Source organism: Littorina saxatilis, linkage group LG17, assembly GCF_037325665.1.
Source record: "Littorina saxatilis isolate snail1 linkage group LG17, US_GU_Lsax_2.0, whole genome shotgun sequence".
NCBI classification, from domain to species: domain Eukaryota; kingdom Metazoa; phylum Mollusca; class Gastropoda; order Littorinimorpha; family Littorinidae; genus Littorina; species Littorina saxatilis.
In genome coordinates this window covers 41,567,199-41,639,287 of record NC_090261.1, presented here as the reverse complement: position 1 = coordinate 41,639,287, position 72,089 = coordinate 41,567,199, and the positions used below count along the sequence as shown (strand labels likewise).

Genomic DNA, 72,089 nt, shown 5'->3' with positions numbered 1-72,089 from the left:
TTTATAGGGTCGCGCACAAACAAGATCGCTCGCGTACACACACGCGCTCGCTCGCTTGCGCAAACGCACGCACAAACGGCAACGCACACACACACACACACACGCGCACCGGTGCAAACGCAGAAACACACACAGACGAACGTGTGAATGTAGATGTTTATGTACGTGTGAATGTAGGTGCGTGTTTAAGGGTCGGATGTTGACAGGATGGGGGGGGGGGGGGTGTACGCACGAGTGTGCAAGCGTGTGTGTGTGTGTGTTTGACACTGCGTCATAGTATACATGTTATTGTACATGTGGTATGCGTTCGTGCTTGCTGTAACTTTCGGAGTTTCTCTGTGTACTTCGTTATGTCTGCCGCTTCATCTGGATAGGTATCCCCGGTAACCAGTTGTTGAAGAAACTCAACTGAACAAAGCGCTTTGACTTTCTGTTTATCTAGTCTACCACAGCGTTGGAAACGTTAAGTGGCATCGGATGCGGCATCTCTATTTGTTGCCTCATCATCACTCTGATAGTCTACCGGGTCTGCTGGAGGTGAGAACTTTCTTTAAAAGAGTAATTTACTTAGGGCTAGGGGCATTAACAATTCAATGATAACTCATTTAAGAAATCAACTGCCTAACGACTTTTTCTGCAGAGTTGGAATTTTTGATGAACGGATTTCTTAAAAAGCCACTACGAACAACTTCCTGTGACAGAGTGGGAGAGTTTGCTGCAGTGATCTCCCTTCTTTTCCCAGTAACGCGACCATTGGCTCCTTATAAATGAGAAAAAGAGGTGTAAGGTTGCTATCGTACTCTTCCGCCTGGCTATTTGTCATTTTTCAATCTGATTATCTCGATCCCGCAATTTAACTGAATCATCCAAATTGTCTGCCCCATCATTTATGGGGCACAACTCTTCCATAGCGAATAAGTATAAAAAACATTGTCCATGAAGCAACAGTTGTTTCCCTTCATTTAAAAACTACTCTAATTCATAATCACAATAAAGAGATCACTCATCGCTCGCTGTGACAATGTTGTAGGTATCTTCGCTCGGACCGAAACGTCATTCTGGCCAACCTGTACGTCACTCTCGTCCTTGCCTACGTCACCCTCTTGGTGGGCACTGACCGTACGAGCCCCAGGGTTGGTATTATTATTATTAGAGTCTCAGAAAGTGCTTCAAACAGATCACAGACATGTAGAACACATGTAGTTTCTCGTTCAATTCAGATATCGACCTAACAACACAAATGAAATAAATAATGAGATCATGAAAAAGATAGAGAAACAAAGAAAGGAAGGTAGGAAGGAAAGAAGGGAATAGGTGGTTGGGGGAGGGAGGAAAGGAATCTTATTAATAAGGATTAATTTTCCCAAGTTGTTTCAGAGGGTGTTTTTGGGGGGTGATGTTGTTGTTGTGGGTGTGGTTGTTGTTGTTGTTGTTCTTGTTCTTGTTCTTGTTGTTGCTGTTCTTGTTCTTGTCTGGTTGTTGTTGTTGGTTTTATTTTGCTGTTTGCGTTGGTGTTAGTGTTCTTCTTCGTCTTGTTCTTTCTCTCTTTGAGCCTATGCTTGTAGTTGTATTCGACTTTAGCTTTACAAATTAATGAACATTCACCTCTCAGAAACAATATCAGTTATTCCGCTATTCATTTGTGATGATATTTATATATATATATATATATATATATATATATATATGCATATATTTTGGCAACTATTCATGCATTTATTTTTCTATTTCACTTTTTTTCTTAATTTATATATTTATTTCTTGGTCATGTTTCAGGCTGGCTGCACAGTGGTAGCAGTGTTGCTGCACTACCTGTGGCTGGCGGTGTTCTGTTTGATGCTGTGTGAAGGTCTCGACCTCTTCTTCTCCATCATCATCGTCTTCCCCAGAGCCAGGTCCATCCTGCCCTGGCTGCTGCTCATGGCATACGGTACGTAAAGCTTAATGCCTCACTCTAAGTCGGAGTGTTGTTAATGGTAAACGACGTCAACTGAACGAACCAACATTTGCATGTACAAGTTATGTGTGTCGAAGCCTTCTGTTTTCGAACTACATAACTTTGAATTGATATAGTTCCGTCATTTGTACATGCAGAGCCAGCAAACTCACAAGGTGCACTAAGCGTAAGCTATTCCACATCGATATTACACGAAGTTTGTGCTTGAGTAATATATATATGAAGTCTACACATCATATCAATAAAAACAGCTTTGAATGCAAGGTTTTGGTTTCTGGCAGCAGCATGTTTCAAGAAGTCTTAAAATGCGGGGAGCTATGAGCTATATTTTCAATGATCAATTTGATTAACCAAAAAACTTGACTAAATGTAAAAAAGAGGATAATATGAAGTACTTGTTAGACACCCACTTAAGTTACATAAGGCATTTTGGGAAGCTGTTTCAGTGGTACATATTTGTAGACCTAGTACCCTTCTTCTTGTTATGAGGACGGTAGCTTTTGTGCTATATATATATATGTATATGCTTGCAAAACACGCTGTAGTTATTTATCCGGTGTGTCACTCAGCATCTACGTATATATAGCTAGCGAGACCACTGCGTACAAATGCGTAATGACCAAGACCTTTAAGGATACTTACGTTGACGATGGAGACTTTGGGATCGTTGTAAATGGCGATTACAACAAATTTCGACATCACGATTACAATTGTTGTATGTGCAGATATGAACGTCTGTATAGGTCTTTGTGAAAAGTTAAAACTAATGAACAATAACGACTTTTGTGAAATACTTAAAAGGTGTTTTTTTCAAGATGATACAGATTTTTTGTAATACTGAACAGGTTTTGCAGATGAAGATTTTGTGGATCTGTGCAAATTCTGACTTCTGGAGATTTTAAGGTTTGATTTCAAGTTTTGACATTTTTGAAAGACAGATAAAGACTTTGGGGAGTGGCTGATACAGATTTGTTGTTGTCAATAACATATTATGTTTTTAGGTGCCCCTGTGATCATCGTTGCTATTTCAATGGGGGCAACCCAACTGGAAGGCTACGGAGGCCAAACTAAGTAGGTTCTATTGTAAAAACATTTTATTTATTTTTGTGGACCTCATATGCATGCAGAATGCTTCAACCCTGAGTTGTTTTGCCTTTTTTTTTCTTTTTTTGTAAGGCGAGGGAGCATTCTTCTTCATTGGTCTTTTTTTCAATCACAAAATGTTTCTTAATTCGAAATCAAACATACAAATAATATCAATTGGCGCACCATACCAATATTTACCAATACACATTTCAGCGACAATTAACAAAAGATTTATATAACATACCATTTAAGAGGAAACATTTTCATCTGGTGGGAATCCTAGCAACACTATATTTGCTGTCAACCAAATACTACGAATCTTCTGGCAAAAAAAGAAGAAATGTTCTATATGTGACCCTCCACCACGAAATGAGTCGCATGTCACCTCGCGCGGTTCTGCGCTAGGCTTAATATAAGTCCGGGGAGTGTCAGGTAACAGTGTGAGGGTCACCTTAGTCACAGGCTTATAACTCAAACAGTTTTTGCTCTTTTCTAAAACGGTTTTCACCACTGGATAGAGCATAAAAAACTCTTTAGGAAAATGTAAAAATATGAAAATCATGCAAAGATGACATGCGACTCATTCTGTGGTGGAGGGTCACATATAATCTGTCTCATTATAAAAATATGTACAAAATCATTCCGTTTCAAACCAGTCTTTTGCTGATGATACCCAGTTGTATAAGCCTAGTTCCCCCGCTGAGACACATGCCGCCATCCAGACCATTCAGACCTGTATCTTAGATGTTAAGTCATGGATGGTAGAAAATAAGTTAAAACTAAATGATGATAAGACAGAGGCACTTCTGTGCATGAAAAAGTCCACTAAGTTCCCAAATTCTCAACCTTCGTCTGTCCAAGTAGGCAATACCGACATCTCTTTCTCTTCTTCAGCTAGAAACCTCGGCTTCACCATCTCCTCAGACATGACACTCAACAAGCACATCTCCAACATCTGTAGGTCCGCATACTTTGAACTCCGCAAGATCGCAACCATCCGCCATACTCTGTCCGTTCAAACTACAAACACTCTAGTCTGCTCTCTTGTTCTTTCTAAACTTGACTACTGTAACTCTCTTCTCTCTGGCTGTCCACTCTACCTCCTGCACAAACTACAGAAAGTTCAAAATTCTGCAGCACGACTGATCCTCAAAGCACGAAAAAAAGATCATGTCACACCACTTCGCCGCACACTCCACTGGTTACCCATCCAAGCCCGCATTGAATACAAACTGTCCACTCTCTGCTTTCACTTCTTCTCTGCCTCGTCTCCTGCTTATTTCTCTGAACTTCTCACTGTATACACTCCTGCTAGACAACTCCGCTCCTCTTCTGATAGCCGCACCCTAGTCATCCCACACACAAAATCAAAAGCATATGGACAACGCACTTTTGGATTTTGCGCATCTACTCAATGGAACTCTCTCCCCTCTCACATTCGCCACTCTCAGTCAGTACAGTCATTCAAGCGAGCACTCAAAACTCACCTCTTCCTGAAACACAACTCCTAAAGTCGCAACATTTTGCCATCCTGTTCTGTAACGGTTCCATCTCTATTCAGCTTGTTATTTTTGTCTTTTGTTTTAAATTATTATAAATATAATTTTTTTATTGCAGTAGTCCTTTAATTTTAACCCTTAGCTGTAGGCTAGATATGCACAAGTCATGTCGGTGCCACATAATGCTGACACACATGTTCCTGTGCATAGTTTATGGATAACGTGTAGTTGGGAAGTTAAGAGTAGAAATAATTAGTATTTAGTGTAGGAGGAGGGTTGGGGGTGGGTAGGGAGGGGGTGGGTATGGTTTACTTTGAGCAGGTCGGTTTCAGTTTTAATAAACAATTTTAGAGAATTGTGTATTTTATATTTGAGTCTTTCGTGTTTTAGACATTGATGCATTTAATAGTTTTAACGAGTTGCCTTTTGTTTTATCATTCTGGTGTTTATCTAGATGTGTTGTGTATTTTATACGAAGTTTTTAAAAGTTCGAAGTTATTTTAGCATATAGGTTTTTTTTATGGTCTTAATAGTTAAATATGTATTACGTTATTATTAAGATTCATGTTTTGTTAGCACTAAGCAGTTGTTTTAATCAGTCTGGTTTTCTCTTGTTTTCATTTTATGAACATTTTAAATGTTAGACTAACTTATTGTTTTGTACAGAATAATAACTGTGTGAATGGTGTTATACTGAATGAAAGAGTGTGACATGAAGTTCTTGTACATCATTGTAAAGAGTGTGAATGACGTTTTAGTTTAGATGTCAAGCGCTTAGAGCAAGCCTTTTTAACGAAAGTTTTTGATTTAGCGCTATATAAATGTTCTTATTATTATTATTATTATTATTAATAAACATTTTCAACAACTCCCATTTTAAACAAAATTATATTAGTGGGATAAATATTATGCAAAATGTTCCAATGTAATTCTCTCAATCTGGTCTCAGGGGAAACTTTCTGAACAATTAGCCAACACCAGGGCCCGTATGCATGAACTAGAAGTAAGAAACACATGAAGTAGAGGCCTCTTTTTGAAGTGGGAACTTCCGAAGTTAACTTCCTAACTGTTCACTATGCATGAACTGACTTCAACGCCGAAGTAGTGACATCGAGAGTATTAAGGTCAAGGTCGCAGAAATTGAGGGAATCCCTAGTAATACGCATGCGCACGTTTCAGTAAACATGGCAGTCAACAGAAAAGGCAAGGCACGTGTGCCCAAAATGAAAGTAGCTACGGATGGACGTTCTGCATCATTTACTGACAGTGAAATTGCTGTGCTGTTCACAAACATTTTTAACGAAAGAAATATTATTCTGAGCAAATGTCAGAGCAGCCTTACTATAAAACATAAAGACACTGTCTAGGCATATAATTATAGCAGACCAAGTGCGCGTGAAATGGCGCGACCTAAAAAAAAAACCTTCACGTGCAGGACTTATCGGCGACGGCGACGGCGACAGGGGGTGGGCCACCATCTCTCTCTCTCTCAGTTTCTCTCTCTCTCTTTCACCCTCTCTCTCTCTCTCTCTCTCTCAGTCTCTCTCTCTCTCTCTTTCAGTCTCTCTCTCCCTCTCTCTCTCTCTCTCTCTCTCTCTCTCTCTCTCTCTCTCTTACATACACCGTGGTACACACACCGTGCACACACACACACACACTGTGCACACACACACACACACACACACACACATACACACACACACACACAAACACACACACCGTGCACACACACACACACACACACACACACACACACTCACTCACCCACCCACCCACACACACACACACACACACACACACACACACACACACACCCAGTGACACACGCATACACAGGCGCGTACATTTGAAAGTCAAGACATGATTTGATTTTTTTTTTCAAAGCATAGGAAGGTTTCTTTGGCAAATAACAACAAGTCGCGTAAGGCGAAAATACAACATTTAGTCAAGCTGTCGAACTCACATAATGAAACTGAACGCACTGCAATTTTTCAGCAAGACCGTATACTCGTAGCATCGTCAGTCCACCGCTCGTGGCAAAGGCAGTGAAATTGACAAGAAGAGCGGGGTAGTAGTTGCGCTGAGAAGGATAGCACGCTTTTCTGTACCTATCTTCGTTTTAACTTTCTGAGCGTGTTTTTAATCCAAACATATCATATCTATATGTTTTTGGAATCAGGAACCGACAAGAAATAAGATGAAAGTGTTTTTAAATTGATTTTGACAATTTAATTTTGATCATAATTTTTATATTTTTAATTTTCAGAGCTTGTTTTTAATCCAAATATAACATATTTATATGTTTTTGGAATCAAAAAATGATGAAGAATAAGATGAACGTAAATTTGGATCGTTTTATAAAACAAATATTTTTTTTACAATTTTCAGATTTTTAATGACCAAAGTCATTAGTTAATTTTTAAGCCACCAAGCTGAAATGCAATACCGAAGTCCGGCCTTTGTCGAAAATTGCTTCAATTTGATTGAAAAATGAGGGTGTGACAGTGCCGCCTCAACTTTTACAAAAAGCCGGATATGACGTCATCAAAGACGTTTATCGAAAAAATGAAAAAAACGTTCGGGGATATCATTCCCATGAACTCTCATGTAAAATGTCATAAAGATCGGTCCAGTAGTTTAGTCTGAATCGCTCTGCACACACACACAGAGTCAGACAGACACACACACATACACCACGACCCTCGTCTCGATTCCCCCTCTATGTTAAAACATTTAGTCAAAACTTGACTAAATGTAAAAAATAACACACACCGGTCGTTGCAGCCTGAATGCAACTGCAGGGGCCTAAAAGGAAAAAGATTAATACAACAAGAAATTCCTCCGAGGTAGGAAAAACACCCCCGTCCTTACCATTCTCACTGCCACCAACTGAGAAGGTTATTTCCCTTTGACCATTAATATGTCACTCTATAAGTCCTTGTAGAATCTTAATCCACCAATCATTCCGCATCACATGACAAGTACCCAGATTTGGTTCTGTCGCTACAGGAGTGTGTGAGAGATGTCGGGGCATGGATGGAAGAGAACAAACTCAAACTAAATGACGACAAAACTGAAGCCAAGCGTTTTTCATACTCCATCCCTACCCATGCTAAGTCTATTTCAGAACTCCCACAGGCCATCTCTTTGAACAATATTGACATCAAGTTCTCGGATACATCCCGTGATCTCGGAGTCTTTTTTGACAAAGATCTTAGCATGAAACAGCATGTAGTCCAAACATGTAAAGCAGCGCGAATGGAGATCCGGCGTATAGGTTCCATTCGACAGTACCTTACCGAAGACGCAACCAAAAGACTAGTCTGTTCCGGCATACTCTCTAGATTAGACTACTGTAATTCACTGCTTGCTGAATGTCCCAAATCTGTCACCAAGCCCCTGCAACTAGTCCAGAACGCTGCCGCTAGACTCGTGTTTCGAACACCTATGAAACAAAGCGTCACGCCTCTACTCAAACAGCTACATTGGCTTCCAGTCGAACAAAGAATTAAATACAAGATCTGCTGCATATTCTATCAAATTGCCGCGGGCACGGCTCCACAGTACCTGTCCGATCTCGTGCAGAAAAACAATCCTGAAAGGGTTGTCCGCTCTGCCTCCCAAAATAAATTTGTCAAAGCTCCTAAGTATCAGAGGGACGATCATGGTGGCCGCTGTCTTTCAGTCGCAGCTGATCATTATCTGGAACAAACTCCCTTTGTCTCTACGTCTCAGTCCATCTCTGCCTTCTTTCAAAGCAAATCTCAAGACTCACCTCTTCAGAGAAGCATTCTATGATGATGTAGTTGTCGCGACCCTGTGAATGTGCACTTTCGGATGAACAATGTTTACTGTGTGTGTATGTGTGTGTGTGTGTGTGTGTGTGTGTGTGTGTGTGTGTGTGTGTGTGTGCGTATGTGTGGACATGTGTGTGTGTGTGTGCGTATGTGTGGACATGTGTGTGTGCATTATAATTGTTGTGTATACTGGGAGTTCGTTCCTGTAAGAGCCTCTGGATTTTTGTAACATTTATGTTTTGTTTTTGGTTTTTGTTGTAAAGTGTTTATGATTGTGTTCTATTCCGTCAATGGCGTCATTCTGGTAATGATGTTGTTATTGCTTTTGTAAAGCGCTTTGTGTGTTCGAAAGCGCTATAGAAATCACCATTATTATTTATTATTTTAATAACTCCCTAACCGTGTGTTTGACTGGTCCCAATTTTTGTAAGGACCGTCTCAGGAATGTATAGAACCTGTTCACCAAGTTTGGTGACGATCGGTCCGTTCATTCTTGAGATCTATATGCGAACACAAACACACAAACAAACAAACACATCGACCGAATCCTATACACACCCCTATACCGGGGGTGTAAAAAAATGTAATAGTAAAAAATGTTGTCCCAGGCGACATTTGAACCCAGAGCGTCAGGACGAAAGTCCAACACCCTAACCACAGCACTATGTTACCCGTGCGGCAAATGGTGTGATGAAAACATGTGTTATGAGTTATTCAGTCGTGATAGTTTCAAAGCTCGCCACCTTCGCTGCATGACTTGAGCACGTTTGTTTCGGTCAGTAGAGCATTTTCGTGGTTGCAAAAGACACTCGGCGGGGGAACACCATGTGTCGCTAGTGGTTCCATGTCACTTCAGCGCCAGCACTTCAGCACTAGAAATTCAGCGCCATACACTTCAGCGCGAGGATACTTCAGCGCCGTACACTTCAGCGTTGGGACTTTTCAGCACCGTACCTTTCAGCGTGGCGAAATTTTAGCGCCGTACATTGTAGCGCTGTACATTATGGCGCTAGAGGAAGACAGAGAGAGAGAGAGAGAGAGAGAGAGAGAGAGAGAGAGAGAAAGAGAAAGAGAGAGAGTGTGTGTGTGTGTGTGTGTATGTGTGTGTGTGTGTGTGTGTGTGTGTGTGTGTGTGTGCGAGGCTGACGCTAAGTACCGGCATGTCCGTATGAGAGGGCCTTAGGTACCGTGCATAGACCTTGGCTGCACTAGGTACCGCGCTAAGTACCTGCGATGTTAAAACCCATGTACATAATACTTTTGTGTGTTGTTTATGCTGTTTATATGTAGGCATGTTAGTTTGAACTACGATCCTTTATTTTCGTAAATAAGGCTCATCATTTTGTCAAGTAGTAGCGGTTTGAATTTCAAAGGTACTTAACGTATGAAATATACGTACAGAACCAACTTTTTACACACAACCTAAAAGTTCTCACTGCAGATTTAAAAATAACAGCAATCGTTCTCTTGTATTTCAAGCATCATTGACAGCAAATAACTGAGTAGAAACATAGCCCTAATTGGGAGTAGTCGGGTGTTTTGACCAAAGGTACTTAGTGCTTTCTGTACGGACATAGCGGTACTTAGTGCTTTCCGTACGGACATAGCGGTACTTAACGTCGCCTGCGGTTCCAAGGTTTTATTACACAGACATAGAGATGTTGGTGGCCATATTATTACCTGTATATATCGGGACAGCACATTCAATTCATAGACAGACAGTTTGAACTACTATCCTTTATTTTTGTAAATAAGGCTCATCATTTTGTCAAGTAGTAGCGGTTTGAGATTCAAAGGTACTTAACGTATGGAATATACGTACAGAACCAACTTTTTACACACAACCTAAAAGTTCTCACTGCAGATTTAAAAATAACAGCAATCGTTCTCTTGTGTCTCAAGCATCATTGACAGTAAATAACTGAGTAGAAACAATCTTTTACAAAGAATGACCAATAGTGAAATGAAAAGTAAACATTATACAGGCCTAAAAACAAACTTTATTAGACATCTCTCTCTCTCTCTCTCTCTCTCTCTCTCTCTCTCTCTCTCTCTCTCTCTCTCCTCTCTCTCTCTCTCTCTCTCTCTCTCTCTCTCTCTCTCTCTCTCTCTCTCTCTCTCTCTCTCTCTCTCTCTCTCTCGGTTGTATGTATATAATTATTAGGCAGCATTGATGTGCAAGATTATTGATAGAGGAAAGCTTGGAACAAACCACTGTGTGTTTTGCATACGTTTAAATAATATTATCATGTTTTCTATTTTTTTCCTTTGATTTATGTGTACCCCCCCATTGAAAGGGGCTGTAGGCCCATATTCAATTAAACTGTGTCAGTCTCTCTCTCTCTCTCTCTCTCTCTCTCTCTCTCTCTCTCTCTCTCTCTCTGTTTTCCATAATATATTTATAGTATTCTCTCACTCCTTTATTTATTTATATGGGAGATTTATATAGCGCTTGACGTTCTCTAAGCGCTTTACATATTCTCTCTTTCTCTCCCCCCCTCTCTCTCTCTCTCTCTCTCTCTCTCTCTCTCTCTCTCTCTCTCTCTCTCTCTCTCTCTCTCTCTCTCTCTCTCTTTCTCTCTCTCTCCAAGGACAGGTTGGAAGATTAGGCTAAGCCTAAAACCTTTATCCTTATGTAATAAAGTTCTGAGTTCTGAGTTCTGAGTTCTCTCTCTCTCTCTCTATCTCTCCCTCTCTCTCTTTATTTTATATCTCTCTCGCTCTCTCGCTCTCTCTCTCTCTCTCTCTCTCTCTCACTCTATTACATAATATATGTTTATAGTATTCTCTCCTCACTTTTTCCGTCTCTAGCTCACGTTCCCTCCCCCCCCCCCCCCTACTTCTACCTCCCTTACCTCATAATAAGCGTGCGCGCGCAACGACAGTAAGAGATAGAGGCACAGAGAGATAATATCGTATTCTAAATTTATTGATAGAGGAGAGAAATGTATTATACGATAAGAGAGAGAGAGGTAGGAGGGGGGGGGGGGGGAGAAAGAGGGACCGTGAGAGATACAGAGAGCGTGAGGGGATAAGGAATACTCTTAGTATCACTATCAATAAATTATGAGAGAGAGAGAGATAGAGAGAGAGAGAGAGAGAGAGAGAGAGAGAGAGAGAAAGAGAAAGAGAAAGAGAGAGAGAGAGAGAGAGAACAAGAACAAGAACAAGAACAAATCTTTAATTGTCTAAGGCCACAGCCCCTTACAATAGTGGTTAAAATAACAACAATAGTATCTGCACAGTTATAAATTATAGTCACGCATAAAATTCAACAAATACATTAAGACCCTGATGACATGTCACTGAACCTGATTTCTAAGGGTTCGTCTCTTCTGTAACATGAAGAACACAAATCTGCTGAAGCTGTTCATCAAATTATCCTCATTACTGCCACAGAAATACACAAGTTGTTGTTGCAGCGTCTTAGAGTTTGAGATTGTCAAATACTTTGCTCGAAGGTCTTGATAAAAGGGACATAAAAATACAACATGGTGTTCATCTTCTTTATCAGCTGTACAGAGAGGACCGTTTCTTGCAATTGTCGTTTGGTTTGGTGCGTACCGAAACTTGTGAGCGTTGATTTCGGATACTCCTGCGCGGAAACGAGTAAGAGCAACTCTGTACTTAATATCTTCGATTAATTCAATGTATTTCTCTTTTTCCAAACATGTTTTGTAACAATTATAATAGAAAGGGCAAGATGAAGAAACACAAAAGCACGAGGCTCAAATAAGTGCTACCAAAATTAAACAGAAACGTCTCTGGCGAACGTTTTAAACAGTATAAGACAGTATAAGCATAATAGTATGTTTACAGAATGCTATACAGTCACGCAGTCCTTCTGTTTTACTGTCCGTACTCAGATAACGGATGTTTTAGAGTCAAATGAGCTGAATCTGTGCGATTGTAACTAAAACTTATATTCGTAGTCCTACTATTATCCCGCCAGGCACTCCTTTCAATACTTTTCTTCATATACCACCAATAGTATTATGCTTTTAGATATCGTTGTTAAATGATGTATTTTGATGCTGTTACCGCTGTCTGTCTCTGTCTTTAGATCTCTCCCTCTCTCTCCCTCTCTTTCTCCTCCTGTCTGTCTTTATTTGTCTGTTTCCGCGTCGGTCTCTCCGTCTGTCCCTATCTCTGTCTGTCTATATTTGTCTGGTTTAATGCAAGCAATGATAAGTGTATAGCCTTATCTATACATATATAATTAATGTATATCATAGATTATATAATGGTATGATACATGAAGATTGTATAGGGACTTCTGCTACACTCATGGTGTAAAACACATGGGATGAATCATGCTGTGTTGCTTGAAAGTACAGACTCGAACATCAAAGCATTTGGTGTCACTCGGTTCAAAATATTAAAATGTATGGTTAGTGCACGTCCAATTTAATTGTGATTAGGCTACACAGCCATAGTATATAGGTTGTGTATATGTAACATGATGTAATCGGCGTACCGTTTCCGCACAGTCTTCGACTCGACGACTCCATAACCCCACATACACGTGAACATCAATAGATCTCCCAAACTTCCTTGAATATTTTAATCAAAGTGTTTGTAGTACATACTCAGAAGACGACCCTTCAACTCTGTTGAAACAATTCAGGGTGTTTCCGCTAAAAATGTGTCTGTAAATCAAGTTCTTAGTTGAAGTTAAACAAAATGATCCTTACATAGCCCGTAAAGCCCGCAAGGTAAAGGCAGACAAAAACAGTTGTGAGCGCAATCTATAATTGTAACCCGTTTTGGCGTAGTTGGTATGTCAATGTTCGCCTGTGGTCTCCAAGGTTGCCGTGGGTTAAATCTCATGTTATTTTTTGTGTGTGAAATGTGACGCAGGGATCCCTTTGAACCCATTCCTCTTGTTTTTTGATTAATCATCTGTTATAGTTCATGTTACAAACTTCTTTAATTTGGTAGGTGTTTTTATTTTTTAATTTTGTATTTATTTTTGGGGTCTTCTTTTACTTCATTCCAGGGGTGGGGTAATAAGCGGGCGGTTTAATGATCCTTATGGTCCCTTTGTTTATTTTCGGAGGAGTGGGGTGGGGGGTGGGGGGGCGCTGCAGGTTATCTAACTCACTAGGCATGACTGTTTCGCTAAATGGACCAGCAGCGTCAGTGGGGAACGGCACGAGACTGTAGAGTTATGGACCCTCGTGTACAATCAGTGAGAGCCATAGTGAAACACAATATTACACATTTATGAACAACACATATTAATTACTTCACGCCATTACCTCAGTTATTCTCATAGTAGCAGAAACATTTTTTGAACATTCAACATTGTCAAATATACGTCAGGGCTAATAGTCTCGGGTGCTGTTTTACTTCACAGTTATTTTTCAAGGTTGTCAGTAATATCAGAATAAATATCACACACTTGAATGTTGTCCAAGAGCTTCAAGGCATAGTCACTGATGTCATTACTTCAGTTATTGTCAAGATTGTGGGTCATGAGAACTTAATTATAATATTAATAGTTTTATGATAATAATAAAGTTAAACAGCAACAACAAAATACGAAAAAGGTTATAAGTGTATAGTACTTGTCTTACATTATGATAGTCCTGATTTTGTGATAAATCGCCAATTTGCAAGTGCTCTACACAAGGCTAGATGTTATCAGAGGTCAAGGAGGTCAAATATCACGAAAAGGCGAAGCAACCAGAGCATCGGTGGCTGGCAGAGGAACCTCCCTCCGATTGGGCCACCAGAAGTAGAGGTGAAAGGAGAGGCTGGTGCAGCGGGGTGCCCGAGCCTCAGAAGGATAATTGGCGATGCAGCAAGGCCATTGATATCAGCGTGAACTTGTTATCAGCCGATGCCGTTATCGGGTTACAGCCGTAGCCCTTTCGCCGTGGTTTCGCGAGCTAGCACTGTAGCAGATGCTGACCACCGGTTCGCGGCGCCACAGGACCATGTTTTCAGCGTTCCTTTTCGTGTTGGGATCAAGTTACCGTGCCCTGGCCAAGAACGCTAGCATTGAAGAAGGGAGAGAAAAGTTCTACCTCCCCATCTTCGGTTTATGTAAACGACTAGGGCTCCTTGCATTAGGAAGTATTCGGATTCTAAATGTTTATTATTATTATCACTAGCAATACTCGTGCTCCTCACGGGATGTAACAAATGTTTTATGATTTTCATTAATCACTGATGGTGTGGATATTAAAGTGTCTATGCGAATCCATCCCATGATCAATTGCTATTATTGTTGCAATGGTCGACTTATCTTGTCTGAATCATGACTGATTTATTATTGTATTCATAGCTTCAAAGCGATGGTGATTGGAGTAGATTAGCTCCCCTGATCAGCGAAGCCTTATTTAACTATCAGTCATATGATAACCACACATATGATGGTAAAAACCCTTATAACTTTGGAACCAGCCAACCATTTTTTTTTTAATGAAATTAAACATGAAGACGCAGGCCATTAGTCCCTTCATGAATTCAAAAGAGAAAAAAATCAACTCGATTTTCTGCGAAAAACATTTCGCTGTGATTTTGTAATTTGTAACTGCTATTTTGTAGACCCTTCCTCGGAGTATGTAATAAAAAAAGGTTTCATTGAAATATTCCCAGAACTTTGGGAGATATGGATGTTTATGCATTGGAGAATCAAACACTAACTTTGGAACCAGCCAACCATGTTTTATGAAATTGAACATGAAGACGCAGCACATTAGTCCCTTCAACTTAAAAAAAATTAACTCGAATTTGTGAAACATTTCTCGCTGTGACTTGGTATTTTGTACTACTATTTTGTAGACCCTTCCTCAGAGTATGTAATGAAAAAATTTTCATTGAAATATTCCCAGAACTTTGGGAGATATGGCTGATTATGTATTTTGACCATCGGGCCCCGTAATGACCTTGACCTTTGACATATCCAATATAAATGTTGCACACAATAGGCTATCGTGTGTCTACATCTACCTACACAGTTTGGTTGAAAAATACTTAGCGGTTCAGGATTTATCGCAGTTCCTATATTGTGACATACATACATGCATACTTACGGAATGGAACAATCGCAAACGTTCCCGCTGGATGACGAATTAAATTATAAAAAACGTATCAGTAAAATAAAATAACAATGAACAGCACACATTCCCTGAAAAGTAATGTAGCGTAGGGGAAAGGGAGAAAAAAAGTGACACCGCGTGGATTCGAACGTACGTGATTAGAACATGATGAAGCAAGTGTCCTAACCAACTGGCCTACAAATAATTTGCAAAAGTTTCAGGGAAAAATACAGCTATGACATTACAAAAACCATAGGCAATGGATGTTCCGTTTGCCATTCCAATAAGTAACAACGATAACAACTTGATAGGTTTGAGAGTAAACTTGATTTGACATGATACTGTGTTGTCTAAAGTGTTTATTGGATTCTCGGGCAGTTTTATCCCGGACGGCTGCATGTCGAGTTTCAGGGGTGCCTAAGGGCTTCCGGCGGTAGGTAAAAATATTTAATGTTCAAATAAACCCACTTAATTAAAAAATAAACACATTAGACCCAGCCAGTCCTGATCGAGGTGGCCTCCACTATGCCCATGCAAAAGGAATAACGTGAAAGTTGCCCAGTACCACAGAAATTAGCAATTTCGTGTGACTGAGGCTACCAGTACCTGTATTAATATATGAATTATAATTGGCAACGGTAAGCGATTTCACACAGATTAGCGCGGGACAAATATTGACAGAATTTTTTTTATCATAACTGTAATGTTCTTCCCCCCCCCCCCCCAAAAAAAAAAAAAAAAAAAAAACCAACGCAACACCTCCTCCCTCTCCAACCCCTAAGAAGAACAGGTCCGACAAACCCCTGCGTCACCCAGTAAGCTTTTTTTTAAATTAACGACGCCAATGGAATTCGATCTCCTGCCTCGGACACTTTCGTTTTGTCACGTTAGGAGAGCAATTTACCAACTTATCTATTTTGCGTCTTGACAGTTCGCGTGAGTGATATTTTAGTGACTTTTGTGACATATAGACTGACCGGAACAAACGCAAACGTCCACCCTCTGGGTGACGAACAACAACACATTTGCATTCAAACGAAGTAGTTTGTTGATCATAGTGCAATTATCCCGTTTGACTTGTGTCTGTTCTCAATATGACTAACATATATATGTACTCATTTCTCCCAAATGGGTAAAGCTATTGAAACTCACTTTGGCTATGAGCTCGAGGTCCATGGGAATAAACGCTCATAATTATGTCCTGCGGATTGATGACCCTGGTGTCACTCAAAATTATCCCGCCAGGAAATGCTATTTCGTATACATGTACTCAATTGTCTAACCGGCACGGTTGGTCTAGTGGTAAGGCGTCCGGTTGGCCTAGTGGTAAGGCGCCTAGTGGTGGGTTCGAACCCCGGCCGGGTCATACCTAAGACTTTAAAATTGGCCATAGATTCTAGTGGCTGCTCCGCCTGGCGTCTGGCATTATGGGGTTAGTGCTAGGACTGGTTGGTCCGGTGTCAGAATAATGTGACTGGGTGAGACATGAAGCCTGTGCTGCGACTTGTGTCTTGTGTGTGGCGCACGTTATATGTCAAAGCAGCACCGCCCTGATATGGCCCTTCGTGGTCGGCTGGGCGTTAAGCAAACAAACAAACAAACAAACTCAATTGTCTCCAGGGACACAGTTATTTTCTCCGAATTTAAGGCCCCAGTTTGTGGTGATTGATATTGATTTGCTCTGTAGTTTGATGATCCTAGTGCCAACATTATCCCGTCAGGCATTGTTTAAATGTTTTCGTTTGCACCCACTTTTCTCCAAAACTGATAAAACTGTTGACACCACTATTAGGAAGCATGCTCATCGGAGTCGATGCCGAGAAGCTCTGAACTTTGGTGACCCTAGGTACCATATTATCCGGCCAGGAAGGGTTTTAATATACTGCTGACCATACACCCGTTAGGGTCCATATGTTCTATCAGCCCCAGATACTTTACTTTATTTTTGCTTTCGGTCCAGCCGACTCTTTTGAGCCATATCAGGACCAATCAGCCCGAGACGAAGACTTTAAATAATAAAACAACAACCACAGCACGAGATGATAAACGGAAAGTATTAGGATCATTATGGTCACTTGTTAATTATTATTTTGTTACCCCTTTATCACATGCCGGCTATTGATACATGCCATATCATTATTTTTGTTATCAAAACGAATACGTTGTGTGTGTGTATTGTTAGGAAAACTCCAATCTTTTAGATTAGTTAACAATGTATCAAGAAAAATCACATATTTGAGCAAGTTTCTAGGTGACCCTCTTCGTGATTAGGGATTAGTACATCCTATTTGATCTTCCATGAATGGGTTCGGTTGATATTTGAATTTTCTGTAAAAGGGGTCGCTCAGATAATCGTCAAAATGTAACTGACAAGTCCAGTGGCTAACGAAGGAAAGCACCGATCACCATCAAGACTAAATCACTACTGGACTTGCTAATATAAGCAAGCGTTAGTTTGTAACACATTCCCTGGCCCGTCCCAAGAGAATATGAAAGATATATATGCTACACGGAAGCGTTGTATAGACCGAAACAGTTCAAAATAATGATACTGGATTCAGACTTCAAAATAATTGTTTTCATATTAGGCCTACGAACAATAACTTACATGTTAAGAGAAATAATACATGTATCGAGAGATATTGCTTTTATTCTAGGCTACATCTCTTATGGAGGCATCTTACACACTCTCTCTCTTTCTTCACCCTCCCATCTCTCTCTCTCCTCTTCCCCTCTATCTCTCTAATATTGACAACACCCCTCATATGATCACTCAACCTCTCCCCATCGCCCTCTGTCTCTCACCTTCTTACACACACTCTCTCTTTTCCCAACTCTCCTCTCTCTCCATCTCTCTCTCCATCTCTCTCTCTCTTCAATAATGACACCCCCCCCCCCCCCCCCCCCCCCATATATCACTCTACTTATCCTCCACTCTCGAATCTCCAAACATTCGGTTAAACGTGATTAACTGGTATCGTACGCCTATGACAGATAATATTCCCTATTCTCTGCATTCTCTGCTTGCTGCATTACGTTAAAGGTTGTAATGCTCTTTTTTTTTCAAGCCACATTTCACGTCAACCAACTTTCATCAAGACGTTATTTAAAGCGTCATTGTAGAAATGACATTCGGGAATATTAGGGGAATCCCTGTCATAACATTTTTTTCCATTTGTTTCCCATCAGGCATTTTTTGTTTTAATCACAAGTAATATAATACAGACACACAAAGAGAGACACCTATTGTGACAGCCGCTCTATCATGCTAGGACTGGTGTCAGTATACTGTGACTATACGAGGATGTCAATCAATCAATCAATATGAGGCTTATATCGCGCGTATTCCGTGGGTACAGCTCTAAGCGCAGGGATTTATTTATTTTATTTTTATTTTATGCAATTTATATCGCGCACATATTCAAGGCGCAGGGATTTATTTATGCCGTGTGAGATGGAATTTTTTTTACACAATACATCACGCATTCACATCGGCCAGCAGATCGCAGCCATTTCGGCGCATATCCTACTTTTCACGGCCTATTATTCCAAGTCACACGGGTATTTTGGTGGACATTTTTATCTATGCCTATTCAATTTTGCCAGGAAAGACCCTTTTGTCAATCGTGGGATCTTTAACGTGCACACCCCAGTGTAGTGTACACGAAGGGACCTCGGTTTTTCGTCTCATCCGAAAGACTAGCACTTGAACCCACCACCTAGGTTAGGAAAGGGGGGAGAAAATTGCTAACGCCCTGACCCAGGGTCGAACTCGCAACCTCTCGCTTCCGCAAGTGCGTTACCACTCGCCCACCCAGTCCGATGTAAGCCTCTGCGACTTCAATCTCAGTGTGTCAGTACATTAATCTGCTGACCATAAACAAGGAATGCGTCCAGCTGTCTCTCTAGCTCTCCAGTAGGTTTCTCAGCAGGCTACCTGCTTGACGACGTTCTAATTGATGGCACGCGAACCGTGTAATGTATAGCCACTGCGCGAGTCGAACCGCTCTACGACTGGCTGCTCCTTTCCACGGCCCCCCACCCCCACCGCCAGCCCCACGCATTCCTCTCTCTCGCCCTTCCTCTCTCCCCCTCCTCCCTCTCTCCCCCTCCCTCTCTCTCCCCCTCCTTCTTTCTCTCCCTTCCTCTCTCTTTAACCTTAATTGTCAATCCGTTTTTCATTGCTAAATTCATACGGATAAATAAAAGCTTGATGATAAGCAAGAATCATCACCTCTGATTTGTTATTTGCACTGTCACTGAAGACTAGACCGTCAGTGAAACTTAATACAGTTCGCCACCTGTTTACCTCTTTTTATATTTTAATCCAGACAGCATTATCCACCACCATCCATTATATAAACATTCTATTTTGTGTAGTCCCGATATCAATGTTGCAAACCTTTTGATGCAGCTTTTAATAATATAAGAGATTTGATTTATACGTATTCCCTGTTTCACTCAATGAATATATATATTCCCTAAAATATCCAGGTAATATACATATTTCCTGGAATTTGGATGCCATTTTTAGACGTATTCCCTGACTTATATTTAGCATTCAAAAGGAGACACTTTGATGGAGTGAAAAATCTCTCTCTCTCTCTTTCTCTCTCTCTCTCTCTCTCTCTCTCTCTCTCTCTCTCTCTCTCTCTCTCTCTCTCTCTCTCTCTTATGCTTACAAATATAACAACAATTGCATAACAATAACATTTACAACACAAAATTACAATGTTTGCACCAATGAAGTGAGAAAAAAATGACTTTTATATCAGCAAAATCAACAAGCCGTAATAACTCTAGTTGGCGGGATATATTTTGTTTGTTTGTTTGTTTGGTTGTTTGCTTAACGCCCAGCCGACCACGAAGGGCCATATCAGGGCGGTGCTGCTTTGACATTTAACGTGCGCCACACACAAGACAGAAGTCGCAGCACAGGCTTCATGTCTCACCCAGTCACATTATTCTGACACCGGACCAACCAGTCCTAGCACTAACCCCATAATGCCAGACACCAGGCGGAGCAGCCACTAGATTGCCAATTTTAAAGTCTAAGGTATCCCGGCCGGGGTTCGAACCCACGACCTCCCGATCACGGCGCGGACGCCTTACCACTAGGCCACCGTGTTGCGGTTTGGCGGGATATAGTGATCCTTACATCGTTCGAAAAAAAGACCAATAAAGCTACCCTTTCAAACCATGTTTGCTTGCTTATTTGCTATTGTATTTGGTTGTAATATGTTATATAGAATTGTGCATGTGAAGGGATATTATGTTTTTTAAATATGGAAAAAGTGAAAGCTAATTTAAAATGTATGGACAGATTTATTGATGAAAATGGCTCTCAATAACGACGCAAAAAGGAATTTTACAGGAGCAAGTGAGATTTTACAATAACGTGTTTGATAAAAATGGGAATTTTGTTGAGGAGGATGCTGAAAGTAAAGTTCTTAATTTAAATATTCCTCAGTTAAATGACGAACAAAAATATGGTTTGGAAACTGATTTTACTGTGTTAGAAATCGGCAGGGCGCTGTCTTTATTAAAAAAATGGTTCGTCACCAGGTTTAGACGGATTGACTACAAGTTTCATGAATTTTTTTTGGCCTAAAGTAAAAATGATGGTGTTTAATTCCCTTCAAAGTGCATTTAGAGTCGGTGAATTGTCAGATACTCAGAAAAGAGCAGTTATCACGTTGATCCATGAGGGTAAAGATTTGCCGAGAGATACCCTATACGTATCTGTAACCAATACAGATTATAAAAGGCTGGCAAAATGTTTATCGCAGTGCTTATCTGGTGTTATTTCTGACCTCGTGTCAGAAGATCAGACAGGATTTATTAAGGGAAGAAAGGCAAGTAACTTGATTAGATTAATTGATGATGTCATTAATTACGCTAATGAAAGAAATCAAGGAGGTAATTTATTACTTGCCCTTGACTACGCCCGAGCCTACGATTCCATCTCAAAAGACTATGTGGTCTGGTCCTTTAAAAAATTTGGTTTTGGCGAAAAATGTGTTAAATGGATTAAAGTTTTAATGACAAACACCACGAGCTGCATAAATTATATGGGTTGGATTTCGGAAGAAATAAGTGTGAATTCCGGAATCCGTCAGGGATGTCCCCTCTCACCTTTGGCCTTCGTGCTTGCTGTAGAATTATTAGCAATCAAAATCCGAAGTCACCCCAATATTAAAGGATTTGCCTTACCAGATGTAGGTTTTGCAGAACAAACATCGCGTATCTTGAAACTGGCTATGTACGCCGATGACATAACTGTTTTACTTTAGATAAAAACGAAATGGAAACGGTTTTGAAAATCATTGATGATTTCTCCAATATATCTCGCTTAAAATTAAATAAAAGTAAAACGGAAGCAATGTGGTTGGGATCGCGTAAAAACTGTCAAGAGAAATATTGCGATATTAAATGGAATACCCAGGTTAAAATCATGGGAATTAGTCAGTTTTAAAAATGACATCCCGGCCTCTGAAATTATGGAAAATTGGTCCAAAAGACTTGAAAAAGTTGAACAAATCATTTGCAGATAGTCAAGAAGAAATTTAAGTATAAGCGGCAAATTATGTATTATTAAGTCCTTCTTAGTTTTACAATTTATTTACGTTATGCAGGCGCTTCTTGCCCCTGTTAAAGTTCTCGATAAGTTGAATACTATTTTGTTCAGGTTTCTCTGGAAAAGGAAGTATTCAAATACAAAAGCCGAAATGTATTGTGTAATGTGGTGGAAGAAGGTGGTATTAACATGATAAACGTCCACGATATGCAGACTTCTTTATTACTCACATGGGCAGCGAAACTTCAACAACAAAAACATGAACAGTGAACAACGATTCCATTAAGTCTTTATCAGGTATTGGGAAGAAATTTACTTTGTTTTAAAGCCACAACACCACTAAAACTGATCCAAGGTATTGAATGCATTCGATCAAACTTTTGGAAATAAGTTCTCTTAAAATGGATCCATAATAAAGCATTGATTTATGAGAGAGAAGACCGCTTTGGCGATCAATGTTTGTGAAACAATATAAAAGTGGTTTATAAAAATAAAAGCTTATATTTAAAAAAAAAATGGATAGAAGCGCACTTAGATACGGTGAAAGATATTTGGGTTAACGGAGATATGATTCCTTTTAACCAGCTGTGCACAAAGATAAGATACAGTCCCTCTAGATTTTTTTAGTACGGCGCAGTGAAGACTGCTGTGCGAGCGCTTGCACTTCGCAAAAACACAGCCAGCCCGCGAGCAGACGAACACAATAATGACCTTGACACACGGAACCCGGTGATCATTAACCCCTCCGCGAGAAAGTTTCGCATGGATAGTCCAGTCTAAAGCGAGCGAGCCTTGCGCTGCTACATTTTGGTTACATAAATATCAGGTTAAACTAGATCACAGTTATTGGCTGTTAGCAAGCAAATGTACAAAAGAAGAAAGATTGCGATTGTTACAATGAAAAATATTACATAATATTTATCCCACGAATATATTATTAAATAAAATGAAAATTAGAGAAACAAAATTATGTACATTTTGTAAACACATTGATTATGTTGAACACTTTTGTGGGCAATGTGAGAAGTTGACGAGCTTTTGGGAAAATGTTGTCCATTATAATTTTAGAAATACAGGATCAAATGTGCACCTCTCAGAACACGATGTCTTGTTTGGTTATCAACCTAGTAATATATGCCAAAATAATAAGGTACTTAATCACATTATTTTGATTGCAAAAATGTGTATTCGTAAATATAAGTATGGTGATAGATGCGATTTGAATAGTATATTGGAAAATGAAATGTACATTGGAAGTATGTGAGTAATGTATAAGTCGAGATGAGGTGAAGTGATATATGACGTTTGTGAATATTATGAGGGGGTGGGAGGGAGCGGATGGACGAGAATAGGGGAAAAAAAAGGAGAAAAAAAAGTAACCATGTATGGCTCCTCAATTGCTTTTTGTATAAACAACCATGCAAACCACAAAAAAAGAGAAAAAAAAATAGAAACAGGTTTTCTCCAATTTAAATTAAAATTTTTTAAAAAAAAGTCGCTTAAGGCGAAATTACTACATTTAGTCAAGCTGTGGAACTCACAGAACGCACTGCATTTTTTTTTACAGTGACCGTAGTACTTGTCCGCCGCTCGCGCAAAACGCAGTGAAACTGACGAGACTGTTTAGCGCGGTGGTGGTTTCGCTGTGATGCATAGCACGCTTTTCTGTACCTCTCTTCGTTTTAACTTTCTGAGCGAGTTTTTTAATCCAAACATATCATATCTATATGTTTTTGGAATCAGGAACCGACAAGGAATAAGATGAAATTGCTTTTTAATCGATTTCGGAAATTTGATTTTGATCATAATTTTTATATTTTTAATTTTGAGAGCTTGTTTTTAATCCAAATATAACATATTTATATGTTTTTGGAATCAGAAAATAATAAAGATTAAGATGAATGTTTTTTTTTTTTTTTTTTTTTTTTTTTTTTTTTTTTTTTGACCTCAGTTGCATGCAGGATGCTTCAACCCATATTTTTTGCCCGATTTTTGTAATTTTTTTTTTTTTTTTTTTTTTTTTTTTTTTTCTTTCTTTAAGGCGGGGAGCATCCTTCTTCCTTGGTCTCTTTCTGTATAACATAATCAACTTTATATTATACAAAACATAAATTTCTGTCTAATGTTTAACTCTAATTCCAGTAAAATACGTAAGTCTAACTTCTTCCCATACTTAAATTTTCCTATGGTCATTTTTGTTATCAAAATACAATAATTTATAAAGTAAATTTGATCGTTTTTTAAATTTTCATTCCAAAAACCAAATAATATATCTGTTTCATTCAAAGTTATATTATAATAAATTTGCTTAAAAATAAAGTCTTTACATAGTTTCCAAACGTTCCTCACCTCTTGACAATGAAAAAAAAAGTGCTCAAGTGTATCCAGTTCATTACAAACTTCACAATTATTAGTTTGACATAAACCCATCTTGTTTAGTAAAATATTCGTTGGGTAAATTCTGTGTAAAATTTTCCAATGAAGCAGACGCAGTCGTTCTTCTTTTGTACAATTAACAGCTAACAGCCAGTGTCTTGATTCCAGAACAATATTATGCTTTCTTTGCCAAAAAGAACAGGCGCTCGGAGTTTGTACCTCGAAATTAACCAAAACAGTTCTTATTTCCCTTGGTGTAATATTACCAATACGAGTCAAACCCTGCAACAGAACATATCGGTATGGCAATGCGTTAATCAGTTTTGTTTTAAGTGCTGTACATAACGCATTATACTCAAATTGTCTGGCTGGTTTATAAGCAACCTTTTGACATAATTCTTCAAATGAAATCATGTCACCGATTTCATTCATGACATCCTTTACATGATAAATATGACATTTAATAAAATCTTTGAAAAAGAGGCATTTATGTTTATATTGTATATTCATGTTGTTCCATATACATTGATTCATCAATGGAACAGGTGTGGCATCATACTTTTCATACAAAATGTGTTTGTTGTCTAGCCAGGTTAACAATACTTGTCTCCAAAAGACCGATCTGCAGTTAACAACGCCAACCAGCTTCTTGGAGGATGCATTAGAGTCAAAACAGGACAAACCATTACCCAAACTTGAAAAAACATATCTAGGAGTGACAGACCAGTAATTGTCTGTAGAGTTCTGCAGACCAATAGCCCACGACATCATAAATGAGTTGTGCAAGAATAAGATGAATGTAAATTTTGATCGTTTTATAAAAAAAGAATTAATTACAATTTTCAGATTTTTAATCATCAAAGTCATCAATTAATTTTTAAGCCATCAAGCTGAAATACAATACTGAAGTCCGGCCTTTGTCGAAGATTGCTTGGCCAAAATTTCAATCAATTTGATTGAAAAATGAGGATGTGACAGTGCCGTCTCAACTTTTACAAAAAAGCCGGATATGACGTCATCAAAGACATTTATCGAAAAAAGAAAAAAACGTCCGGGGATATCATACCCAGGAACTCTCATGTAAAATGTCATAAAGATCGGTCCAGTAGTTTTTCAAGGATAGAGGTTTAAGGTGACGCCTTTTCTTACAACCGGTCCTTACTTCTAATACAAATGTCTAATAAATGATAAACAAGTAAAGCAACATGACAAATAAACAAAGTAAACGAACGAACCAGCAAACAATCGACAAGTAAGCAAACAAGCAAATGAACATAAACAACAAAATGGAGTAAGGAACATACAAATCAAAAGCAAAACATGCAACATATTAATTGAGGTTATACATGTAAAGTGATCGACGGTTAAAGTTCCATCCTCACCTATTCACACTTTACTGACACTATACAGAACCATCAGTGTGTATCGGAAACAGGTACTTAACGCCTTCGTCCGTACGGGTTACACACTGTGTATAGCCAAACGGTACCTAATGTGGATTTCGTACGTACAGAAGTCACACAGATCCGTCTGCGTATGACCGGTACCTAAGGTGCTCCTCGTCCGTATGTGTGTGTGTGTGTGTGTGTGTGTGTAAAAGTGTCTGCGAAACTGCAAAACTGAGTGACTAATAGGCTTGATTGAGTTTATCCCACAAAAATCTATTCTTTACCTTTATTTCTCAATAAAGCGTATGAGTTAAAATGTCCATTTAAATCACTAAAATCAGTAAAATGTCATTAAATGAATTCGATTGCAATGTGCCCATAATGAATAGCTGGAGGTGCCAGTTCAAGATCACACCGCGTCTCCTGACGTACTGAATAGCTTGTCTCTGAAGACGTCAACACTAGAACATGAAAGCAAAGGGGAGTCCTTCCATTGTTTCAAGCAGCCCCCGACCTCCGTCATTGAATTGTCTAACGATCATCTTTATCCGTTTCTGTAAGTCTTTGTACTTGCGCCTTTTGGGCGCTGGAGCCTGGCCTCCCAGTAGACGTGTGACGTCCGCCTAGACTAGTGCCTGTTCTTTCTTGAGGGCCTCTATCAGCCTCCAAAGATTGGGGTATCACGCCCCGACCACGTTCTGAAAGGCGTGATGCCACCCTTCACAGCTGTTGTTGGACTTGGCAGCATCAGTGAGGACGCGGTCGTGCACGTTCCACATGTCAATGGAGAACGTCGGCGGATGACGAGGACCACGACGGCGAGGTCTGCCAATATACGTGTCCTCAAAATAGTCGAAGATTGGTTGCCCACGTGCATCATACACCGGAGATGCAGGATCGAACACAGTTTCGAATGCCTGTTCAACGTGCAAGGGAGGAAGGTATGCCAAGCCTGGCAGCATGCGCATCAGTTTTGCGAAGTTTTCGTCGTGTATGTAGTCATGTGAGAGACCACTGCCCTGGATGTGGCGCCACACGTTTTGAGCCAAATGAAAATGACAGCCGGTGACTTCTAAACCCTGATAAGCTTCCCTGAATGCCGAGATGGCAGCACTTTCAAAATCTGTCATCAATGTTGTGGGTGCAAGTCCTGGTCGGAGTGTCTCCAAAGCTTGGAGAAGACGGTTGTACGTGGCACGTGACTTGTTTGGGAGCAGGGCAAAAGCTACAGGAATTGTCTGTTCCAAGTAAAGAACATGAATTGTGTAGATTTGGCTGAAGATCCCAGGGGCAGTCTTAAAGGTGCCATCAGCAAACCAGTCTCCTTGTTGACACAGCAGCTGCAGACCACCGGGTGTGGCAAAAAGGAGGATCCTGTGAGCCCCGGGGCCTGAGTCGTATGCCAAAAACGGCGTTCCATCAGATAGAACCTGTGACACACAAATAAAATGTTTTCATTCTCTGCCTTTCTTGCTCTTTTTACGCGTACGTGCGTGCGCAGACAGTCACCATCATCATCATCATCATCATCATCATCATCATCAGCAGCAGCAGCAGCAGCAGCAGCAGCAGCAGCAGCAGCAACAGCAACAGACAGACAGACAGACAGACTGAAACACACATCAAAGTTTCACCTTAAGATCATTTCATTCTCTGCCTTTCTTGCTCTTTTTACGCGTACGTCCGTGCGCAGACAGTCACCATCATCATCATCATCATCATCGTCATCGTCGTCGTCGTCGTCGTCGTCATCGTCGTCGTCGTCGTCGGCAACGACAACGACACAGACACAGACACACAGACAGACAGACAGACAGACAGACAGACAGACAGACACATCAAAGTTTCACCTTAAGATCTTGCAGGATGTCGCCAAGGTCTGCTAGGTTGGTTGGCAGTCGTGGGTGCTGTTGTTCTTTTTGCCGTTGCCGCTGGATGAACCAAACACATCTTGGAAGGGAGACTTATAATCGTTGTTTGTGAAAGGCCTTCCTGCGTGTCAGCCAGTACTTGCCTCGTACTGTCTCTTGTATTGCGGGCCTGGTCTTTCATGCCACTAACTGCAATTGCGGCCGCGATTTTTGGCTGGTTTGGGGCGTGGGACAGGTGCTCCCCCACCTCCTGCACCAGTGCCCGATCTCTCAGGTGCAGTCTGGCCTTATATGTACCATTGTCACATCGCCACAAAGACAATTCTGGATCTTTTGTACTGTTCTTATCGAAGCGGAAGGAGTAGCCATTGTAGCTAAACTTTTCTTTTCTCCGTATGCTTAGGTAGGACTCTGCAATCTCTGTCATGTTTCCAAGAGAAGAACGTCAGGGGTAATGAACAGAAAAATAACCCGATTTTGACTCATCTCCGTCTGAATATCAATCACACCACTCACAACACCTCTCTCTCTCTGTCTCTCTCTCTCTGAATATAACTCAAACCACTCATTCAGACCTGATCTGTAACTCACGAAGTGATCTCTCTCTCTCTCTCTCTCTCTCTCTCTCTCTCTCTCTCTCTCTCTCTCTCTCTCTCTCTCTCTCTCTCTCTCTCTCTCTCTCTCTCTCTCTCTCTCTCTCTCTCTCTCTCTCTCTCTGACGCTAATAGTTTTACCCCCTTCCCCGACATTCCCTCCTTTTCCCCCACCACGGCGCTGTTATGTACGGCGCTGAAGTCTCCCGGCGCTAAAGTGTACGGCGCTGACATCCCCCCGTGCTGAAATGAACGGCGCTAAAAAATACGGTGCTGAAAAGACGCCGCGCTGAAATGGTGGCGCTGAAAGGTATGGCGCTGTAGTGCTGGTGCTCAAGTGACGTGTTACCGTCGCGGACAGAAGAATTTCGTTTCGCTGGTCGCACCGGTTCAGAAGTGTCGATCAGATAATACCAGCTGCCTCACTTCTGCTGAAACGCATCAGATACTCAGGCCACAACTCAACACATCATAAACTTTAACTGCTTCATGCATTTTTCTCCTCTAGGCGGCTTGACCAGCCGACTGAAAAGTTGAGTCGGCCTGATGTTTGGGTCGCCATCTTGAAATTTCTTTCGTCTGCTCAGTCACTCACTTACCCAATTCAAGCCTGCTTAACGGCTTTTTAAACTTGATTTTTACAAACATTTCAATGATAAATCGCGCCTAAAGATGTCAGAGCATACATCGATTACACAAGGTAGGCATATTTTATGACTATTCGAATATAAAACGCGACCGAAGTCACTTTCGTCTTGGCGAAGCGAATTTCTGTTCGTAGAGATCGGAAGTCACGTGTACTCAAAAAGGTGTGACGTTGTACAACCGAAAATGCCAACGAAACGAATGTGGTAGTGCTTCTTAATCTCTCATTAACTGATGGAACTGTCGGTTTTGAGCCATTCTGTTTCAAGCATTAAAAGTTTCACCTAAATTAAACAAGAATGTCACAGTTCGTGTCTATGGTGCAAGGTAGGCGTCCGTCTCATTGTAGCCAAATTACGACAGTTGCCCGATTGACGCATTTCACGTCTTCGATATTCTGTCTGAGCTGAGTCATTTCCCAATGGTAAAGGTAAAGGTATTCCCATAACCATCTGGTCGTAGGGGAGAGAGATGTTAGAGATCTCCACTTTTCTGGGGGCCAGCTTTTTATGAGGGCGGTGCCCATCTCCTCTCCCTCGCTGCCTTTGCCTTCCCCGGCCCTGAATAGGGTCAGGTACCCATTTCCAGCTGGGTGGACTGGAGAGCGCTCGGAAAAATCGGGTACAGTGGTCGCCGCTTAATAAAACCGTGGTTAATAGAGCCAGCCGCTTATAAAAGCCGATTTCAGACAGTCCGGATTTATCACTATATCTTATGTATTAGAAAAAGCCTGTTAATAAACCCAACCCGCCGCTTATTAAAGCCAGTATTCTCAGAGAAATCACGTAGTTTGTGACTAAAACTCACATTATCTTGTTCTTGTAATCGCTCAAGTCATAGGCCTATTTATTTTCACACCATCGTCACTGATTTGCGTGAACGTGCGAATGTGGAAGCCGGGCAATCGGACTTGACAGGTGATGATGAAGATGACGAGGAGGATGAAGAGATGCCACCCCCACCGCCTTCAAACCCAGAGATGAGGCAAATAATGACCCGCCTTCGATCTGGTCTGGAAAGTCGTGGTTACCGCATGGAAGAATTTGAACCATTCGCAGTCTCAGTGAGAGAACTGATGTGGAAGACGACCAACAAACAAACACTCATAAAATCGTTCTTCTCTGCCGTGTAATGATTCGTGACGGTGACAGTGAAATTATTGATGTACCGAAGTGATCAAAGTAAACGTACATGTATGTACATAATTAATACAAAAGTTCAACATCCTTCGTGAAGTTTTGTTTAGATTCAAACAAGTGTAAATGACGAAAGAAAGTGACAAAAGAAAAGATTTTTTTTTTCTCGAAAATTACGTATTCCTGGACCGCCGGTTAATAAATCCGCCGCTTATTAAAGCCATTTTTCGTCGGTCCCGATGTGGCTTTATTAAGCGGCGACCACTGTATTTGTATTTGTCCCCGAGTGGGGGACGAACCACGACCTCCAGCGTGAGAGGCAAGCGCTCTAACCACTGCGCCACTCCGCTTTCCCAATGAGCTGCCTTAAAAACAGGAATGTCCTGCAATTGTAGTATGCGTTGGAGGTTTTTGTTAGATGGGTAAGGACCCTTAAGAAGCGATATCGTCGTATAAAGATGTCAAGTGAGAGACCCTGTAAATTAGCATTGAAAGTGGGAACGTCGGAAGCAAAGTTGCCAGCTACTCGGTATGCAAGAGCTAAATTGAAAGCCGAAGTAGTGGCTTCGAGAGTTCTGAGGTCAAGGTCGAGGAAATTGGGGGAATCCCAATTGGTGCGCATGCGTTTGTAAACGGTAGGCTTGGTGACCAGAGGAAACAAATCTCATCGCGAGTTCGTAAATGGACGAACGTTGATCGCGCTGTAGCTTTTACTATAGTTGTTGCTTCTGACTGGTTGAACGAAAGGGTCGGTTCAAAGCTGTGATGATTGTCTTGAAATTGAATTACTGTCTATAATAATGATTTTGTTGACCAGAATGTTGGGGAGAATAAAACATTTTTTGTTTATGTGGTAGCGAAGTCGGTTATGTTAAACCTCTTCTTTTTTTAATGATTGTGTATCGGTAAAACTGTTTTGGACAAAATAGGTTGGTTCGAGCGAACGTTTGGGTTACTGGTAAATTTGAAAAGGCAGAAATCAATCAGTGTTTGGGGAATCAAGATATAAGGTGCAGTAAAAAGAAGATAAGTTCAGTGACTTTCATATTAAGTGGGAAAATGTGTGTCCGAATTTTTACAAAAGATAAATTCTTGTACTTGGGTATTTGTAAATTATGTTTGTCCTCGTTAATTGTGAACAGGATGTATGTTTATATAAAGTTGAAAGTCAAGATTGGATTTGTTTAGCCCACGCGCGTGTGTGCATGTGTGTTAGACATAGACATAGACATAGAACACTGTATTATCTCAAATACGAGAAACTCGGGTGTGGTGAATCATAATAAACAACATAAAACGTAAGAACATAAATAAAATATCGCGGCACAAATACTCAGCTCATAATAGTGTGTGGTAGGGGGGATGGGGTGCATACACACACACACACACACCCCCCTCCCCCCACACATGTGCGTCCGTGCACGCAAACAAACGAATGAATAAACAGACGCACAACTACACACGCACGCACGCACACACTGTGACACACACATATATCTATATATACATATATACTTCTTCTTTACCAAGTCCTGTGTTGAACAGCAGTGAAAAGTTGACCGCTTTTCCTGTTTAACCTTTTCAAAATTAGATCTAACTTGTTCGCGTATCCATTTCTGGATCTGCAGGCTGGTACAGTTACCTCCCTTTAGGCTTTTTCAAATTTCCCTTGTTTTAACCTAATTTCTTGGTTAAAACTTGTCTAAATTTCTAAATTCTTTCTTAATAAATATCAATTCTACACTTTGGCCTTAAATCAAAGTGTTTCCCTTCACAGATATCCTCTTGGGGTTGTCAGATGAGGGTAGTCTCCCATGCCAACAGAAGCTACCATTCAGAGATATATAAAACATCAGAAATTGTGACAGAAACAATTGAAAGTCAGCAGAGACTTTCTTCCGAGATTTGTTAAAATCTCTTAGCAGAGATAGAGAGAGAATTAAGTATCCCTTCACAGACAGCCTATTGGGAGCATCAGACCCTCCTCAAGGGGGACCGAGATTTACAGAGCAAAGTCCCTTTGTGGGGGACGTATCGCAAGGTAATCTAGTCCTGAGAAGGACCATTGTATTTGTACCTAGACCAGACACGTGTTTCGACACTATTTTGTCTCATCAGTGGTCAGGTGGTACTGATGGCGAGAGCTGTCAACCCATGGTATCCAACTAAGAAGCAAACCATTCTCTGAATGGTAGCTTCTGTTGGCATGGGAGACTACTCTCATCTGACAACCCCAAGAGGATATCTGTGAAGGGAAACACTTTGATTTAAGGCCAAAGTGTAGAATTGATATTTATTAAGAAAGAATTTAGAAATTTAGACAAGTTTTAACCAAGAAATTAGGTTAAAACAAGGGAAATTTGAAAAAGCCTAAAGGGAGGTAACTCTGTACCAGCCTGCAGATCCAGAAATGGATACGCATATATATATATATATATATATATATATATATATATATATATATATATAACACTTAATGGCACCTTTGGGAGACACCGCCACAATAGGTACATCTGGGAGACATTTCACATAAATGTGCCTATGGCCGAAAGTAATAATCAAAATTCTAATTACAGTATTGACAAATGCTTCTTAATAGATCTTCAGCTAATATAAATCCCAACATATGAATTTAGGAATGGTGTTTCAGATATAGCCAAAATGCATTCATATTCGTGTCTCCTCAACGTTTTTTTTTCCCTAAATAGCACCTTAAGAAGACACTATAATTTTACCGATACCTTTTGGAGACGTGTCTCCATTATACAGGTTTATAAGCATTTCAGCATATATTCCTTTAATGCATGAAAAATAATGCTAAATGACTACACCTGTATAAAACTGTTCATTGTTAATTCATTTTAAATCTTACTGGACTCTATTGGCCTTGGCGTAGTCTGTGCACTTTTATTTCTTGGTGGTTGTGCATTATTGAATGCGATGTCTGTGCACTTTTATTTCTTGGTGGTTGTGCATTATTGAATGCGATAAGATATGTTTTGTGACAGTGCATGTTTGATGTGGCATTATATATATATGATAATTACCTAATGTGTTTCCAGGAGCTGAATATTGGTAGGCTATAGATTATATTTTTTAGGGGGGGGGGGGGGGGGAGGGGGAGCGAGTGTGTACAAATATAGTGCATTGGTGGGTTGTGTGTTCGCTAGTGTTCTGATGGTTTTTTTTTATTATTAATTTGTTTTTAATGGATTGTTCTGATATATATGTATGCTACAGATGTGAGAAGTTATATTTATGGGTAAACCTAGTAAGGTTGTTTGGATAATACTTATTTAGCGTCATGCTTTTTATGCATGTTTACAGGGACACCACATTATAATCTTCTGTGAGAGATTAAACAAGTATTCTTAGTCTGATGATAAATACCACATGAATTTTTCCTTTTTGATTGTTTCACCTTTAACATATTTTATTTTGGATTCAAAGTGGAATGATACAATGATACCTGTCCTGCCCAATGCCTTTTTTCTCTCATTTTTGATTTGCTCAGGTACTAAATACAACCCAGCAGAAAGAAAAAGATGCATCTTCAATGTTTTCAGTTCTAATGTGTATGGAAGAGCAATCTGTGTATACTAAGCAATCCTCTCTCTCTCTCTCTCTCTCTCTCTCTCTCTCTCTCTCTCTCTCTCTCTCTCTCTCTCTCTCTCTCTCTCTCTCTCTCTCTCTCTCTCTCTCTCAAACCCTTCTGTATTAATTTAAAACAAACTTTATTGTCATTTTAAAAAGGATTCCAATCATGACTAAATATTCAATATAATTATAAAGAGCGAGTTACAGAAACATGCACACAATCATGAAAATGCATTGCACTCTGTCAGATTAATCCCACTCTCTTATACATACCCTCAATGCCTATTTTTTCCCAGACAATAAGTATTGAATTTCCAGCTGTCAGTAACCACCAAAGTTCAGTAAATGCTTGAAATGGCGAGCGTGGGACAAGAACAGGCGTGTACAACACAAAATTGAATGTAACTCTAAAACGCTTTGAACAATTTTGCTGAAATTTGGACACATACAAGAATTAACAATAAGCAACTCTAAAACGCTTTGAACAATTTTGCTGATATTTGAACACATACAAGAATTAACAATAAGCAACTTTAAAACGCTTTGAACAATTTTGCTGATATTTGGACACATACAAGAATTAACAATAAACAATGTTTAAAAGGCTGTTTCACCTATAAGGTTCAAAGCTCAAGCACATTGTGAATTAAAAAGTTTTGGGTTTTTTACACAAAATCACTTAACGATTCCAACAAGTACTGAAAATAAAATAATATAACTGGGAAACTATTTGGTCAGATGTGCTTAAATTTGGACACAAATATGGAAAACATAAGTCAATCATTAACCAATATTTACTTTGAATGCAGTGTTTTATTTTCCATTTAACTCTTATAGTAGTGCTCTCTGTTGATCATGTACTGTGAGGTTGAAAAAAAATCCCAATCGGGCCAATGTTATTGTTAAACTACCCTGTCTGAGTTTCTCCCACCATCTACTTGCTTATTCTTTTTTTGAGCATTCTCATCCTCCCAATATTGTACCATTTTATTTTGATTTAATATAATGTAAATACCTAAAATGTAATATGAAACTACAACAGTTCGACACAGACTACTTTCACTTTCTCGAATCAAACGAAAGTAAACAAGATCGCCGCCGCATCATCATTTTTAAAATCCATATCTTACTATGATTATGGCATTTCCACAGTTAGAATTAAATAGGTGTAAGCCTAAAGTAATCAAGCATCATCCCAACATTGCACAAATTGAGGAATAATGACATTAGGCCACCCTATCTCTCATTGTTCTGAGGCCGATCGTTTCGTCTGCTACCAATCAACAAAGACCTCGACTAGCCGTTAATCGAACATTCAAATGTCATCGGTTTACAAAAAGAAATGACATTTTTGGTTGTTCAGCCTTCCTAAGACAAAACAAGCGATAGATGTTGTCACTGGTTACTTTATTTATGTAATTTGGCACTAAACTCTGTGAGCGTAGACCGCGTGCCACTCGCCAGTTCTACCACCATGTAGGATACACTCGCGTTTCCTCGTGAAAATCACGTGGTACAGAACTTGCATACATGAACCACATAGCTCACTGGAAAGAGCGGAATTTCTCTTTCCAGTGATATATAAAACCGGGTGCTTTTGAGCACAAAATCTTGGCGAAAAATGTGAAAACTGGTGCTACAACAAATTTATCATAAAAATGTAAGCGATCATCACGATTACGATTAATACAAAACCAAGACCGACAATTTGATACCAAATTTAGCTTTGCAATGCATGTGTACCATTCAATATTGACCTAAATAATGCTTCACTGAAATAGTTAGCCGCCATTTTCTCAAATGCTCGCGCAAAGGGCAAGGGTATATTCATGGTTGCACCTCATACATATTCAAGACTATTTAAAATTGTATTGACATTAAATCCAAAATTTTATAAATAAATTTTAATTTAATTAATATACTTACCCAACTCACATATAGCAATTAACTCTAGTTCAGTGCTGGTTACGCTGTACGCGTCCCCTTGGTAACAAGGGAGACCACTCTAAAAAAGAGAGTGACCAATCCCATAAGGCCAGACCAACTACCGGTCAGACTTCCGTATGCGTGCGCATACGCCGCCATTTGTATCATTCCATCGAAGCCCAACTCACTCCTTTTTTAGTCCCAAATACCACCACAGCGGGGAGGCGGGAGGGATTAAACGATGTGAGTTGGGTAAGTATATTAATTAAATTAAAATTTATTTATAACATTTTGGATTAAATTACATACACTATACCCAACTCACATATAGCAGATTGCTACTATAGGTGGTGGGTACTTACCAAAATTCAACCATAAAGGACTTGCCCTGCGGCTACCATCGCTGGTAGCGCAGAGCTGCCATCCTGCCTCAGTGAAGCGATGACCCTGAGGTAAAAGTTTATGAAAACATCCTCTGATCGCCAGTATGCTGACTCTAGCACTCCAGCCAGACGACCAGACTTGAGAACGGCCAAAGAGGCAGCCCAGGCTCTTGCCTCATGAGTTCTGGCAGAGGAGAGAGGCAAGACTGCCCTAGACTCCCCTGATTGAGCCTCCCAGTAAGCCGACTCCAGTACTTCAGCCCAAAACAAGGCCCGACCAGAGGACTGCCAAAGAGGAGGCCCATGCCCTTGCCTCATACGTACTAGCTATAGTGAAAGGCAAACCTGCCCTAACGTCTCCAGACTGTGTATGCCAACAGGTAAACCCCTGTCCGGTCAACATGGAGACTCACTTGGTTAAAGTCCCTTTCGCAATATCCTTACACCTGCTGCGTTAAGTGATATCATAAAAGCTTCTGACTCTCTGACCAAATGCCGAGTCCGTGACATGTACCTTGTGAGAGTCCTCACGGGACGAATAACCACATCGAGCTCCCCAGGAGCAAGAAACCGGTGTAGCAGACCAAATAGGTAAGGTTGACTACAAAACGTCATACCTCTACCACAGAAGATAGACCTTCTTCCCTCCTTAATTCAGTGTTTAACCTCGCTTTCAACCGTTCACGGTTAAACCACGACGGAGAAGAAAGATAAGGCAAATGCCCTTTGATTCAATGATCTAACAAGATCCGTGAAAGACAGAAAAATCTTCGAAACTCGAAAAGTTAAACTGGCTAAACGTGACTCTAAAGAAGCCAAACTCTTGCTTCAAGAAATGAAAATGCCAATGGAAGCTGGTTGTCCCCATTTATCGCTTAAATGCCGAGGTTAAATCACGACAGAGAAGAAAGATAAGGCAAGCGACCTTTAGGTTCAAAGAGCTAACAAGATCCGTGCGAGTCAGAAAAATTTTCGAAACCCGAAAAGTTTAATTGGCTAAACCTGACTCTAAAGGAGCCAAACTCTTGCTTCATGAATTGAAAACGCAATTGGAAGCTGGATTTCCCATTTTCCGCTTAACTGCCGGAAAACTTCAAAGATACCCACAAGTCATAGATCGGTCTTTCTTAGAAAAGGTGTCTTTAATCAAAATAACCGGAAAGCACGCTTACTCCCACTTCTCGCAGCAGCTACTAGAGTAAGCTTGGCCGTTTCCCCTGTTGAACCGCCAGGCTAGCCTTGAAAAAGGGTTAAGCAAAGCTGCACCAAGCCGTACCAAAGTGACAGAAAACTCATAAAGTCTTAAAATAAGACATGAAAGACAAAACGGACACCCACAAAGAAAGGTGGATAGCCACCTGCAATAAACGGAAAGAAGAGGAGTTCTTTCCGTAAGAAATAAAAACTTTGAACCACTCCAGTCTAAGTGACAAGTGAACAAAGCACAAAAACCCTATAAAGACTCTGAACCAAATCCAGAGTTGAAGCGGAAGCCCCTGAGTATCTCAAGGATACCCCTACATTAGACATCCGTGTAATTCGAATGTGAGAAAGCAAAGATGCCTTCTTGCCAGCCTTAAGAGGTCTGGAAACCAAGATTGCAAAGACCCGTCTGTGAGACCAAAAGGTCGCCGAACAGATCTAAGAAAGAGCCCTGTGAAAGCGAGGGTATCGAGCCAAAGCTAAAATAAACAACAGCCAGGCTGAAGCTTTTTGTTTAGAAACAAAAAAAAACCAAGGCCTGACTAACGCTTTCCCTTTTACCGTGAGCTTTTCTTAGTAGAGAAAACCCCGCGTGCATAGAAGCGGACTCAAAGAGATAACTTTCAGGCGAGAAAGAGATTAAAGTCTCGCCAAAAGAACAAAACTTTAAAGGCAGAGGCTTACTCCTAGGTAAAAACGGCAAAGTAACATCCTTTGTATCTGCGTCCTGTAGGACCACAAAGATAGCCATTAAGAACGTAACCGCCCAGGCGAGAGAATAAAAGCAAGTCCAAAAGAGCCCATCATAAAGAAGGTTCCATGTCACTTCAGCGCCAGCACTTCAGCACCAGAAATTCAGCGCCATACACTTCAGCGCGAGGATACTTCAGCGCCGTACACTTCAGCGTTGGGACTTTTCAGCACCGTACCTTTCAGCGTGACGAATGTTCGCGCCGTACATTGTAGCGCTGTACATTATAGCGCCAGAGGAAGACAGAGAAAGAGAAAGAGAGAGAGAGAGAGAGAGAGAGAGAGAGAGAGAGAGAGAGAGAGAGAGAGAGAGAGAGAGAGAGTGTGTGTGTGTGTATGTGTGTGTGTGTGTGTGTGTGTGTTTGTGTGTGTGTGTGTAAAAGTGTCTGCGAAACTGCAAAACTGAGTGACTAATAGGCTTGATTGAGTTTATCCCACAAAAATCTATTCTTTACCTTTATTTCTCAATAAAGCGTATGAATTAAAATGTCCATTTAAATCACTAAAATCAGTAAAATGTCATTAAATGAATTCGATTGCAATGTGCCCATAATGAATAGCTGGAGGTGCCAGTTCAAGATCACACCGCGTCTCCTGACGTACTGAATAGCTTGTCTCTGAAGACGTCAACACTAGAACATGAAAGCAAAGGCGAGTCCTTCCATTGTTTCAAGCAGCCCCCGACCTCCGTCATTGTATTGTCTAACGATCGTCTTTATCCGTTTCTGTAAGTCTTTGTACTTGCGCCTTTTGGGCGCTGGAGCCTGGCCTCCCAGTAGACGTGTGACGTCCGCCTGGACTAGTGCCTGTTCTTTCTTGAGGGCCTCTATCAGCCTCCAAAGATTGGGGTAGCACGCCCCGACCACGTTCTGAAAGGCGTGATGCCACCCTTCACAGCTGCTGTTGGACTTGGCAGCATCAGTGAGGACGCGGTCGTGCACGTTCCACATGTCAATGGAGAACGTCGGCGGATGACGAGGACCACGACGGCGAGGTCTGCCAATATACGTGTCCTCAAAATAGTCGAAGATTGGTTGCCCACGTGCATCTGAATATAACTCAAACCACTCATTCAGACCTGATCTGTAACTCACGAAGTGATCTCTCTCTCTCTCTCTCTCTCTCTCTCTCTCTCTCTCTCTCTCTCTCTCTCTCTCTCTCTCTCTCTCTCTCTCTCTCTCTCTCTCTCTCTCTGACGCTAATAGTTTTACCCCCTTCCCCGACATTCCCTCCTTTTCCCCCACCACGGCGCTGAGATGTACGGCGCTGAAGTCAATCAATCAATCAATCAATATGAGGCTTATATCGCGCGTATTCCGTGGGTACAGTTCTAAGCGCAGGGATTTTTTTTTTAATATTATTTTTTTATGCAATTCAGTTATATCGGGCACATATTCAAGGCGCAGGGATTTATTTATGCCGTGTGAGATGGAATTTTTTTACACAATACATCACGCATTCACATCGGCCAGCAGATCGCAGCCATTTCGGCGCATATCCTACTTTTCACGGCCTATTATTCCAAGTCACACGGGTATTTGGTGGACATTTTTATCTATGCCTATACAATTTTGCCAGGAAAGACCCTTTTGTCAATCGTGGGATCTTTAACGTGCACCCCCAATGTAGTGTACACGAAGTCTCCCGGCGCTAAAGTGAACGGCGCTGACATGCCCCCGTGCTGAAATGTACGGCGCTAAAAAATACGGTGCTGAAAAGACGCCGCGCTGAAATGGTGGCGCTGAAAGGTATGGCGCTGTGGTGCTGGCGCTAAAGTGACGTGTTACCCATAAAGAAAGATGCGACAATCTACCCGAGCTAGGAGATCTTGATCTTACCGACAGTTTCTCCTTGCTATCAAAATCCAGATGGATGTTTGCCAAACCCGAGGGCGGTTCCGAAGAACGCAAAAAGAGAACCTAAGTTCTTAAGCTTGGAGTTAACCGAAGCCTACAGAAAGCGCTCCGTGAGTGACACGCTACTTGAGCGTACGACACAAGCTAAAGCACCCTCGCCGCAGGTATAAAGTCGAGCGCTGTCCACCAAGGAAGTGGTAACAAAGAAGACTCGCTTGTGAAAACTTCCACAAGTACAAGAGGACCCCGACAGAGGATCTAAGAGCTTGACACTCCAAGATTCTCCTCAGAAAGCTCAAATCAACTACAAACTGCCGCGAACAGCGACACAAGTGAAGTAAGAGCCTCCCATATCCTCCCCCTGTTCAATAGCATCATAACGATCATCGAAATGATGAGAACCAGTCACCAATCCCAATAAGGCAAAACTTGCCAAAAATCGGAAAAGTTGTGAAAAAATTTCAAACGCCGGCACTCCATGACCAGATCCTCCATCCACCTGTCTCATGCCAGCTAGAAGACTGGAAGAGGAAGTGGATACAGCCTGTATAACGGCAAAGGACCCGCAGTAACGGAACCGGAAGCCAAAAGCCGAAAAATGCCGACCACCAACACCACAGTGTTAACGGTAGAAGGCTATCCCATTTTGTAACCGGAATACACAGCCGCAACAGCGGAAGCGAAACCGGCCGTGGATTAGTAAACATCAGAACCAACCGGTTGCATAGAAACACACCGGACGAATCTGTTGAACCTCGACCCATTTCAGCTGCGAGCGCCACTGCCCTTGCTAACTTGAAACGGAACCAAAAGACTGCCCCCTCTTCTGACATGGCACTCCGCGGCCCCTACCCCTAGAGGCAAAGGACCGTTCCTGCGCTTTGCCGCCCCCAGAAGAGGAAGCCTGAGGCTTGCTGGCAGCCTTAGTCTGCGTGCTCGACTTGCTATGAGGCTTAAGGAAACCGTGTTGCGTGAAGATCGCAATCGCAATGTCTCTCGCATCCTGGGTCTCTTTCCTGAGAGCATCAAGAGAAGATTGTCCCAGCAGAGCCCCTTCCGAAAAAGGCGAGACCTTCAAACTCTCTATGGTCGCCTTGTCCGAGATCTTTGAACCCGCTAAAAAGGCTGACCTCCTAGACAGCACCGCATGGGTGTAAAGCCTTGCCGACAGAGCCATCTGCTCTCTCGTCACTTTAGCCAAAGAAGACAGGAGAGTAGTAGCCACAGCAGGAGAAGCGTCAAATCAAAACTCGAAAGGATCGAGCGAGGACGCAATGGATCGAGAAAGCGACCTCTGTAACGATTCAGAGACAGAGGACAACTCGAGAAGAGACCTTCCAGTCTCCTCTATGGCCAATCAATCAATCAATCAATCAATCAATGACGCTTATATCGCGCATATTCCGTGGGTACAGTTCTAGGCGCTCTGCAGTGATGCCGTGTGAGATGAAATTTTATACGGCCAGTAGATTGCAGCCATGTCGGCGCATATTTACCTTTCACGGCCTTATTCCAAGTCACACGGGTATGGTAGACAATTATTAACTGTGCCTAAGCAATTTTGCCAGGAAAGACCCTTTTGTCAATCGTGGGATCTTTAACGTGCACACCCAATGTAGTATACACGGGGGGTGGTTCGGACACCGAAGAGAGTCTGCACACAAAGTTGACTCTGTGAAATAAATTTCCGCCGAACCTGGGATCGAACTCGCGCTGACAGCGGCCAACTGAATACAAATCCAGCGCGCTACCAACTGAGCTATATCCCCGCCAAAAGAGAACCTTCAGTGCAAGGGACAGGCTTGTCCTTCCTGTAGGCATCCTCTCTAAACCAGCCATTTCCGGTAAGACCGGAAGCGCACAAGATGGCAGAGCAAAAGATTCGATCAAGTTGACCGGAAACGGATTCAACCTGAAGTTATGCAAAGAGGAAGCAGGACGATCCCCCTCTTTCACAACCAAGGCAACACTTCCTCCGGAACCTCACCATGCTGAGCCAACAGAGGAACCGGAGCGTGCCGTTTACCCCTAAGGGTGGATGCCATCTCCACAGCAACAGTTGACGATTCCTGAAAGCGGAAGTGAGGCTTCTGCTCCCTCGCACACCGGAAATCATCAAGTGCCGAAAGGGGTGGGGCAAGATTCATCTTACTTTCCACCACCCCTTCCGGGAAGAATTTATGCGCCGCTTCAGCCGCCCGTGCCACCATGGCAGGGAGCTTGACGGGCAAGTTCGGTTGGGTGTCCCCCGGAACGGAAGGAGCACCCTTGTCAGTATCTCCGTCCTGCTCTTGAAAGCAGTCCGGAAACTGACCCTCGGACACACCGTGTTCCGCCCAAGGATCATAACCGACAACTTCCTGCCCCCCGGGCGGAAGAGGACGCAGCAACTCGCCGGCACTCTCTATGAGGAGCGGATCGAGAGCCTTATCCTTTCGCTGATCAGGGCCCAGACCCGCAACCGACCCCCCTGCCAAGGCAGGAGGTGCCAGCCGCAGTATCTGAGCTTTCGCGGTGCAACTTTCGTTGGCCCGCTACTCGCTCCTGACCACGCACACCGCTTTCGCCAGAGAACCCAGCTACTCGCGGTGTCAACATACCTTTGTCATGTGAGGGCACATTCAGCAAAGACACCCAGCGTGAGCCGCCATCGTGCGAGGCATGAACCTCTGCCTGAGTCACAGTAGCAGAAGGACGGGCGGAAGTAGAAGTGGAAGTCAAAGGAGACGACCGGATCCTGCCAAGAGAACAAACATCCAAAACACCGGAAGGGAGGGAACGAAGTTCCTCCCTAGTAGAGGACAACTCCGACGCTAACGTCGAAACTTGCGCACTAAGCGTCAATAACAGAGAAGCTACGTATGCGACAGCTAAACCTGGGCAAGCGTTGGCATCCGAAACACCGGAGGCCTAGCCAGAAACACAATCTTTATCAAAGGCAACATTAGACAGAGAGGGCTAACAATCTTGTCAGCCAAAACGGGTGACTTAGCGGAAGACGAATCGGAAGTCAAAGACGCGTCAAGACCAGCGTTCTTAGACCTTCGCGAAGATTTCCTAGCAGGAGTCGCATCAGCCGGGACCTGTCCCGAACTGAGCTTCTTCAATGCACTGTCTTAGAGTGCAGCTTCCGCCATTACAACAACGAACTCACAAAAATGTTCAGTCAAAAAATGTATAAGTTCGAAAGCAGCGACAAAACGTCGCTAAAGTTGCGATAAATCAGAAAGATCTCACCCCACACAGCATAGGAACAGGTGTAAAGCTTCAGGCGGAACCAAGGGGTGAATCCGAAGTCCTAAGACCAAGGTGAAAAGCTGATAACAGCAGGAGCGTACGTAAAACGCGACCAGACCCTTGGATCGCTGAGAGTGGAATGATACAAATGGCGGCGTATGCGCACGCATACGGAAGTCTGACCGGTAGTTGGTCTGGCCTTATGGGATTGGTCACTCTCTTTTTTAGAGTGGTCTCCCTTGTTACCAAGGGGACGCGTACAGCGTAACCAGCACTGAACTAGAGTTAATTGCTATATGTGAGTTGGGTATAGTGTATGTAATTTAATTAAAAAACAAAACACGCAGTAGATACACAAAACTTCATTTTGACATGGTTTAGATATGAGCTCTGTGTGAAATGAGACCAAATTCACAACTTTTCCACTTTGTTGGCAGTACACAGTGTTGACTGCCAGTACCTACTCCCTTACCCTGACTAGGACTGCCAAAGCATCACATAAAACTGTCTGCACGTTTTTGAAGCAAACGTTGCCTTTTCACCCTCTCATTCATAACTTTATTGCGGACCGACTCCCATGAGAACAGCAACTTGTGGGCCTTTAGAAATGGTTCGACGTCATCTCTTCCTGTATTAAGAGAAAAAAGAAACTGGTGTCAACTTGAATGTCAAGCATGTTCCATTCTATAATAAATTGCTTTGTGCCTCAAAAACTGCACAGAATCATAGTCACAACCTACCTGTAACCAGGTGTTTTAGGACTGGTCAATTGTTAGACTTCACTTCTTTTTAAACCGTTTAAAATCCAATGCTTTTGAACCATGCTAAATTAACACACATCTTTTTTATGAATTCAAAATTAACCATTTTTAGACATGTGACCCGACACCACAAAAGGGACATAAAGTCGCTGAACATATTGTACCTTTCGATTGATTGATAACAATGGAAAAGGACAATACGTCCAACGACTTAACATTCGCCAGGCCGGGTTATCGACTACACACGGAAGACATCGTGGGGTTGTGCAGACCCATGCTTCTCAAAGAAGGAAAAATATTCATACCCTTCCGAAGACCCATGCTTACCAAAGAAGCCAAATTATGCATCCCCTTCCGTAGACGCGTGGTTACATTTCCGCGAGAAGTAATTAAAAAAACAAAGGTCAAATTAACAATTTTAGACTACAAACGGAAGATGCCGTGGGGCCGTGCGGACCCATGCTTCTCAAAGAAAGAAAAACATGCATACCCTTCTGTAGACGTCGTGGGGCCGTGCGGACCCATGCTTCTCGAAGAAGAAAAAATGGGCATACCCTTCTGTAGATGTCATGGGGCCGTGTGGACCCACATTGTTATTGTATGGATCCTTCTTTGAGAAACATGGGTCCGCACGGCGCCACGATGTCTTCCGTTTGTAGTCTAAATTTGATATTTGTTTTTTTTAATTACTTCTCGCTGAAATGTAATGATCTTTTAGGACATAAAAGCCTTCGGCTTGTGGAAACATTGAATATATCGACTTGGACATAATATCATATTCCATGCCAAAGATGCAGATAACGTATATTGACTACTGGCATGACAGTACAAGGGAATTTATCGGCAAAAAAATTATAACTCCTTTCATAATAACCGAAGCACAAAGATGTTGATATCAATGTAAAGATCGTTTACATATGTTCTCAACCAATGAATAGGAACAGATTACTGTCTCAGGTATTTAACAAATATTTGAAAGAACAATTCAACACATTGCTTTACACAATGCTAAAGATACTGACCTGGGATGGACCTAGAAGAATTTCCTTTAATGATATCGCTGAAATGCTCAACAACCAACGCTTCATCGGCTGGGCACCATCTTGTGTAGTTCCGGGCTGCAATACAACAAATTTAAAGTGTATCACAGTACCGTTGCCAAAAAGTGTTGGAAATCATCTTGTGTATGTTGGTCAACACAAATTCAACAAGAGCAGATGCTCCCTCAAAACTTGTTAGTAATTTGTTGAAGGTAGTCACACTATTAACTATAGATTAGACAAATATCGATGATTTGTGCTCAGTGTTGTAGTTTGTGCTTGTGATGTTTGGCTAATTGTGTTTCAGTTACTGAGTTAGCTTTTAACTCCTGAAGAGAACATTTTAATCGGGTGTGTTTTATCTTCTTGGGCCTTCAACCCTCCGTCTCGTCTTCTATAGATTATTAGTTATCTTCTCAGAAGTTCTTTCTTTCTTTATTTGGTGTTTAACGTCGTTTTCAACCACGAAGGTTATATCGCGACGGAGGGAGGGGGAAGATGGGATAGAGCCACTTGTCAATTGTTTTTTGTTCGCAAAAGCACTAATCAAAAATTTGCTCCAGGGGCTTGCAACGTAGTACAATATATTACCTTACTGGGAGAATGCAAGTTTCCAGTACAAAGGACTTAACATTTCTTACATACTGCTTGACTAAAATCTTTACAAACATTGACTATATTCTATACAAGAAACATGGGTAAAAGGAGAAACAGAATCCGTTAGTCGCCTCTTACGACATGCTGGGGAACATCGGGTAAATTCTTTCTCGTCCCAACCAATATGGGACTTCCCCTAACCCGCGGGGGGTGCATGTGTTATTGCCCTCGCCTGTCGGCGACAATCAAACACCCATATATATCATATGCAGAACTGCATCAGTCAGTCAGGGATGATCAACAACAGACAGGACCAAAACAAACTTGACTTTTCTAATGTAGATTCCAGGTACTTCAATATCCCCCTTTAATGTACCTACCCTTCTCAGGAGGACACGAAGTTGCCTGAGGCTCATCACTGTCACTCTCAGTCTCAAGAAAAGGTGTACGCCTTTTTCTGTTACCTGTAAAAAGCAATAACAATCGCTTAAAAAATTACACTCAACGTATTTGTAAAGTAAAACATTTTTGAAGTAGGTAAGATGTGACAATTATACAAAATTTGTTTTCATTTGTCTTCTTTCGAATTCTCCCTGGAATCAATAAAATAAAGTTCTAACATATACTGTTCAAAAAAAGAAACGCATAGCTTGTAATATTTGGTTAATTTAGTTATATGGCTACAAGGATATCCACCAAACTGCAGAAAATGTTTATCTGGTCGTCGACCTTTCGTCCATTGCCACAAGTGAGCTCTGCACGTGACGCATGCGTTATCAGTGGCTACAATGTCAAAATTGCTCATTTGGCATGACCACTCGTCATGCTTCAGTGTAATCTCGTGAAACTCGGGGAATATTGAGCTCTCACCATGTCTTCCAAAACCCATAAAAGCGGATTGTTCGCCACAAAGAAATCAGACGACAATTCAGCGACGAAAGATGGCCCGATTGAGCAGAGAAGACCGCCAAATTGCATTGGGTCGTTTACAAGCAGGCCAAAGTCAAAGTGCAATCGCCAGGCACTTCCACGTGTCCCAGAGCACCATCAGTAGACTGTGGGTCAGGTTTCAAGCCACTGGCTCCGTTGCTGACTTGCCACGAGCGGGAAGACCAAGGGCGACAACTGCTGCTCACGACCGCTTCATACGGCTCCGCCACCTCCGGAATCGTTTCCTGTCGGCCTCATCTTCTGTCCAGGCTCTCCCCGGGCCACACCGATTATCGGACCAGACCGTGCGGAACCGCCTGCATGAAGCTGGTTTGAGAGCTCGCAGACCTCACAGAGGAGCTGTCCTCACCCGCCGCCATCGCCAGAACCGAGTGCAGTGGGGCAACCAGCACCTTCGCTGGACCGTCCGGAATCACTGGAGACACGTGTGGTTCAGCGACGAGTCCTACTTCCTGCTCCAGCGACATGATGGTCGGAGGAGGGTCTACCGGAGAGTAAACGAACGTTACGCGCCCAACTGTGTGGATGAGGCACCCGTTCATGGTGGTGGAGGCGTCATGGTGTGGGGGGCGATCAATACCGCTGGAAGGAGCACCCTGGTGCACGTCCAAGGGCGCATAACTGCCCAGCGATACGTGGAGGAAATTCTGCGCCCACACGCCCTTCCTCTTCTGGCTGACCAGGATGCCATATTCCAGCAGGACAACGCTCGCCCGCACACAGCACGACTCACCACCCAGTTCCTCACCGACCACCATGTCCAGGTGCTTCTCTGGCCATCCATGTCGCCAGACATGAACCCGATAGAACACCTCTGGGATGAATTGGACAGACGTGTGCGCAGGCGAGAAGAAGTGCCGGCAAATCACCGCGATCTATTGCAGGCACTTCAGGAGGAGTGGGACACCATCCCACAGCAAGATATCCGGCATCTGATCCAGTCCATGCCCAGAAGGTGCCGGGCAGTTGTTGCTGCTCAAGGCAGTCACACCCCCTACTGACTTGACAGCCTCGGCACCCAATCGTATTGATTGACTGATTGATTTGAAGATGCAAATGAACTGTGTGTGCATTCAACTGTGTCCATACCAAATTTCAAACAAATAATCTAAATATTGGATTTTCTGTTAATTTTTTCGAAAAATAAAACAAATTTGGCAAGTAGCAACTATGCGTTTCTTTTTTTGAACAGTATAGTTGGCTATCGAGTTGTCATAACTGTTGCTATTATCAAGTTACATGTTGCTATTGTCGTCATCCTCATTACCACCACTTACCACCTGAGCAGCCAACACGACATTCTAGTGGCATTGCTAGTTTGAATGAGGTTACAGCTACAATTGCTTTTTATGCATACAAAATAACTTTCAAATGCATGATGTAGAATTTACACACCTCTCCTTCGTGTCGCACTGCTGGCTGGAGACCGAGTGGCGGTTGAAGACTGACTGCTGGCTGGAGGCCGTGTTACGGTTGTAGGCTCATTACTGGCTGGAGACCGAGTGGCAGTTAAAGACAGATTGCTGGCTGGAGGCCGTGTGGCGGTTGAAGACAGACTGCTGGCTGGAGACCGAGTGGCGGTTAAAGACAGACTGCTGGCTGAAGGCCGTGTGGCGGTTGAAGACCAGCTGCTGGCTGGAGACCGAGTGGCGGTTAAAGACAGACTGCTGGCTGGAGGCCGTGTGGCGGTTGAAGACAGACTGCTGGCTGGAGGCCGTGTGGCGGTTGAAGACTGACTGCTGGCTGGAGACCGAGTGGCGGTTGAAGACCGACTGCTGGCTGGAGACCAAGTGGCGGTTGAAGACCGACTGCTGGCTGGAGGCCGAGTTGCGGTTGAAGACAGAGTGCTGGCTGGAGGCCGAGTTGCGGTTGAAGACCGACTGCTGGCTGGAGACCGAGTGGCGGTTGAAGACAGACTGCTGGCTAGAGACCAAGTGGCGGTTGAAGACCGACTGCTGGCTGGAGGCAGACTGTAGTTTCCTCCACCTTCAAAATTTAACAAAACTCAGATCACCTAATTACTTTTATAAATTAATAAACTGAACAGCAAAAGATAATTATGCTGTGTAGAGTACATCAGGTTTCTTTTGCTATCTTCTTCTTCCATTTTCCGACTGCCTTCATCATTTTGAAGATTCTGTAGTACATTTGGCTTTATGACAACAACAAAAACACAATAAAGGGTTATAGTAAGTTACATCATAGCAGCAGTTTTTTCAGAAGTCCAAAAACAAAAATTACAATTTCAAATAAACTTTTTTTTCTCAAGATGGGATACTTTAGTATGTAAATGCTTGTGGTTCAAACAAGATGATTGCTGCACACACATTCTCTAACCAGCAAATTACACATGGCCCAATTTTAAAAGGTGATTTACCTAAACTAAGCCAAATTTGTATTCTAATTCATAAGAAAGTGCTACAACATGCTAGTACTATTACTACTATAAAATGGCCTCAGAATGGCACATTTTTTTTACTGTAAATATTTTTCAATATTTGCACATTAGTTTGTTTTATGACCATGTTCATACGTGCAGGCATGTTTAACTACATCTTCAAAGTGCTCGTCTTAACACAATAGAATTATTAAATTCCATTTTGCAGGAACATGTACACACATTTTTTGTAGGGGTTGTGTAGAGTGAATCGCCTTTTGACATTGGACCATATATATGCAACATTGTTTTATGCAAGATAAATGAGAAATAATGTCATTAATCATGCATGGGTCCATATCTTGCAAATGCAAGCAGTTAGCTACTAATCAATGCAGTAAACACACTACATACAAAAAGCAGACCTGTGCACAATCAAAACGCTCAGTCATCAGTAGTAAACAAACCAAATTTCAGTAGTTTTTAAAATGTTTCAGTAGTAGTAAGCTGTAACGACAGTTCAAGACATAATTCTGCTCACAAAGCACACACACTGAAACACTATGACGCAGTAGAATGGGAATTAACAAGCCAAGGTGAAACATCAACACTGTTGTCTTCTTTGGTGACAGAGCTGGTGTCTCCTCTTCACTATCTGAATCTCCCACTCTTTTTTTCTTTTCCATGTTTCACTTCAATCACAAGTTGCCACGCAGACGCTGGATGAACTAAGTCTAAGAACAAAGACTCAATGCTGAGAACACGCGCGCTTCTAGTAAATCGGAAAACATCTTTTCATCGCAACGGCCAACTAAGTGGTCAAATCATCTTAAAACAGAAAAAAAGTACAAACAATTTGTTTTGGAGTAAACCATCGGAATTTCGGAATTTTAATAAAAATCCCTAGCACCGTATTCTGCATAATATATATAAATCGGAGAAATTACAGAGAAACCGTAGATGTGCACAGGTCTGAAAAAGTGCTTTCCAGAGAACCCACTCAAGATGTTTGAACCTTCAACCAGATGTGCACAAGAATGTCTAATCTTGTAAAAGGAAATCGTACTCTATGCATATTGGAAACCTCACAAAAAAATAAAAAACAGAATGCAAAATATGGACTGTTATACTTCAAGTAACTTGCAACTTTGGGATGATTAGTACATATTCTTACCTGCATCAATGTGATGGAGAACACTTCCGACGTGAGTGATTTCCTGGATCGCGAGAGGAGCTTGATAAATATTTTCATTTATCTGTGCCGAGTGGCCCATGTGCTTAAAGAACAGGGCCCTCTTTGCTTCAGGCAAGTCAAACGCAGCATACATGGTGCTAACTCTGTGTCGATTTTTAGTGGCATTGATTCGAGCTTTGTTTTGGATGCCAGCTTCCTTGCATACAGTGTCCAGAGCCAGCCAACCCGAGACATGAGATGATGAATTTTGCGTGCAGGCAAAAACATACATGTTGTCATTTGGTATGCCAGCCATTTCCCTCGCTTCAACGTCACACAGGCGATTCATTGCTTCCACTGTATCCTTGGGAAACAATATTGGAACAAGGTGATTATTGCCTTTGCCAGTCTGGTAGGTGACTTTGTAACTATCCAGCATTTCCCTGTGTAGGGGATCGTCCACTGCATCGGCCTTTTGCTTGTCAATCCAAACACCTTCCTTTGCCTCCTGCCATTCGTTGATCTTCAGCCTACAGGGCTCGCCACCACGCCTTGCATTGAAGAGTGTCAATCTGGTTACAGTTAGATCTCGGAGTTTCCTGAAATTGTGGGCATCCGTAAAGGTGAACTCGTCGTTTATCATACCCTCAACTTCATCCACAGTGTGAGTGCGTAACTTCTCCATATCGACTTCCAGAGGCATCTCTTCTGGCTTTCTAAGCTTCACTTGGCGATTTTTGTTGATGGCATAGGTGGCATCCCCAAACAGGAAGTCTTTGTTCAACTCCAACACAGCGATGAACTTGTCAACCTCAGCAGCCGCTTCATCTCCTTCCCCTGCCAGATGTGTCGCCTTTATCACTTAACATGCCAACTTCATGAGATAATAGAGAGTCATCTTCAACCCATGCTTTAAGCCTCCATCTTGTTTAGATGTGTACACCCTGATGGCTTCACTAAGAACCTGAAAGTGCCGCCTATCAACCATGTCCTCTGCATTTCCATTTTGAAATACTCCATTTCCATCTACTTTGTGCTGCTTCCGGAATGCTGCATATAGGGAAGCTAGTTGGCGCATTTGGGCCATCACACCCTTCCGAACTTGGGACTTTTTATCCTGTTTGCTTCGTTCTTTCATCCATACTCTTTTTCCAAAGTTGACAATGACTTCGTCAGTTCTGCATAACTGACCAATGTCATCATCATGAAATTTCGACAATATTTCCTTGGTAAATTCTGGAATTTCTTTATCCATGTGTACGTCAGACAGTAGAAGAGATACAGGTACAGCACAGGCCTCTGCAGCAGCATCGCCCTGGCAATGCTTCTTATGACGTTTGAAGTATGGTTTTGCAAAAAAACCTTTGCAAAGTCCACAAATGGTCATGTCATGTTCAGTTTTGGTTTTCCGTTCCCTCTGATACTGTGGATTGTCTTCATTCAGTTGCTGTCGATTGACATGAAGAATTCCCTCCTTCTTGAGGTTAGCCATGGCAGCATCACTTTGGTTTCATGCTTGTGCATCTTTGTGATGTGCCGCGAGAGTTTTTCGCCACATTTTTTGTGGCAGAACGGGCATGTTCTTGAGGGCTTTAAGGATTTGGCTTTGTCAGCTTGACTTAACTGCACTACTGAAACACACAGAGTTGAACAGTTTAGAAAGGGATCACCAAGTCAGATAAGTTCACAGAACTTTAATTTACAACTTCTAAACTGTGGCTTGGTGTTATGTTTGATATTTGACACCGCCTGTGCTGCGACCTCCTTCCAAGTGTGGTGCACGTTAACTGTCAAAGCTCCACCGTCGGCGATATGCACTATTAAACAAGCGAGACGTTAAAAACAACAAAAAATAAAACCTATCTACATGTGCTTGTAGCAGTTTATTGTTCAGGGATAATCGTTTTAATGTGTCTCACAAATTAATTTTATCTCGAGTTGAAAATTATGATAGACAAAAAATAAATAAAAGTGTAAAGACTACCCAAGGCCAATAAAGCCCGGTTCAATACTGCCCAATTAACAATTTTAACTCAACTCACTCAACTCAATGCCCGTCACTCCTGTCAGGGTATGGGCCGCCAACAACAGCAACAATTTTAAACAGGTATAATAATTTAGCAATATTTTTTATGCATCAAAGGAATACATGCTGAAATGCTTATAAACCTGTATAATGGAGACATGTCTCCCAAAGGTATCTGTAAAATTGTATTGTCTTCTATCTGGAAAACCCCCGTTAAGGAGACACTAATATATATGAACTGGGAATATATATCTGATGCACCATTCCTAAATCCATATGCTGCAATTGAAATCGACTAAAGATCTATTAAAGGAGCAGTACAGGGCAAATTTTAGAGTTCTTTAATAGCCTATCATAATCTTCTTTTTTTTTTTAATTCTTGTCCACTTTTCAGAATCAATATAAGCCCAAAATTGCGCCTACAGGAAGGAAAAGAGCTCCTCGATTGGCAAATATGTGTGGGGGAAGTGAACAAACAATTTTGAGTCTCCCATATTACCCAGAACCTGTATTCTCAGATTACAAACTTTGAGATGTGTGGGATAAAAATAGTTGGAACGCCTTCGTTTTGTTTTTTAAGAGCACATTCCTGGGCCACCTAATTCCTGGAAGTTTCTAGTTAAGGAAGCAAAACCAAAGGTTTTTGCTGAGGTAAAGTAATCTGGACATGTATGTATGTGTGTGTGTGTGTGTATGCACAGTGTGTGTGTGTGTGTGTGTGTGTGTATGTGTGTGCATGTGTATGTGTGTGTGCATGTGTGCGTGTTTGGGGTTGTATGTGTGTGTGTGTGTGTGTGTGTGTGTGTGTGTGTGTGTGTGTGTGTGCGTGTGTATGTGTGTATGAGGTGTGTGTGTGTGTGTGTGTGTGTGTGTGTGTGTGCGCGTGTATGTGTGTGTGTGTGTGTGTGTGTACGAGGTGTGTGTGTGTGTGTGTGTGTGTGTGTGTGTGTGTGTGTGTATGTGTTTGAGTATCTGTCTGGGTGGCTGGCTTGCTGGCTGGCTGGCTGGCTGTCTGTCCGTTGGTCTTTCTGTCTGAATATCTGTCAAATCGACCTCTAAACCCTTGGACGTGTTTGTCGGTGGCAAACATTTTTTTGTTGTTGTCCGCATCGGATGTCACTAGGCATAGGTCTAAGAAGTGGAATGAGAAGGAGTTCAGTCTGCTGGTAATTGCAACATATAGCTTCAGAGTCTGTATACACTACTTAGACCTTGACTACAGGAAACATTTAGTCAAAAATTCAATTAATAAAATCATAACATACAAAGTAAAACAATTAAGCTAATAATTTTCAGGGGAGACCATCATTTTGCTCCAATTTAAAGGGCAATTTACAACGGTTGTTTCCCTTGTCTGAGTGTTGATGTTTTTTACTGAGAGCAAAAATCGTACCTGATACATAACGTGGCAGTCAACGGGTTAACCTTTGCAAACGCATATAGGGCTACATAACCACTGTGCAAACTGTACACAAATTGTTTGTGTTTCTGCAAGAATCTAGACAGACAGACGAATAGACAGATGAAAGGATACACAAATACACGAAAGAGACAAACACACTAACATACTTTGTCCGTCGGTCGGTCTGTCTGTCTGTCTGTCTGTCTGTCTGTCTGTCTGTCTGTCTGTCACACACACACACACACACACACACACACACACACACACACACACTCATCCACACACACATCCACACACACACACACACACACACACACACACACACACACACACACACACACACACACACACTCACACACACTTAAATATCCACAGTACTTTACATTCCTTGTTCTTACACAACTTGGTGTCGAAAGTGTAGTCGAAACAGTGTAAGAACATGAACATAAAATATTTTCTATGGACAGCCAATATCGCTTTTCACGCTTTTACACAGTTCTAACACAGTGGTTAATTAATTATTATCAGCACGACTGTTGGAATCCCTGCGATGATCATGGGAGCATCGTAAAACACTAGAAAGAGCAATAATGAAAAACAAACTAAGTAGCACACAAAAGTTTACGCACATTATACACATCTAACGGTTATACAGAATTCTCAAATAATTATGTATTATTACATGTAGCAGTTGTAGCGGGAATCCTAGACATGCTTCTTGGAACAAAGCAGAAAAAAAGTAGAAAATTGCAAAGCAAAGAAACGAACAGAACTACCAAACAAAGACGCAGTTATACCAATTTAGCTATTAAGAGGTTGCGAGTAAAACGACCGAAAACTCAATACGGACCCAAAACAAAGATGAATATATCTTTCTCATCTTTGATTGCCATTGCAACAACCTCACCACGGAACGGCCCCACACGGGGAACAAAATAGGTATCACGGGCAATCTGAGACAAAAAACATTATGTCAACTTTGTCTCGTTTCCGTACAGAGTATTTGGTCGTTCTCTCTGCAACCTCTGTACAGGATGACCCCCAAAAATGCCGCCCACAAAAATGCTAATAACTTCTACATATGTTGATCGTATAACATCATGATAACTGTCCTTCAACTTCGGCTTATGCATTACCATTGCACCAAGTAGCAATTGTGTAGAGTAAATAGTCTGATTTTGGGTCAAATTTCAAAAAAGGTTTCCAATTTCGGGGGTTGACTCAACAGAACGAGGTTTGGAATTGAGCGGTGGCCAAAATAAGCCGATTTAAGCTCGCAAGATTGTTACCTCTGGGGTTATTTGAATGAACTAATACACCATAACCAACATTAGACAGACAGTGACTTTAATACAGCAATTACAGACAGGATCAGGACATTTTTCATGGGGGAATGCGTTCATGTCATGACAGAGTTCTGCATGATCGAACGTGTAGGAAAGACCTGTACGTGTACGTGTAGATATTGCGTCACCCGTGACTCACTTTTTCTCTCCAATGTTCCAAATCATCCGTTGTCTTGCTTCAACCAAGACTGCAGATCTTGGCAAACGCGTGACGTAAAAACTAGATTTGATGACGTTACTCGTACACGTTCCCGTAAACGTGCTGAAAAGTGCCACATCTAGATCTTGCTATTGATGAATTTTGCGCGCCATTGCGTAAGTGTAACTTTACATCAGAGGGGATCATTTTTCCAGTCATTTGAGTTTAGCGAATATCTTCATAGTTGTTGTGCATGAACTTCAGTTTGTTCACGACCATTCCACAAAGTGTCCAGTCTGTAGGTAAAATAGTCCGACTTTTTCAGTCTCTCCAAAATGTGTTCCAAATTACACCTCCGAAATTGTCAATGACACCAACGATATCATGTCTATGGATTGCCTTGAACCTCCCCAGCCAGCAAGACATTAGCGGCCGATAATCGGCCGAACACCCTTCAAAAAGTCGGGCCGGTGACGTCAAAACATACGACGCGGGTGTTGGCCCGACTAACTTTTGCAAAGAGGCAACGAGGCGGCCGATAGGCGGCCGAACACCTGCACTATGGCGGCACGCATCCGGTCCGATGTTAATCGGCCCGATGACTTGTTTGACCTGCGGTCCGACACTTTATGCCGACATCGGGAAGATATCGATTTCAGCGGGAAGACATCGGGACGATGTCGGCATAAGGTGTCGGGCCGCAGGTCCAACAAGCCATCGGGCCGATTAACATCGGACCGGATGCGTGCCGCCATAGTACAGGTGTTCGGCCGCCTGTCGGCCTCCTCGTTGCCTCTTTGCAAAAGTTAGTCGGGCCAACACCCGCGTCGTATCTTTTGACGTCACCTGCCCGACTTTTTGAAGGGTGGTCGGCCGACTATCGGCCGCTAATGTCTAGCTGGCTGGGTGCAGCTACAGATACAGCAGTATGTACCACCACCACCCCCCCCCCCCCCCAAGTGTAACAGTGCAAAATTCACTTGCAGCTACAGCAGTATAACCCCCCTCCCCCCAGTGTTACAGTGGAAAACAAACCTACAGATACAGCAGTGTGTACAACCCCCCCCCCCCCCCCCCAGTGTAACAGTGCAAAACACATCAGCTACAGATACAGCAGTATGTAGAACCCCCCGCCCCTACCGCCCTCACTGTAACAGTACAACCACAACCATTTGTTGTAACAGTACAAAACACACCTACAGCTACAGATACAGCCGTATACACCCCCCCCCTCAGTATTACAGTATAAAACACACCTACAGCAACAGATTCAGCAGTATATACAACCCCCCCAAGTGTAACAGTGCACAAATTACTTACAGCTACAGCTACAGCAGTATGTACACCTCCCCTCCCCCTTAGTAACAGTGCAAAACACACCTACAGCTACAGCAGTATGTACAACCCCCCCCCCCCCCACCACGGTAACAGTACAAAACTCATTTACAGCTACAGATTCAGAATTATGTACATCCCCCTCCCCCCGCTGCCACCACTGTAACAGTACAAAACATACCTACAGTTTCAGATACAGCAGTATGTACAACACTCAACCGCCTTCCCCCGTGTAGAGTGCAAAACACACCTAGACCTACAGATACAGCAGTATGATCAACCCCCCCCCCCCCCTCCCCGCCTACTGTAACAGTACATAACACACCTACAGCTACATCAGTATGTACAAACCGCCCCCCCCCCCCCCCCAAGTGTAACAGTACAAAACACGCCTACAGCTACAGATAGATCAGTATGTACCCCCCCCCCCCTCCCAAGTGTTACAATGCAATACCTACAGCTACAGATACATCAGTATGTACACCCCACCCCCCAAGTGTAACAGTGCAAACCACACTTACAGCTACAGATTCAGCAGTATGTACTCCACCCCCCCACCCCCCCCTGTAACAGTGCAAAAATCACTAACAGCTACAGCAGTATACCCCCCCTCCCCGTACAGCTACAGCAGTATAAACAAGAAGGGCAAAGCCCATACGACTCACATGCTTGACCTTTACATGACCTTGGCCTTCAGGGTCAAGGTCAAACAACTAAACCTAGCAATGACATCATATACTAAGAACTGCTTTACACATTTTTTCTACCAAAATACATGTGACCTTGACCCAAGGTCAAGGTCATCCAAGGTCATGCAACACAAAGCTGTTAATTCAAGACATAGGAAGTACAATGGTGCTTATTGGCTCTTTCTACCATGAGATTATGGTCACTTTTAGTGGTTCACTACCTTATTTTGGTCACATTTCATAAGGGTCAAAGTGACCTTGACCTTGACCATATGTGACCAAATGTGTCTCATGATGAAAGCATAACATGTGCCCCACATAATTTTTAAGTTTGAAACAGTTATCTTCCATAGTTCAGGGTCAAGGTCACTTCAAAATATGTATACAATCCAACTTTGAAGAGCTCCTGTGACCTTGACCTTGAAGCAAGGTAAACCAAACTGGTATCAAAAGATGGGGCTTACTTTGCCCTATATATCATATATAGGTGAGGTATTCAATCTCAAAAACTTCAGAAAAAATGGGAAAAATGTGAAAAATAGCTGTTTTTTAGAACACATTTATGGCCCCTGCGACCTTGACCTTGAAGCAAGGTCAAGATGCTATGTATGTTTTTTGGGGCCTTGTCATCATACACCATCTTGCCAAATTTGGTACTGATAGACTGAATAGTGTCCAAGAAATATCCAACGTTAAAGTTTTCCGGACGTCCAGACGGACGGACGACTCGGGTGAGTACATAGACTCACTTTTGCTTCGCATGTGAGTCAAAAATCACTAACGGCTACAGCAGTATGAACCCCCCCTCCCCGTACAGCTACAGCAGTATATCATGCAGCTACAGATACAGCAGTATGTACCACCCCCCCCCCCCCCAAGTGTAACAGTGCAAAATTCACTTACAGCTACAGCAGTACAACCCCCCCCCCCTCCCCCCAGTGTTACAGTGGAAAACAAACCTACAGATACAGCAGTGTGTACAACCCTCCCCCAATCCAAGTGTAACAGTGTAAAAAACACCTACAGCTACAGCAGTATGTACACCCCCCCCCCCCCTCCCAACTGTAACAGCTCAAATCGCACCTACTGCTACAGATACAGCAGTGTGTTCAACCCCCCTCCCCCCCCCCCCCCCCCCGTGTAACAGTGCAAAACACACCTACAGCTACAGATTATGAGATACAGCAGTATGTACAACCCCCCCCCCCCCCCCCCCACTGCAACAGTACAGAACTCATTTACAGCTACAGATTCAGAATTTATGTACACCCCCCTCCCCCCGCTGCCACCAATGTAACAGTACAAAACTTCCCTACAGCAGTATGTACAACACTCCACCGCCTTCCCCCGTGTAGAGTGCAAAACACACTTAGAGCTACAGATACAGCAGTATGTTCAACCCCCCCCCCCCCCCCTGTGTGCAAAACACACCTACAGCTACATATACAGCAGTATGTTCAACCCCCCCTCCCCCCCTACTGTAACAGTACATAACACCTACAGCTACAGATACATCAGTATGTACAACCGCCCCCCCCCCCCCAAGTGTAACAGTACAAAACACACCTCCAGCTACAGATTCAGCAGTATGTACACCCCCCCCCCCCCCTCCCCAGTGTTACTGTGCAAAACACACCTACAGCTACAGATTCAGCAGTATGTACACCCCCCCCCCCCCCCAAGTGTGCATCAGTGCAAAACACACCACCAGCTACAGATAGATCAGTATGTACCCCCCCCCCCCCAAGTGTTACAATGCAATACACACACCTACAGCTACAGATACATCAGTATACATACACCCCACCCCCCAAGTGTAACAGTGCAAACCACACTTACAGCTACAGATTCAGCAGTATCATGAGTATGTACTCCACCCCCCCCCCCCCCCACTGTAACAGGACAAAACACCTACATCTACATATACAGCAGTATGTACCCCCCCCCCCCCCCCCACTGTATAACAGCAAAACTAACATTAAAGCAAGAAAAACCAAAATCACTTACTCGCTGGATCCGTCGGTTGTCCTCGAGTTGACGTTTAACAGCCTGAACACACCTGTAGGTTTCCATCCGTCCTTGGCTACACAATTTTAACTTGTCAACTATCACCGCCACCACGTGGTACTGGGACCAGCACTCAGATTGAGATCCCGAGGCGACATTCGTCTCGGATAACATATCATCAATGTGCTGTACAACATTCGCAAGAATGTCTCTTCTTTCGATATTAACTTGAACTAAGAAAACAAATAAACTTCGGTCACGCGGGAAAGTAGCAGCTAGCCGGCCATGTTCACACTCAATCTTGTTTGTACCGTAAGGAAAGCTATAAGAGTATTTCAAGTATATATGATGGCGTATTTTTAAAATGTAAAACTCATGGTTTGAGCTCATGCTGTATTTGATTGCAAATATACAAACAAAACTTACAATTAATTATCCTACTCCTATGTGAAAAAGTCAACAAATATGAATAATTTAGTTTCGCATTTGCAGAGTCATGTCACGCCGTTCCCGACGCTTGAACAGGGGACGTAACAAATGTTAAAATAATGATAATAAATTCAAGTTGTTATCTCCCGTAACTCTGCATATTTTTATCGACAGCAACATTGCGTCGGGCCGATGTCGGGGTTTATTACGTACATTTGCCGAGTTTTACACACAGGCAAACTATATCGGCGCGACAACGGACGTCGACACACGACATTTGACGACGTCACCCGACTGAAATCGTCAGTCGGCCGACGAAAGCTTGCTAGCTGGGTCGCTGTAACTGCTTTTTTCAGGTCAACGATTATCTGGGGGTTGAAGGGGGTGTTTTATTGTATACTCAGACATTCAAATGATTAAAATGGTAAACGTCTGAAGGATTTAAAATAGGTAAGTATTGCTACCGCTCAATCTCAAACCTCGTTCTGTTAAGTGGACCCCGAAATTCGGAAACTGTTTTTGAAATGTCACAAAAGCCAGACCATTTAATCTACAAAATTACCACTCGATCTGTGGAAAGGCCATGCATAGACTGAAGTTAATGTATACCAAATATGAAGCAATTTAATCAACAGGTGTAGAATTTATTAGCATTTAGTGTGGGTCACCCTTTACAGGTACTGTACATCAGCAGAAGCAACCCCTCCCACAACTTAACGAATACAAATTCAGGCACCACATGCTACCATTCGCAAATTGGCGGTGGTGAAAGAGTAAATGGGTGGCTGACCAAGCAGCTGCCTCAGGGAATCTTCATTGAGAAAGTGTCGTAGCTGAGGATCTCTGTTAAGCAGCCGTTCTACGTACAAAGAAAGGTTGGGTCCCAGAGGTTCTGGGGGTCGCGACGACACGGTTCTCGTGGGCAGTGACGCAAGCTCGGGAATTACGTTATTTCCCTGCGAGCCCGCATTCCTATCAGACCTCCTTTGAGAAGTTTGCTGACGCGGAAAGTTCCAGTTCTTGTAAGCCTCGACTCCCGCTAAGCCTCTGTCCGTCTCCCCGAACTTCTTGCCCAGAGAGTGGATCGTCAGGGACGTCACGTGGTACGTCTTCACGCCTCTGTTGTCACGCACCTTGGCGCCCTTGATGCCAGTGATGACGCACTCTCCCCCGGAGCTACTGTAACTTTCGTGAGCGAGGGCCAACAACGGGATCTGGTCATCGGCATCGAGAGGGAGAGTCGGACACCCCCCGATCTCCAATAGACCCATTATTGGATCTTGGAGTCGTGTCTGGATCGCCACTGTTGCCCCTTTGTAAAAATTCCCCCTGCATTTGCCTCCGTTCAGAATTTTCCAGCCTCGGCCAATTTTGTTGATGTTTGAGTGGTTAACCGGAACCAGTTTAATCCGGTTAGCAAGATCCGGGCACCTCTGAAGCACGGACTTGGCGAAGTTGTATTTATTGACTTCCGCGAAGACTTGTGCTGAGGGGTTGTCAACGCTGGTGGGGATTTTAACAACAGTCTTGAATTTGTCATACCTTTCCAGAAATAAAGAAAGGAAGAACAAATTAAAATAAACAAGTCGCGTAAGGCGAAAATACAACATTTAGTCAAGTAGCTGTCGAACTCACAGAATGAAACTGAACGCAATGCAACGCAGCAAGACTCGTAGCATCGTCAGTCCACCGCTCATGGCAAAGGCAGTGAAATTGACAAGAAGAGCGGGGTAGTACGGTAGTTGCGTTGAGAAGGATAGCACGCTTTTCTGTACCTCTCTTCGTTTTAACTTTCTGAGCGTGTATTTAATCCAAACATATCATATCTATATGTTTTTGGAATCAGGAACCGACAAGGAATAAGATGAAAGTGTTTTTAAATTGATTTCGAAAATTTAATTTTGATCATAATTTTTATATTTTTAATTTTCAGAGCTTGTTTTTAATCCAAATATAACATATTTATATGTTTTTGGAATCAGAAAATGATGGAGAATAAGATGAACGTAAATTTGGATCGTTTATAAAAAAAATATTATTTTTACAATTTTCAGATTTTTAATGACCAAAGTCATTAATTAATTTTTAAGCCACCAAACTGAAATGCAATACCGAAGTCCGGGCTTCGTCGGAGATTACTTGACCAAAATTTCAACCAATTTGGTTGAAAAATGAGAGCGTCAACTTTCACGAAAAGCCGGATATGACGTCATCAAAGACATTTATCAAAACAATGAAAAAAACGTCTGAGGATATCATACCCAGGAACTCTCATGTCAAATTTCATAAAGATCGGTCCAGTAGTTTAGTCTGAATCGCTCTACACACACAGACAGACAGACAGACAGACAGACACACATACACCACGACCCTCGTCTCGATTCCCCCCTAAACTTGACTAAATGTAACAAGTCGCGTAAGGCGAAAATACAATATTTAGTCAAGTAGCTGTCGAACTCACAGAATGAAACTGAACGCAATGCCATTTTTCAGCAAGACCGTATACTCGTAGCATCGTCAGTCCACCGCTCATGGCAAAGGCAGTGAAATTGACAAGAAGAGCGGGGTAGTAGTTGCGCTAAGAAGGATAGCACGCTTTTCTGTACCTCTCTTTGTTTTAACTTTCTGAGCGTGTTTTTAATCCAAACATATCATATCTATATGTTTTTGGAATCAGGAACCGACAAGGAATAAGATGAAAGTGTTTTTAAATTGATTTGGACAATTTAATTTTGATAATAATTTTTATATATTTAATTTTCAGAGCTTGTTTTTAATCCGAATATAACATAGTTATATGTTTTTGGAATCAGCAAATGATGGAGAATAAGATAAACGTAAATTTGGATCGTTTTATAAATTTTTATTTTTTTTTACAATTTTCAGATTTTTAATGACCAAAGTCATTAATTAATTTTTAAGCCACCAAGCTGAAATGCAATACCAAAGTCCGGGCTTCGTCGAAGATTACTTGACCAAAATTTCAACCAATTTGGTTGAAAAATGAGGGCGTGACAGTGCCGCCTCAACTTTCACGAAAAGCCGGATATGACGTCATCAAAGACATTTATCAAAACAATGAAAAAAACGTTCGGGGATTTCATACCCAGGAACTCTCATGTCAAATTTCATAAAGATCGGTCCAGTAGTTTAGTCTGAATCGCTCTACACACACACACACAGACAGACAAACACACACACACACACACACACACACACACACACACACACACACACACACACACGCACATACACCACGACCCTCGTTTCGATTCCCCCTCGATGTTAAAATGTTTAGTCAAAACTTGACTAAATATAAAAAGAAGTCGCGTGAAGCGATATCAAAGCATTTAGTCAGTCTGCCGAATACATAGAGACAGCGCTGACTCACTCATTTTTGTGACTGAAGCAAATAATATATATAATTTGCATGATTTCTTTATTCTTAACCACATTTTCAATTTCGCGGTCATCAAACCGTAGATGTGTTTAAAGTTTGAATGCTCAGGCTTCAAAAAGCTCAGAAAATCTCAACGTTAACTTTTTGGTTCACGGACGGACATCATTCTGTCCATACAGGCTGCTTATTACCAGATTCACTCATTACTCGGGTGAGCCAAAATTCATTTTCGAAAACAACAACAACACTAAAACAAGAAACAAGTCGCGTAAGGCGAAAATACAATATTTAGTCAAGTAGCTGTCGAACTCACAGAATGAAACTGAACGCAATGCCATTTTTCAGCAAGACCGTATACTCGTAGCATCGTCAGTCCACCGCTCATGGCAAAGGCAGTGAAATTGACAAGAAGAGCGGGGTAGTAGTTGCGCTAAGAAGGATAGCACGCTTTTCTGTACCTCTCTTTGTTTTAACTTTCTGAGCGTGTTTTTAATCCAAACATATCATATCTATATGTTTTTGGAATCAGGAACCGACAAGGAATAAGATGAAAGTGTTTTTAAATTGATTTGGACAATTTAATTTTGATAATAATTTTTATATATTTAATTTTCAGAGCTTGTTTTTAATCCGAATATAACATATTTATATGTTTTTGGAATCAGCAAATGATGGAGAATAAGATAAACGTAAATTTGGATCGTTTTATAAATTTTTATTTTTTTTTACAATTTTCAGATTTTTAATGACCAAAGTCATCAGTTAATTTTTAAGCCACCAAGCTGAAATGCAATACCGAAGTCCGGGCTTCGTCGAAGATTACTTGACCAAAATTTCAACCAATTTGGTTGAAAAATGAGGGCGTGACAGTGCCGCCTCAACTTTCACGAAAAGCCGGATATGACGTCATCAAAGACATTTATCAAAACAATGAAAAAAAACGTTCGGGGATTTCATACCCAGGAACTCTCATGTCAAATTTCATAAAGATCGGTCCAGTAGTTTAGTCTGAATCGCTCTACACACACACACACACACACACACACAGACAGACAGACACACACACGCACATACACCACGACCCTCGTTTCGATTCCCCCTCGATGTTAAAATATTTAGTCAAAACTTGACTAAATATAAAAAGAGAGCAGGTAATTAACATAAAAACACACAAATCAAACATAAACCAGTTTTATCCCATCGAAGCTGGAGGTATCCCACGAACGCTATACTGTAATTGACTTGAGAAATGTTCATACTGATAATAGCCTCTCTCTCTCTCTCTCTCTCTCTCTCTCTCTCTCTCTCTCTCTCTCTCTCTCTCTCTCTCTCCCTCTCTCTCTCTCTCTCTCTCTCTCTCTCTCTCTCTCTCTCTCTCTCTCTCTCTCTCTCTCTCTCTCTCTCTCTCTCTCTCTCTCTGTTGTTGTTGTACCTATTCAAATTGTTGATTTTTGCGCTGGAAATGTTTGTATGTATGAAAGAAAGAGAGAGAGGGAGAGAGAAAGAGAGAGAGAGAGAGGAGAAAGAGAAAGAGAGAGAGAGAGAGAGAGAGAGAGAGAGAGGAGAAAGAGAAAGAGAGAGAGAGAGAGAGAGAGAGAGAGAGAGAGAGAGTTTGTGCCGTGGAACGATAGAGCATGATTGAAAGCCGATAATGTATGTTAGCATGCACTGTAAACTTCTTGTCGTTGCACCTACCCATATTGTTAATTCATGCGCTGGATATGTCTTTAGGTTTAAGAGAGAGAGTGAGAGAGAGTGAGAGCGTGCGTGCGTTCGTGTGAGTATATGTTAGAGAGAAAGAGATAAAACCGGTTGATTGTCCATAAATAGAAACACACGGCATGTATTACTGACCCCCCCCCCCCCCTTCCCACACCCCGTTGAAATGAACCTTGTGTGTTTAATCAATAAAATGTCTTACGTCTTACGTCTTACGTCTTACGTCTCTCTCTCTCTCTCTCTCTCTCTCTCTCTCTCTCTCTCTCTCTCTCTCTCTCTCTCTCTCTCTCTCTCTCTCTCTCTCTCTCTCTCTCTCTCACAGAGACAGAAAGAGACCTAGAGAGACAGAGACAGAGAAACAGAATAAAACAAAGAAACACACACAAACCCATACCTTAATTATTTTGAGATGCTGTCAACAATGACCCCAATCATTTTTCAGACAAGCGATAGAACACAAATATATATGTACATATTTTAGAACCAACTCAGAATGAAAACTTTAAAATTTTTTTAATGTTTTAATCGTGTCTTTGTGTTATTAGAAATGCGATGTGGTGTCAAACAAAAAATGTCCATGTTTGTGTGAAATGAAAATGGACATTATATTAACGTGTTTGTATCTTTTCTTATCTTATCTTATCTGAACCAACTCAGAATGAAATATCCTACCTTGCCATGATGACCGCCTTGTGGACGCGCCATCGGGTACCTTTAATACTGGGACTGGACTCAAAGGAACACGCTCGCGCAAGATCATAGTTATTGCCGCGGACTGTGCCAGTGTGACTGTAACTGCACATTGTACGGGACCTGAAGGCTTGTCCGAGTTGGTGTGGATTCCTGCACGAATATTATTCAAAAGTGACCAAAAAGGATGATATTAGACAATGACAATGACAATGACAATTCTTTATCTCACGAGGGTAACAGAATAAGCATAGGTATACTTTTTTTATGCATCTGGCCCTCGCCCTAAAGAGGGACTATTTTGTATTAATAGAAAGGGGAGGGGGGAGGAGGTGAAAGAGGTGCAGGAGGAGAAGGAGGAGGTGGAGAAAGAGAAGGGAGGAGGAGAAGGCGGTGGCGGGTTAGATGGAGACGAAGAAGAAGGAGGAGGAGGACAAGAAAGAGGAGTAGAAGGAGGAGTAGAAAGAGGAGCAAGAGGGAGAAACAGGGGTAACGGAGAAGGGACAGAAGGAGAAGAAGGTTAAAGGGGGGGGGGGGAGGAGGAGTAGAAAGAGGAGCAAGAGGGAGAAACAGGTGTAAACGGAGAAGGGACAGAAGGAGAAGAAGGTTAAGGGGGAGGAGGAGGAGTAGAAAGAGGAGCAGGAGGGAGAAACAGGGGTAAACGGAGAAGGGACAGAAGGAGAAGAAGGTTAAGGGGGAGGAGGAAGAGAAGGGGGAAGAGGAAGACAACCAACAGAAGAAGGGGGATCAGAAGAAAAATGAAAAGGAGGAAGAGGAGGAGAAATCTAACGCACAGAACCAACCAACAGGTCTGAACCACTGCAACTGAAAGTTAGGCGCTTCTTCGTTTGTTTGTGTTGAAGCCCCGATTAGCGTAAAACAAAAATATTTCCCTCTTTAGCAGACTGCTACTGTTAACAATTGCTTTTTTGTGTATTTGTTTGTCTGTCTATGCACTTATGTTGGTTTTTTCTTCTTTTAAAAAAAAATCTGTGATGTGTGCAAAACTAAAGTCAATATTTATTTCAAAAAACCCCTAGGGTTACATGAATAAAATAAATAAAAATTGCAATAAACACGACAAAAAAGATATATGTAATAATGAGACACAACACTTCTAATTAACCGAGAATAAATCAAGCAAACACGATCTACTACATTGCATTGTAAAAACAATTAGCATGACTGGACACTGTAATTTATGCTCAAAAGGATTCTCACCTGGAAAACCAAAAGTGACCAAAATGGACCGACCGAGGAACACATTAACGCTATCCACAATGCGCGCTTGGACTGCCAACAGAAGGAACTGAACATAATTTCGCGTCAGACGGTTCCTCAAGCGAATGCTGCACACACGCCGACTGAAGCGGGATAAACTTGATTTTGTCGTATAACACACGCTTTCCACGCCCATCCTTCTCAATGAGTAGACCGAGTTGAGTCAGACTGAAACCAAAATTTGGGAATACCCGGCGAGAATTATCGTGGTGTGGAGTGTTGACACTCGCAACGAGTTCACAATGGTCATGTGCCTGCATGAACTAGACAAGACACGTAATTGTCACGTGAAAAGATTCACCTTGTATGTCTCACTCCTTCTCCTGTCCTTCTCCTTACCACCCCCTACCCAACTCGCCTGAACACACACACACACACACACACACGCACGCACGCACGCAGACACACACACACACAAACAAACACACACACACACACACAGACACAGAGAGAGACACAGACACACACACACACACAGACACACACAGACACAGAGACACAGAGAGAGACACAGACACAGAGAGAGAGACACAGACACACACACACACAGACACAGCTAGACACACACGCACACACAGACACACACAGACACACACACACTCACACACACACACACACACACACACACACACACACACAGTATTATGCTCTCTTAAACGTCAATATCAAACTGAATTATACCAGACTGGTTATCATTTAAGGCCACAGATGGCACGACATTTTGGTCCATTGTGGGTTGTCAGCATTTTTAGGCTCTTTGAACACCACAGAATCAGTGTGCGAAGTAATGTTGTCATCTTCAACCACTTTCTTGCAATTAAGCGATCATTTTTGAAATGTTTTCTTCTTCTTCTTCGTTCATGGGCTTAGACTCCCACGTTCACTCATCTTTTTAGCACGAGTGGATTTTTGCGTGTATGACCGTTTTTACCCCGTCATTCAGGCAGCATACGCCGATTTCGGGGGAGGCATGCTTGGTATTTTCGTGTTTCTGTAACCCACCGAACTCTGACATGGATTACAGGATCTTTTCCGTGCGCACTTGGTCTTGTGCTTGCGTGTACACACGAAGGGGGTTAAGTCACTGGCAGGTCTGCACATAAGTTGACCTGGGAGATCGGAAACATCTCCACTCTTAACCCACCAGGCGGCAGCGACCGGGATTCGAACTCACGACCTCCAGATTAGGAGGCCGACGTCTTACCACTGCGCCCGTCTTTTTGTTGTTGAAGTGTTTGATTAACATTTGACAAAGTACAAAAACCGAAATTTATTTTGTGCCTGTGATATCTACCCAGGGAACGAAATATGTTCATTAATATGAAAAAAAGTTGCTTTGTTACTAGATCTAGGGTCCTGTTTAGAGTGAACACACTTCAAAGTTCTATCTTTATTATTCTTGAAGATGAATGTGTCCCATTAAGTAGGGTAAAGGAGGCAAAGTTGAACCACCTAAACAAATTACCAAATATATGTTTTGCAATATTGATAAGGACATAATGCCCGAATTATTGTGCTGCAGGTAATCAACCTGATAAGTAAAAGTTAGAACAGTCAAAGTGAACTCAATGCAACTACAAGTGTCACGGCCTTCGTGCTGTAAATATTTCTTGAATTTTTGTGAAGTAAGACTCCTAAAACGTCACACACTTATAAGACACGGCGCAAGCACGGGTGACCTTCGTCAACTTTCAGGGTCGAGTCGGAATCGACTTCAGGTCAAACGAAAGAAAATAATCAGTTTTTGAGAAGAACAAAAACCCACCATTCAGAGCTAGTTGTTTGGAAACTTCACACACTGATAGGCTGTATGACTCACAGCATTCTACAATCACAAAGATGCAAATTTCGACTCCAACAAACAAGGGCTAGCATTGTTGACATTTCTATAAAGTAAACAAAAATTTACAAGGGCTAGCTTTGTTGACTCTTCTATAAAGTGAACAGAAGTATGCACATTTCTACTCGAACAAGCATTGATTCTATAAAGAGAATATTACATGGCTTGCTTTGGGATTCCATGTTTGCACAAGTTGTTTTTATACATTGAAATGCAACCAAAATGTGTGGGTTTGTGCGCGTGCGTGCGTGCGTGCATTCGTGTTTGTGCTAGCTAGCGTGTGTGTGTGTGTGTGTGTGTGTGTGTGTGTGTGTGTGTGTGTGTGTGTGTGTGCGCGCGTGTGGGTGCGAGCGGGCGTGCGTATGTGTGTGTGTGTGTGTGTGTGTGTGTGTGTGTGTGTGTGTGTGTGTGTGCTTGTGTACGCGTGCATGCAACTGTGTGCGTGTGTTGCTATGCATGTGCTAGTCAATTGTAACCGAATGCATCGTGAGATCAATATGTACGGTGAAATGGGACTGGGTGGCCGAGTGGTAACGCACTTGCGCTCGGAATCGAGAGGTTGCGTGTTCGACCCTGGGTCAGGCCGCTATTTTCTCCCCCCTTTCCTAACCTAGGTGGTGGGTTCAAGTGCTAGTCTTTCGGATGAGACGAAAAACCGAGGTCCCTTCGTGTACACTACATTGGGGTGTGCACGTTAAAGATCCCACGATTGACAAAAGGGTCTTTCCTGGCAAAATTGTGTAGGCGTAGATAAAAAATGTCCACAAAATACCCGTGTGACCTGGAATAATAGGCCGTGAAAGGTGGATGCAGCGCCTAAAGGCAGTCGATCTACTGGCCGATGTGAATGCGTGATATATTGTGTAAAAAATTCCATCTCACACGGCATTAATAGGTAACATGCGCCTTGAGTCGCCTTGTGTGGTGAGATACGTGCGCGATATAAATCCTCGTAAATAAAAATAAATAAATAAATATTTCGTGCAACACACACAACACAGTCGGAACACACAACACACCTTGGGCGCATTCATTTCTCAATAACGCGGATATTACATGCAGTCTTAAATTGTATTGTATTCACAAAAGCTAAGCCCTTAGACTCTGAACAATACAATCTCCGATTACACTAAAGTCTCGAAATTAATGCGAGATAACAGTCAACATTTGACATTTGTTTATAATGAAAAGATGTGTTAGTAAATAATTTCGGGCATGATTTAGTGGATTTTTGTAAAATATCAGATATGGTTATTGTAAATGGTCGGGTTGGATCAGACAGAGGCACCGGGAAATGTACATGTAAAAATGTTAGTGTTGTTGATTATGTTTTGATATCAGCCAACCTGTTTCATACCATCAAAGAATTTGTTGTTATTGAATTTTGCGAAATGTTCTCGGATGTTCACTGCCCCTTAATTGGTAATTAAGCTTGATTGTATTTTTGGACAAAATGTTTTAAATTATGATTGTGATAATGAAGTTGAGAACGAAGTGCATGCTTGTAATGTAGCAGAACATTTCGAAGGAAGACCAAAATGGGAAGCAGATTTGGAAACTGATTATATTTGTGGTCTGGAAGATTCACCGATAAACGATATTGATTTACAATTAGATGAATTGTTAGTATTTAAAGAAAATGTTTCTGTTGACGAAGGTAATAGGATTGTTTTAGAAGTTAATAATATATTGAAGAGTAGTGCACAGAAGTTAGGGATATTTAAACGAAATAATTTTGGTAAGAAGCAGTATAAAAGGAAAATCGAAAATTGTCTGTGGTTTAATGTTACATGTGAGAAAAAGAGAAAGTCCTTTTTTAAAGCAAAACATGTACATAGAAGAATGAAGACCTCCTTTTCGCGGGAGCTCCGCACCAAAACAAGTCGAAGTTATAAACAGGAAGTAAATAAGCAATTTAAAAATTATCAAGCAGACCTTGTTAAAAAAATTAAACACCTAAAAAGCCATGATCCAAAATCGTATTGGAAGATTATTAATGGAACACTAAGAGAAAAACATGAAGAATTACTAAAAGTCTCTTCTGACGGTTTTTTTGAAACACTTTAAAGGTATGTTTTCAGCAGGTGAAGATGAGGTTGATAAAAATGAATCTAATTTAAATGAAATGGTACATAATGATAACGCTGATTTAAATTGTATGATAACAGAAGATGAAGTTTTAAAAGCAGTTAAAAAGCTAAAGAATAATAAAGCCTGTGGAAATGATCAAATTATAAATGAGTTTTTGAAAACTTCTGCTGGGAAGTTGATTAAAGTATATACAAAGCTGTTTAATGTAATGCTTTGTTCTGGACACATGCCCGACGAATGGTCTGTTGGACTTTTACGCCCCATGTATAAGCAAAAGGGAGATGCTGAAGACCCAGCTATTTACAGAGGTATAACCCTGATGAGCTGCTTTGGAAAGTTATTTACCAGTGTTCTGAATAATAGGCTAACTAATTATTTTGATGAGTATTCAGTCATTGGTGAAGAACAAGCCGGTTTTCGAGCAGGTCATTCAACCCTCGACCACATTTTTACTTTACATAGTATTATTGATTACTTTCTATCAAAGAGAAAAAGGTTATATTGTCTTTTTATTGATTATGAAAAGGCATTTGATTATGTGAAAAGAGCTTTTCTGTGGAAGAAGATGTTTGACGTTGGTATAAATGGGCGAATGCTAAATATTATTCAAAATTTGTATAGTAAGGCCAAGTCATGTGTTTTGGTAGGTAACCAAAAGTCAGATTTCTTTCAATGTTTTACCGGTGTACATCACGGGGAAAACTTGTCACCTGCATTGTTTGCTGTGTATTTAAATGATTTACAAGCTTATATGTTTGATAAAACTGAACACCTCCCTACTATTGAAAGAGATGTTGCTATGTTGGACTTACAGCCGGATGATGCTGAGCTGATGTTTAAAATGTTTATTTTATTATATGCAGATGATACAACCATATTAGCAGAATCCCCAGAAGCATTACAAGACTCGCTTAATGAGTTGTCCGAATACTGCGATCTGTGGAATTTGCGGGTGAACGCCCAAAAAACGAAAATAGTTAAAATACGAAAATTGCCATTATTTAAATACAAAGATGAATTAGTTGAGGTCGTGTTTGGTTTCCAATATTTGGGTTTATTTTTTAATTATAATAATAAGTTTAATAAAACACAAAAGTTGTTATATGATAAGGCCTCTCGAGCAATGTTTAGCTTGTTAAAGAAGTCTAGAAAACTGTCGTTGTCCATAGATATTCAAATTGAATTGTTTGATAGAATAGTTGCACCGATTATGTTATATGGCTGTGAAGTATGGGGCCCAAATTTGGTAAATTTAGCAACAAAATTGCAGCTTCGTTTTTATAAGATTATTTTGAAATTGAGAAAGTCGACCCCAACGTGTAAGGTATTAGGCGAATTAGGCACATTTCCACTAGATGTCATCGTTAAAAATAGAATATTTAGTTTTTGGTTTAAATTGGTGGATTGTAATAATAGTAATAAGTTTTCAAATGTATTGTACCGTTTTTTGCATCGCCTCTATGTAAATAACATATATGAAGCACCCTATTTAAAACATGTTGAAATGCTTAAATGTTTAAATGCTCTTGGTCTTAGTGGTTTTTGGCATGACCAGTTTAATTTACGATGTTCCGAAAAATGGTTTAAATTGAAAACGTTGCAATGCCTAAAAGATCAATATATACAATCGTGGTTTTCAGAATTAAATGAAAAAGAAACTTGTTTGAATTATAGATTGTTTAAAGATACATTTATATTTGAAAATTATTTGAACATTTTACCCAATAACCTAGCACTCTCTTTTTTACGTTTTAGAACATTAAATTATAAATTGCCAATACAGAAAGGCCGAATGTTAAATATACCACAAAACGAAAGAATATGTGTTAAATGCCAGTCTGGAGAACTCGGAGAGGAATTTCATTATAT

At 41.7% G+C, this 72,089-nt stretch overlaps 4 protein-coding genes across 4 annotated transcripts in view; 1 reads left to right on the top strand and 3 right to left on the bottom strand.

Annotated features, from left to right (window-relative positions):
• The window catches only part of LOC138952913 (latrophilin-like protein LAT-2), a 5,586-nt gene extending 234 nt beyond the window's left edge, over positions 1-5,352 (top strand). The window contains exons 2-5 of the mRNA XM_070324663.1: positions 443-537; positions 1,031-1,133; positions 1,777-1,930; positions 2,959-5,352. Coding sequence (XP_070180764.1) covers positions 443-537; positions 1,031-1,133; positions 1,777-1,930; positions 2,959-3,032 — 426 coding nt within the window. The 3' untranslated portion in view covers positions 3,033-5,352. The remainder of the gene's footprint in view (positions 1-442; positions 538-1,030; positions 1,134-1,776; positions 1,931-2,958) is intronic.
• A 21,057-nt stretch (positions 5,353-26,409) lies between these two features.
• Positions 26,410-26,859, bottom strand: LOC138953282 (uncharacterized). The gene has a single exon (XM_070325081.1). It carries the CDS (start codon positions 26,857-26,859, stop codon positions 26,410-26,412), a length of 450 nt encoding a protein of 149 aa, XP_070181182.1.
• A 13,753-nt stretch (positions 26,860-40,612) lies between these two features.
• LOC138953281 (uncharacterized) lies at positions 40,613-51,081 on the bottom strand. The gene is made up of 6 exons (XM_070325080.1): positions 51,018-51,081; positions 50,472-50,663; positions 47,671-48,279; positions 45,705-45,788; positions 44,710-44,805; positions 40,613-43,554 (listed from the first exon to the last, which is right to left on the bottom strand). The coding sequence occupies exons 1-6, from the start codon at positions 51,079-51,081 to the stop codon at positions 43,421-43,423; spliced, it is 1,179 nt and encodes a 392-aa protein (XP_070181181.1). The 3' UTR covers positions 40,613-43,420.
• Positions 51,082-58,765: 7,684 nt separating this feature from the next.
• On the bottom strand, positions 58,766-66,522 carry LOC138952900 (uncharacterized). The gene is made up of 3 exons (XM_070324649.1): positions 66,230-66,522; positions 64,991-65,161; positions 58,766-60,741 (listed from the first exon to the last, which is right to left on the bottom strand). The coding sequence occupies exons 2-3, from the start codon at positions 65,119-65,121 to the stop codon at positions 59,928-59,930; spliced, it is 945 nt and encodes a 314-aa protein (XP_070180750.1). The 5' UTR covers positions 65,122-65,161; positions 66,230-66,522; the 3' UTR covers positions 58,766-59,927.
• Between the last annotated feature and the right edge of the window lie 5,567 nt (positions 66,523-72,089).

Excerpts from the sequence above, each read along its gene's own strand:
- LOC138953282 (XM_070325081.1), bottom strand. The coding sequence starts at position 26,859 with ATGACAGATTTTGAAAGTGCTGCCATCTCGGCATTCAGGGAAGCTTAT.
- LOC138953281 (XM_070325080.1), bottom strand. The coding sequence starts at position 51,081 with ATGGATAAAGAAATTCCAGAATTTACCAAGGAAATATTGTCGAAATTT. Across the intron at positions 44,806-45,704 it reads TTCGTGTCCTCCTGAGAAGG|CCCGGAACTACACAAGATGG; the intron begins GTAGGTACATTA and ends GTTGTATTGCAG. Across the intron at positions 43,555-44,709 it reads TTCTTCTAGGTCCATCCCAG|GAAGAGATGACGTCGAACCA; the intron begins GTCAGTATCTTT and ends CTCTTAATACAG.
- LOC138952900 (XM_070324649.1), bottom strand. The coding sequence starts at position 65,121 with ATGTGCAGTTACAGTCACACTGGCACAGTCCGCGGCAATAACTATGAT. Across the intron at positions 60,742-64,990 it reads AAGGCGGTCATCATGGCAAG|GTATGACAAATTCAAGACTG; the intron begins GTAGGATATTTC and ends ATTTCTGGAAAG.